General features: G+C 40.3%; 3 protein-coding genes across 4 annotated transcripts; all 3 read left to right on the top strand.

Annotated features, from left to right (window-relative positions):
- The first annotated feature begins 3,585 nt into the window (after positions 1 to 3,585).
- Positions 3,586 to 17,489, top strand: LOC133445694 (interferon alpha/beta receptor 2-like). Of its 2 annotated transcripts, none has more exons than XR_009782778.1 (7): positions 3,586 to 3,769; positions 3,993 to 4,128; positions 7,362 to 7,537; positions 7,702 to 7,862; positions 9,394 to 9,556; positions 10,501 to 12,180; positions 13,201 to 13,316. XR_009782778.1 is itself a non-coding variant. In XM_061723048.1 (7 exons), exons 1-7 carry the CDS (start codon positions 3,718 to 3,720, stop codon positions 17,068 to 17,070), a joined length of 831 nt encoding a protein of 276 aa, XP_061579032.1. In that variant the 5' UTR covers positions 3,594 to 3,717; the 3' UTR covers positions 17,071 to 17,489. The 2 variants fall into 2 exon arrangements, 1 of the variants encoding a protein (XP_061579032.1); XM_061723048.1 differs by lacking the exon at positions 10,501 to 12,180 and adding an exon at positions 17,043 to 17,489 and having other exon boundaries at positions 3,594 to 3,769; positions 13,201 to 13,315.
- Positions 17,490 to 24,066: 6,577 nt separating this feature from the next.
- On the top strand, positions 24,067 to 37,182 carry crfb4 (cytokine receptor family member b4). Its single transcript, XM_061724328.1, has 7 exons — positions 24,067 to 24,211; positions 25,786 to 25,909; positions 30,105 to 30,277; positions 33,411 to 33,565; positions 34,402 to 34,552; positions 35,362 to 35,507; positions 36,425 to 37,182. Exons 1-7 carry the CDS (start codon positions 24,160 to 24,162, stop codon positions 36,629 to 36,631), a joined length of 1,008 nt encoding a protein of 335 aa, XP_061580312.1. The 5' UTR covers positions 24,067 to 24,159; the 3' UTR covers positions 36,632 to 37,182.
- Positions 37,183 to 40,466: 3,284 nt separating this feature from the next.
- Positions 40,467 to 71,403, top strand: il10rb (interleukin 10 receptor, beta). Its single transcript, XM_061723047.1, has 8 exons — positions 40,467 to 40,699; positions 43,761 to 43,884; positions 52,005 to 52,189; positions 55,237 to 55,397; positions 61,079 to 61,232; positions 64,597 to 64,748; positions 67,548 to 67,729; positions 68,600 to 71,403. The coding sequence occupies exons 1-8, from the start codon at positions 40,651 to 40,653 to the stop codon at positions 68,898 to 68,900; spliced, it is 1,308 nt and encodes a 435-aa protein (XP_061579031.1). The 5' UTR covers positions 40,467 to 40,650; the 3' UTR covers positions 68,901 to 71,403.
- The last annotated feature ends 232 nt before the right edge of the window (positions 71,404 to 71,635 follow it).

Raw genomic sequence — 71,635 nt, 5'->3', positions numbered from 1 at the left:
GAACATGACACATTCATATACCTATGTTATTAAACCTTTATTTAACAAGGTTGGTCCCATTAAGGCGTCCCTACATCAGGGATAGTGAGTTTCAAGTTTCCTTAAAAGACTAAACAAATATGAAGCATTGATACACAGAATGGTTCTGTAAATAAACGCGTGACAATGACTGGGGTAGTGAGCTCATAAGGACCTCCAATCAAATAGACACAATGCTGAGAGACGGTGGCCACAGTTGCTAATGAATCTCAGTACCATTGGTTCACAGCATCCAGCATGTGATGACCATGTCCAGAAGCATTCATGTACAGAACATCTCACAGTCAAGAGCAGGCGCAAAAAAAGTTGTAGTTTCTATTTCACACTAAAGCACAACTGGTTTCTGCAGTAAAATGATAATTTTCGGTTTCAGTTTCTTCCATTGCAAGTTTTAGAATGTATTTATCTCTCGTCTTGCACTACATATATAGTCATTTTTATATTACGACTTTGTACAAGTGATTTTATTTATTATTCTTGTTGTTTCTGTGTGTGTTGATTCTCGCTGTGTTATGCTGTCATGTGGATGTCATGCTGCTAAACAGATTTTCAGTGTTGTTGGAAGCAATGTTTACAGCGACAATAAAGGATTATATTCTATTCTATTCTATTTGAGTTGGGTTTTTTTTACAACATGCTGAATGTGCTCCTCAAAAGACAAGTGCTCATCAATTAAAAAGCAAGATATTCAGAAGTAGATAGCTGCCCAATTTCTTTGAGCGTTTCTTGTTGACACTTCTTAGCTAGCGCTGATCTTGCAGTTTTTGAAATGGTTTTGTCTGTATAGGCATATATATATATATATATATATATATATATATATATATATATATATATATATATATATATATATATATATATATATACACACAAACCAAAGGTTTGGGCACACCTTCTCATTCAAACATGGAGAAGTGTGTCCAAACCTTTGGTCTGTACTGTATATATAATCTTTATTAAATGGTGATGATCTCAGTCACTCCAATGTGAGGTTTGACAAAATGTTAACTGGTTATTGTTATAAAAGCTATCCTAATTTCTGACTGAGGAAGCTAACCAGCATATCATCTCGGATTAGTCATGTTAAAACACTTTTGCTGTGACGGTTGTCGCTGACGTGGAAAAATGACGATGCAAGACAGAAAAAACACAGACTCTGACTAGGACTGAAACTGATGTACTTCCATTTCATGCATGAGATGGCAGAAAGTGTCCAACAAGACAACATGGTGTGAGTAATGTCAACATTTAATCTGAAGTTACAGCAGGTTCTGGAAAAATACCAAGATAATAATGTCTGAATAACATCTAACATGGCCTTGTTGATGTGAAAAACATTTCCCTGAGTACACCCAATTCTCTGTCAGGTCCTGAACACCCATAAGGGACTAGTAAAGAATATTAAACCATTTCATATTCATATCTTATAAACAGTACTCCAGTTGTAAAAAAAAAAATAAGGGGGGATGGTGGATTTTATCATATGGGGAGAGATAATTTGTGCTGATTACAAATAATATAATATATTACAAATAATAGCAGTGACCAAAACACCTGCAGAAATACTGCAGGAATGACATAGCAGCAGTTAAATGCAGCCTTCTGTAAGCTTTAAATATCCACTGGGCTTACATCAAATACATCAAAACACAACAATAAAAAACACTTTTCTGAACTTATCAATATGACTCTGTCCTTCACAGGATAAGTAACATGGATCACTGCAAAAACTCACAATCTTAACAAGAATATTTGTCTTATTTCTAGTTAAAATGTCTCATTTTAGTAAAAAAAATCTAATTATACTTAAAACAAGACCCATCACTGGAAAAAACAACAATTTTCACCTGTTTCAAGTAGATTTGCACTTGAAATAAGTAGAAAACTCTGCCAGTGGAACAAGATTTTTTTTGCTTGTAATGAGAAGATAAATCTTGTTCCACTGGCAGATTTTTCTACTTATTTCAAGTGAAAATTTACTTGAAACAGGTGAAAATGTTCAAATAAGTTATTTTTCTGGTGTTATTTTTCTGGTGATGACTCTAAATGTTGAAATAGCAGTAAAACCACATTCATTGATGAAATGTCATAAGGGATGGAAAGGAGGGATGGCAGTTTTACAGGGGGGATGATTTGGACCGGTTTTATTTCAGGGGGGATGATTTGGACCGGTTTTATTTCAGGGGGGATGATTTGGACCGTTTTTATTTCAGGGGGGGATGCCATCCCCCCTCATCCCCCCTCACCTCCCCTCATCTCCCCTCATCCCCCCTCAACTCCAGTACTGGTTATAGATATAGATAATATAGATGTAGAAGTGCCAGAGCTGAGGTCACCGGTACCCAGGGTTCTGGTGCACACAAATGGGCAGAACGTGTTTCAGACTGCTTTATTAACCTTCACCTTCAAACCCTTTCATGCCAACCCCAAACCTGCTGCAGGGATTTCTTTAGTAGAGTTAACAGCACCATGCACCATTGCCCCTTGGGATTATCACAGCTCTCAACGCGGCTTTTTTATGAAAGATGTTCACCAACTGTAAGATACTGCTGTGTTGCTCTGAAGAAGGAAATGTTGAAAACACCAGAATTAATTAAACAAATTATAATATAAAAATTTTAAAAATGTTATACTTTGTCATGTTTCCTATCTTTTAATGCAGCTGCATACAGGACTGTCTCAGAAAATTAGAATATTGTGATAAAGTTCTTTATTTTCTGTAATGCAATTAAAACAAACAAAAATGTCATACATTCTGGATTCATTACAAATCAACTGAAATATTGCAAGCCTTTTATTATTTTAATATTGATGATTATGGCTTACAGTTTAAGATTAAGATTCCCAGAATATTCAAATTTTTTGAGAATAGGATATTTGAGTTTTCTTAAGCTGTAAGCCATGATCAGAAATATTAAAATAATAAAAGAGAGGCCTGTAATTTTCATCATAGGTTCACTTCAACTATGAGAGACAGAATGGGGGGAAAGAATCCAGGAAATCGCATAGTAGGACAATTGAATGTTTGTGGATAAAAACACACTTAAAAGTTACTTTTACATTTCAGAAAATTAAGTATTAGTATTAGTGTTTGTCATCAAGAATGTGACGGCGAAGGAGGAGAAAAACAGAACAAGTTTTATCTGTTCAATACCTCCACAAATTCTGGGCACAAAGGCTTCACATATACAACCCATTTCGTCCACAATTTTACAAACAAATCTTTCTGGATTTAAGATGTTTTTTATTTCTAATAATACCTTAAATTTAAAATCATTTGAAAAGTTTCTTTAGAATCAGAATCAGAATCAGAAAAGGGTTTATTGCCAAGTTTGTTAGACACACACAAGGAATTTGTTGTGGTGATTGGTGCAATACAATACAAATATAAAAGCAAATATAAAAGCAAATTACAGGGGAAACGCCCATATAAATGTGTCCCAGAGAAGCTTGGATGTTCAGCACAGTGCAGCAGAAAGAGCTGCGCTCTGGCAGGTCGACGTGACGGGGAGGGATTTCTGAGGAAACAGAAACTTAACTTCACGAGACAGTCCCCATCTGCCAACCTCTGGTTCCACCCTCTCCTGTCTCCCCCCACCTCCCCAGGTCGTGTTCACTACACCAAACACTGGAAGCTCACCGTGCCTGCAAGGACGTTGAAGGGGGAGCCGTGAAGACATGAATGGGGCCGAGTGGCTGCTGGTGCTGCTGCTGCTGCATCCACCTCCTGGTAAAGCTGCTGGGCTCATGCAGGGGGATGCTGGGGCTTCATCACACTGCTCAACTTATATAGGACTTCTTCATTTCATGTCACAGTGATTTGTTACTTGTGTTTTCTCTGTTTTTAAACCATAAATGAGGAGGAAATGTCTCACAGGAAGTCCATTAGGTGTTGTGAATGATAATGACTACTGAAAGTTTTTGTGTTGGTGTTTTTCCTGTCCCCCCTGCAGCAGACTGCAGACTTTCTTTGCCGCAACCATCCAACGTTTCCATCACTTCCTACAACATGGAGCACACTCTGAGCTTCAAGCCAGACCCCCGGACCCCCCCAGACACCCATTTCACAGTCCAGATCCTCAGCTCCAGGTATCTACCAGAGAACTTCTCACAACTGTTTATGTTTCACCACCCCAAACGATCAAAGTGGATGTTCTGCACACAGATTTGTGGTTTCTGTCACTGCTTGTTTATCTTGAAAAGCATCGAACACAGAGAGATGTGTTCAAATGAACCAGGTCTTAAAAACAAAGTATGCAACGAGAGTGTGAGCTATGGGTCTCAGATAGTTTTTGGAACAAGTTAAAAATCAACCGATTAACTAAGGTTTAGTTTTGAATACGTGTGTATGCGCATGCATTTGCTGGACTCTTCCTTCGAGATAGGGCCAGATGTTCTGTAACCTGGTTACAGAGGTTTACTAACACTAACTAGAGGTTTACTAACACCAGCTAGAGGTTTACTAAACACTAACTAGAGGTTTACTAAACACTAACTAGATGTTTACTAACACAAACTAGAGGTTTACTAACACTAACTAGAGGTTTACTAACACCAGCTAGAGGTTTACTAAACGGAAAGGTTTTAAAGGTGGAGGTGGTGTCAGCCTCCTTAACCCAGATTGGAAGTTGGTTCCATAGTAATGGTGCCTGATAGCGGAAAGCCCGCCCTCCAAATCTACATTTAGATACTCTAGGAACTACGAGTAAACTTGCACTCTGAGAATGGAGAGCTCTGCCAGGAACATAAGGCACTATCAGGTCTTGCAAATATTGCGGAGCTAAGCCGTTTTGGACTTTATACACAAGTAGAGTAGAGAATAGAGTTGCTACTCCCTCGTTGAGAGGAGCCAGTTGAGGTGATTCACACAGTTGGGATCCCTCCTGGTCTCCCAGGAGAGCTGTTTCAGACTTGTCCAGTGAGGACGAGGAGACCTCAGAGCAGACGTGGGACATGTTGTAGAACTGAGAGACATCTCTCAGTTGGCTTGACAGGGCGTTTGTATTACCCCAGAAGTACCTGGAGGAAGCGACTGAGCAGAGGGAGGTCTACTGCTTCCACTGCTCCCTGGTCAGGGGCACATGGATGGATATGAATGAACGTGGCAGACAGACTGTGGAATAAACTGGATTTGTTGGAAATGTTTAACTTTAACGTTATTCCATGGAGAAGATGTAGAACCTGACTGTTCCTCTTAATGATCAGGGATAGTTTCAGAAGAATAGACCAGGCGGTTCACAGAAATGCTTTGATGGAGCAGAGGATATGATGCGCACAAAGTACAGGAACTGACGTGTTAAAGGTGAAGCTGTGAACAGACACAGGAAACACTCTCTTTTCATATTTACTGTCACCTCCAGCGCTCATTTCTTTCTATATTTTTTCTTAATGCCTTAATTCAAAGACAACTGGACTTCTTTTCTTCATTCTTGAAGTCCTTTCACATTCAACCAAACTGACCAACTGTCCATTCTTCTTCACAGTATTGCTTCAGTTCATTTCATTTTTTAAACATTCAATTGCCTCTCTTAAAGTATCCCCACTGCATTTCAATCAGGTTATGGTCTGGACTTTGACTGGTGGATTCCAAAGCCTTTATTCTTTGCTTTTTCAGACAGTCTGAACCAGATTGTCTGCTGTGTTTGGAATTATTGTACTGTTACATGACTCAATTTTGGCCAAGCTTTAGCTGTGCAACAGATGGCCTCATATTTCTGCTGAAAGACTGTGTTTGGTTTTCTCCAAACCTGGAGATGGGCATTAAGACCATAAAACTCCACAATGGTCTAACCATCCAAGGACATTTCAGCGTATGAAACAGCTACTGGGTTGTAACTTTCTTTAGGGTTTTAGAAATGGTATGACAACTGTTGTCATGCCATAACATACACTGCCATCGATTTGTCTGAATGACTGACCCATTAATCATGGGATAAACAATATTTTAAAAGCCTGACAAGATGAACTCTTTTGGACTTGTGGTTTATGCCGTACTGAGAACACATAACCTTGGCTCACAACTGGAACATTGACTAAATCCTTTAATTTTTTAATTTTTAGGGTAGGTAAGGATGTCAGCGACTTTGCTCTTTATTTCTCACGAGGAGCCGTTTTTCATCCACCAACTTAAGTTCTGGTGTCGTATCGTAAAATACAAACAAGAAAAGGTGTAATAAAGTGTAATACTGCGCTAACGCTGCCCATAAACAATCATAAATCCTTACGATCATAATAAAACCACAACTCTTCACGGAACGCAACACAAAGCAAAGAACAACAATCCCCATAATGCAATGCAGCTTAAATAGGAAGAAATGCCCCCAAATAAATTATTTTTCCAGCCTCAACTTTTGACAGGACTGTCCCCAGCTCACAGCCGATGTTTTTATAATTTGTTTTACTTGTTTTTGCAAGTTCTTTGTTAGGATGAGTGGTTTTTAATGGATAATTATCCTCATTATCATATTCAAATATATCTATTGAGAGAGGAGACAGGGCGGAGTTTTGTGCTCCCGCATGTGCACTCAAATCCACGCTGATTGTGATGTTCAAAGAAACCTGCGTGGATTTGGGCGTACGCACAGTTTTGTACATCTGAATTTTTTTTTGCGTACACAAGAATTTAACGCACGGATTCACATTGAAATTCAAGCACTCTTTGTACATGAGGCCCCAGCTCTTTGTACAATTCTTTACATTTGGGTTGGCTTGATGCTTAATGCTAAGACTTATAATAAATAAAATAAATAAAATTTTAATAAAATCTAATAAAGAAACGTCTCGTAACGTCTCTGTACAACGCTGCACATTATGAGACGTTTCTTTATTATATTTTACACCAGACGATACAATGTACAGTGTTGTACAGTGATATAAACATCGTATATAAATATAATCAGATAAAAATCACATTACCGTATGTTTAAACCATGGATGTAAACACTGTGGTTCAGTCAGCAGCGCCCCCTGCAGGTTTGGAGCACTTCCGGTTGTAGAGACCGGTTATGAAGCGTTTTTCTTTTGAAGATGGTTTCTTGTTTTATATTGTTTTGTTCTTTGCATCGTTTCTCTATTTGCAGCGTTTGATGATGCTGCATTTGTCTTTGTTTTTTGCAGCACGATTTTTCATTTGCACCACGTTCCTCTTTTTCTACCTCGTTTTGAGTTTGTGAATTTGAATCGTTTCTGTACTTGAAGCCGTTTTCCTTAACTGAGACGCATTAGGCCGTTACAGTGCGTTTGGCCCTTGTCGGCCACCGTAGTCAGGTGACCACCAGTCTGAGTCTGACCTCTGTGTTTGTGTGCTTTCTTTCACACTGAAGGAGGAAACCATGGAAACCTGTGCCCACTTGTTCATGGCTGGTGGCTGGACAGACGTGTAACTTAAACACAGCCTTCAAGGACCCGTCGGACCACTACAGAGCCCGGGTCCAGGCCAAGGCCGTCAACCACACATCCAGATGGACCGTGTCAGACCAGTTCCAGCCTCTGACAGATAGTGAGATAGACACAAACAATTACAGCATACATGCTCAGTTGATTACCAACTTTATGCTAAATTTTACTTTACCAGTACTGCCACAACGCTTGAGGGGCAGTCAAAGAAGGCAGCTTAACTGCCTCAGAGTAATAAGGACTCTGTTCCCTCTGTTTCCTTTGCAGCCGTACTGGGTCCTCCCAATGTGTCCGTGTCCGGTTGTGGAAACTGTTTGGTCCTGCAGGTCAGAGTTCCCACAGCTGGGACACTCAAACATGACCCCCACCTGAAGGACATGTACTGGCAGCTCATCCTCCATGTACACAGAACCAGGGACGATGCACGTGTAAGTGTCACCCGTCTCAGCTGCTTACTCTTAACTCCATTATTATGGGCAAGAATGGAGTTAAATATTCACAATGTGGTTTCCCTACAATATGACTACGTTCACTCCTTTTTAGCAGATCCAATCAGAAACTGATCCTTATGAGTGACCATTTATATTATATGTTGCATACAGGCCCAGCAGGGTCTTTCTGTGTGGAGTTTGCATGTTCTCCCCGTGCTTGCGTGTGTTCCCTCCGGTTACTCCGGCTTCCTCCGTCAGTCCAAAAACATGCGTAGTAGGTTAATGGATGTTTCGAATGACAGGCCTGGTGTGAGGTGTGAGTGTGTCTGGTTGTGTATATGTGGCCCTGCGATGGACTGGTGACCTGTCCAGGGTGTATCTACCTCTCGCCTGTGATTAGCTGGAATAGGCTCCAGCAGACCCCAGTGACCCTGCAAAGGATAAAGCAGGTATAGAAAATGGATGGATGGATGGACAGTCCTTGATGTCCCTAAGACATGCCTGAAGTTTAACTAACGGTTCTGTCTCATCCGGCTTCATAGACAAATAGAGCTGCGTATCATCAGCATAACAATGAAAATGTAAGCCACCCATTGTGCAAGTTCTCCCACTTAAAAAGATGAGAGAGGCCTGTCATTTTCATCATAGGTTCACTTCAACTATGAGAGACAGAATGGGGGGAAAGAATCCAGGAAATCACATAGTAGGACAATTGAATGTTTACTTTTACATTTCAGAAAATGTGTTTCTCAGACAACTTACCACAGTCGCAGCATGTGACCAACCAGTGGGTTTGTCCAGATATTTAGATATTTCTGTAGTCTATGACTTTAACACATCCATTGGCCGCGTCCATTCTGTGAAGGCAGATTTCCAACTCACATAGGTCAATATCTACGGAAGAGTATTTGCGCCATGCAGGAGAATAAATATTTGAGAGGGGAAGATTTTTTTTTATCGTGCACATCGAGAAAAAAGTCGAAATGTTGAGGAAAAAAGTCGAAATGTTGAGAATAATGTTGAAATACGATTTAGAGAAAAAAGTCGTAATGTCGAGAATAATTTCTTGACATTTCGACTTTTTTCTCAACATTTTGACTTTTTTCTCAAAGTGCATCATGAGAAAAAAAAAAAAATCTTATTATTTTTATTTTTCTCCTGCCTGGCCCTAATACTCGTAAATACCTCATGAGCATATATACAAATCTGACATTTGGTGTTCAAGGCTTCAGCTTTAGATGGAACCTAAAATGACTGCTGGCTGAAGTCATTTCATTGTCGGTCGGTGCAGAGTTGCTTGGACTATGATGGCTGCCACTTGTGGCTAAATGTAAAGTTTATTTTTATTTTCAGTTGTTGGTAACATGACTTCTGTAATTTTTTAGAGGGTTAAACTACAGATGAGTTGGCTGACTCTGCCACCTCCATAGTTCCTGCCTCAAGAGCACCACCTGCACCATGTTCGTCAGTTGGATGCAACAGGTGTTTCCTGAAAAAAGAAGAAAAACCTGTTCTTGCTGTGTTTCAGTTCAGGCTGCAGCTGCCCTACAAAGAGGAGAGCAGGATCACCTACCTGCAGCCAGGGGTGGAGTACTGCGTGACTGTTTCTGTCACATCATTCTTCACCCACAAATCTGTCTCCAGTAAACCTCAGTGTGCCTTCACCAGCTCTCCTGCGGCCCAAAGCTCAGGTATGTCTCTGCTGTTTCTGCATCAAACTCTGGCACTATTTAGTGCTTCTGTGTTACAAAAAATATAAATACAACATTTTTTCCCTTAGTAATCCCACATTTATTCTCTTACGGAAGAGTATTAGAGCCAGGCAAGAGAAAAAAAAATTGAGAGTGGAAGATTTTTTTTTATTGTGCATTTCGAGAAAAAAGACAAAATGTCGAGAAAAAAGTCGAAATGTCGAGATTAATGTTGAAATACAATTTCGAGAAAAAAGTCGAAATTTCGTGAATAAAGTCGAAATTTCGCCTTTTTTCTCAACATTTCATCTTTTTTCTCGACATTTCGACTTTTTTCTTGAAATTGTACTTCAACATTAATCTCGACTTTTTGACTTTTCGACTTTTTTCTCCACATTTCGACTTTTTTCTCCACATTTCGTCTTTTTTCTCAACATTTCGACTTTTTTCTCGACATTTCGACTTTTTTCTCGAAGTGCATAATGAAAAAAAAATCTTTCTCCTCTAAAATATTATTTTTGTCCTGCCTGGCCCTAATACTGTAATTCTCTGCATTTAACCCATCTCTAGTCAAACTAGGAGCAGTGGGCTGCCATTTGCACGGCACCCGGGGAGCAGTAGGGTTAAAGTGCCTTGCTCAGGGGCCCAAAGTGGTTGCCCTTGTTGCAATCTTGAACCTGGTCCTCCAGACCCCAGACCCCCCTCTGTAACCACTAGGCTAACACTCCTCACCACTCCACTCCTTAACAAGGAGGTACTATTACTGTAAACCCTCTAGAGATGGTAAATCCAGGCGTATGGTTTCAGGTATTGTAAGGGAAAACAAGCCACAAACCGAACATGATTTTGATGTTTTATAAGTCACACTGGTGTTTCTTGAAAGTCCTTTACTTCTCCTTTTTTCAATTCCAATTCCTATTCCTTTTTTTCAATTCCTTTTTCAGACATTTTGTCTTTCATCCAGAAGGTTTCCTCAGCTCAGGCTAAACCGTGGACAGTTTGGAGTGTAGACTGGCACCCCTGTCATTCCTGTGGGTCACCTGAGGCGTTGGTACTCTGTGGGAGTTGTTGGATTATCCAACCCCATGTATAACACAGAGAGAGACCCACACCTCCATCTCACCAGCCGCCTCTGCCAGTTTTTCTGAGATAATACCAAGACATTCGTAGCACAGCTGAGAAACATGACCTCGCCGGTGTGTTCCGGATCTCCCTCGAGGCTTTTTCCCAGTTGAACTCTCCTGAAACTCTTCACCAGGGAGGTTTAACAAGTTGAACCACATCAACAGGCTCTTCTTGATGTGGACGATCAAGGACTCTATTCCAAGACCCTCTCAGATGACTGAACCTCTCTCTTTAACTCAGGAAACTAATCTCAACCACTTGCATCAATGGTTTAATCCTATCTGACACTTCCATATTCGGTGACCATAGGTGGGGGAAGGAGCAAATGTGGGTAAAAAAAGGGTAAATGTGTAATTTCTTTGGTAGAAGGGACAAATATACTGTCACACCGTGGTGAGGTTGTCTTTTCTTGGGTTTGTTTTGTCCTGTCATTTCCTGTTTTATTTTGGTAAGTAATTGTCCTCTCGTTTCAGGTCCCTTGCCCTTCCTCATGTGTCTCACTCTGATTGCCCTAAGTGTTTCCCCCTGTCCTCTATTTCCCTCCATGTGTTTAAGGGCCAGTCCCAATCCTCCCCTAGTCCTACTTTTCAGCCCTACCCCTAAATTTTGCGCGTTCCCGTGAGGGTAGTGGTGTCCCAATTCCTCTTTGCATGTAGGGCTAGTGGACATAACGAGGGCTAGTGTGTATGAATCTAGCCCTTCACAGCGAGGGATTTCAGGTAATGACTCACCGACCGAGGGCTAGAGAAAATTTCCCAGAATGCTTTACGTCATCATTTGCAGAATGAATCAAACAAAAAAACATGGTGGACATTTCAAATTTTTAGTGAATAAAATCAATATTTTGAGTTAGTTTCTGCATAAAAATGAGTTTTGATTACATTTCTAGCGAGAAGAGATTTTACTTTTAAATCACTCGCTTGCTCGTTGTTGCGTTGTATCTTCAGACCTCGCCAGAATAAAGGCTGATTTATGGTTCCGCGTTACACCAACGCAGAGCCAACGTAGGTTACGCGGCGACGCGAACCTATGTCGTAGGCTCTGCGTCAATTTAACGCGGAACCATAAATCGCCAGCGGCTCTTCTCATACCCGAAAACATCGGATCAAATTTCTTAACAGGCGGTTACTTTTATGCCTGAAAAAATATTAAAACTTAATAAAGTGGCATATTAACAGCGCTACAGCTGAAATTAAAACAGCTTTTATCTCTGGGCTTCCTGATATGGTGTGACGTATGTGCAAACGTAACTACGCAGTCGCTTACGTACCCGAACGTAAACCACGCAGTGACGGAGCAAGTGGTGTCCCAATCCCTAGGGAACATTACAAGGACCCTAAAGTTTGTGGCTTCATTTTTAGGGCTAGTGGTAGAAAGTAGGGTGACATTGGGATTGGCCCTTAATAGCCTGTGTTCCCCTTGTCTTGTGCCAGAGTGTCTTCGTCCTTGTCCTGCAACAAGAGCCTTGGTCCACGTCCACAGCCATAGTAATTGCCATAGTAAGCCGTTTGTTCCTTCTTACGAGTGATTTTTTTGTTTGTAATTTTTTCCTTAGCTAAATTTCATAGCCCTTCGTTTTCCTCGTTCAAGAGTGGTTTTTTTTTTGTTTGTTTGTACATTTTCTACCTTAGCTTATATTCATAGCCCTTTGTTTATTCCTCGTTAAAGAGGAATTTTTTTGTTTAACTTATATCCTAGCTTACGTTAGTTCTTGGTTTTTACTTCTTTAAGAGTGATTTTGTTCCCGACCCCCCCAGTCTGGTCTTCAGCAGGAGGGCCCCCCTTATGATCCAGGTCCTGATCCAGGTTTCTACCCCCTTATGATCCAGGTCCTGGTCCAGGTTTCTCCCCCTTATGATCCTGGTCCTGGTCCAGGTTTCTACCCCCTTATGATCCAGGTCCTGGTCCAGGTTTCTACCCCCTTATGATCCAGGTCCTGGTCCAGGTTTCTACCCCCCTTACCCCTAATATCTCTGCATCTGAGTCCTGCTTTGAGTCTCGGCCTGACATATACTTGTGTTTGAAGATCAGGATGAAGTTTGGACTTTGATTAGGACATTACAAGCCATAATTGTTTTATTTGTCAATTATTCTCATGTAGATTTCCTGCTGTGTCCTGTCACGTGTCATATGGGGTATTTTTGTTGAAATGCTGTGTTTGTTCTCCAAACATGGTCCCGGGCATCAGGGCCAAGCCAACTATTTTCAATTTTTCAATTCAATTTTATTTATATAGCATCTAATACAACAGATGTTGTCTCCAGACGCTTTCCAGAGATCCAGAACATAAACCCCCGAGCAATTATTATATCAACAATGGGAGGTAAAAACTCCCCTAGTGGGAGAAAAGCCTTAAACCAAACAGTGGCAAGGAAAAACTCCCCTTTAGGAGGGAAGAAACCTTGAGCAGGACCAGGCTCATAAGGGGGGGCCCTCCTGCCGAGGGCCAAACTGGGGGGGTCTTTTGGTCATATCTGTCAGGTTTGGGACTCTGACGGGGTTCTGTGCTCTCCTCTCAGTGTGCGTGGTCCTCGGCTTGCTCTGCGCCTTCAGCCTGCTGGCACTCCTGCTCCTGGTGGTGGCTCTCTATGGGAGTCAGCTGAGCATCACGTTACTGGGACGACACCTGCCCAGGTGAGCTGACACACCCCACAGCCTCTCTGGTTACTCCCAACACAGTCCACACCCCACAGCCTATCTGGTTACTCCCAACAGTCCATTTGTCTCTACAATTCAACTATAGCAAAATTTCACTACTTCACTGATGTAGCTTGTTTCTGAGGTAAGAGAAGCCATAATGCGGGAAAACGGGTGCTGCAATCACGTGGTGGTGATCTGAACTTCAGATATGACTGATTAATAACACAATGAGGGACCATTACAGCTTTTCTAGCTTCTCGCATGTAATAAACTGAAATCTACAGTACAGATGCCTCAGTCATGTTTGTGTTCCCGCCAATAATTAACCAATGCCTTACAAAAATTTTGACTAATAACACATTTGGAATATATGGAAGAGTATTAGGGCCAGGCAGGAGAAAAATAAAAAAAAATATTTTATAGGAGGAAGATTTTTTTTTCATTATGCACTTCGAGAAAAAAGTGGAAATGCCGAGAAAAAAGTGGAAATGTCGACATTAATGTTGAAGTGCAATTTCGAGAAAAAAGTCAAAATGTTGAGAAAAAAGGCAAAATCTCGACATTTCGCCTTTTTTCTCGACAATTCGATTTTTTTCTCGAAGCGCAAAATAAAAAAAATCTTCCCCTCTGAAATATTTTTTCTCCTGCATGGCCCCAATAGTCTTCCATAGGAATAAATGTGACGTGAATGAAAAATTATGTATGATGTGAACTTGGCTGTAAAATTGGACATTTTAACATGAAGGTCAATGGATTGATTGGCTTTTGGTCCATGGTCAGTTGAGGAACTGCAGATTTCTTCATGGCCAGGTTTGTGTCGGATTAGCAAGCTGCATGTCGGCCCCTGGTCAGCACAATAGTTTAAAAAGAAATAGCGAAGATGAATGTGGTCCTGCAAAGCTGAAATTCTTTTAGTTATGATTGGCACCAAGTCCCATTCATTATTGAGTAATTTCAAGCTGTGTGATATCTAACTCAGGCAATCTTTGGTTGCAAGACCTTAGCTGTCATCAAGCTCCTCACATTGTACGACATGATATTGTCATGAAACTTTCACAGTCATCCGTCTTCTGCAACAATCCAACATCATGCAGTGTATAGAGGGTCTGCATTGACGTCACTTCCCCACTGGACCAGTCCCCTTCTGCAATGAGTGGCAAAAACAGCTGCAACTAGTGGAGAAGACGGGATAACAGCTGATTATGGGCTTAAATTAGCGTTAGTTGGACTTGACAGTGACCCGTACAGTTACCCCAAGAACCAGTGGTCCATGGACATTAATATTTGGTACAGTTACCCCAAGAACCAGTGGTCCATGGACATTAATATTTGGTACAGTTACCCCAAGAACCAGTGGTCCATGGACATTAATATTTGGTACAGTTACCCCAAGAACCAGTGGTCCATGGACATTAATATTTGGTACAGTTACCAAGAACCAGTGGTCCATGGACATTAATATTTGGTACAGTTACCCCAAGAACCAGTGGTCCATGGACATTAATATTTGGTACAGTTATCCGAAGAACCAGTGGTCCATGGACATTAATATTTGGTACAGTTACCAAGAACCAGTGCTCCATGGACATTAATATTTAGTTACCCCAAGAACCAGTGGTCCATGGACATTAATATTTGGCCACCAATCCAGTTTCCTGATATTTATATGTACTTAATTTCTACGCCGGGGAAATACACGAAGCAAAGCTTGAAGGCTTACAAAAGTCTTGATGCTTGGTCCGACTTTATGATTTGACCGTTTAACGTTAGCTACCCAAAAATCCAACATTACCTGTTACAAAATGGGAACCACAAATACACGTTTCGGTGTCTGGAATCCAGTTGTTTCTGTGAATTGCAGCGATCCATTTGTCTCTCTTAAAGCGACACTACGTAACTTTTCCACCTTAATATCATATTTCCAGAGTCATTGTGGTGGTACATCAACTTCCAACAGGTTTAATGAACCTCTGTCATGGTCTGAGGGGTCTGTATCGCCTTCACTGGCACTATGTAACTTTGAAGTGCATGGTAGGAACCCTGCCACACTAAAAAACTACACATTTTTAAGGCTTTGACTGCTTTACGGCCAACGTCACTTCCCCCTCCTTCCCGATTCGTAGTCGAGACGAAAATGGGCGGGGCTTGGAGCGCAGCTCCGCAGGAGCTGGTAACCCGTTGCTGTGTTGTGGCTGCAGCAGCTCCACACAACAGACGTGGGGAAAAGATCGCTAATGGTTTAACTTTTCACCGCTTTCCTGCTCGGAGGCGGAACCACGGAGGCCGGCCAAGTATCTGAGATAACAAATTAAAAGAGTAAAAGAGTCGTCGGCTCGGTTGGATCGCGGCTGTAACGAGTCCGACCAAACATAACGTTCCTCAGTAAACAAACAAACACGCACACAGACGGGCGTCGGATCAAAACACGGGTTTATTAAACCACAAACAAACACTCACACAGACCGGGGTCGGATCATTCAAACGGGTTTTATTCCCCACTTCTTCAGCTAAACGCAGTTTCTGGCCAGCTCTCTGCGGTGCGATGAATTTTGTTGAGATAAAAATATTAACTATTTGATTTGTAGCTGCAGAGGAAAAAAATAATCTCACGAGGAAAAGAAAATATTGCTCACGCCTCGGAGCCTCTTCAAAACAGTAAAAAAAACAAGAAAAGCAAAGTAAGAGTAATACAAAACATGTACTGTATGTTGTACTATTATACTAATTTATTGAAACACATGGCGAGTCAAACATTTACCAAAGCAGCTGCCAAACACTCCTAAACAAGGTAGCCTAAGACATGGGTTGTGCAGAACTTTAGTAGAACTTTAGTTCCTTTCCAGCAGTTTAACATCTTTTTTTTTGCGTTCCGTCTGTTCACTTGGTGAAACAGAAAAGCGTCCCGTCTTCTCTCAAAACAAATGCACGCGACGGGACAGGAGTTTTCCGGCAGTACGCGCTGGTGCTCATGGGAAACGTAGTGTTCTTTCTGGTAAAGCACTACCGCTTTTGTCCAAAAGATGCCGCCAAACTCAGAAAAGCGGAAAGTTACGTTGTGCTGCTTTAAGTTTATTTTTCTGCAGTCTGTAAAACGATAACTCAGATTTCTTGCTAAATCTATGAGTACAGTCGATCGCACAACAGCTCTTTCCCATTTTAGATGTTTTCCAGTTGCTCAAACTGAAAGTTTACGCTGCCTCTCAGTCTTTCTGCCACTCAGTCTTTCTGCCACTCAGTCTTTCTGACACTCAGTCTTTCTGACACTCAGTCTTTCTGACACTCAGTCTTTCTGACACTCAGTCTTACTGACACTTAGTGGGCGAAACCTGCTGTGTCGCATCTGTGACGTCATGCGCATTCCCTCTATACTGGAGTACGAACATTGTAACGGCTGTTACTGGTTTTGCAGAAAATACTTGTTGATGCAAAGGTGTTATATCAGTTCTGCAGGCATCTTGCCTCTTGTAAACCGGACCTACTGTAGTTCCAGGAGAGAATTTTCTTGAAGTGATCTGGCATGACTATGTTTTCCACTTAAATGTGATAGATTTTCTTTATCTTTGATTTTAATATGCTTTACAAGAGTGATTTTTCTGCCCTTTATGAAGAATAATCTTTCTAAATTACACTAATGATATGATCACGTTGGTAGCTATCAAGACTGTGACTGGACTATCATCAGCAGAATAACCCCTTCTTACATTTTCCATTGTCCTCCAAGGCCAAAGCTGTGTAAGTGTTCCTCTTGAGGGACGGCCCCAGAGAAGTTCATCAGGATGTCGACCAACCTGGACACCAGCCTGGACATCATCCTGGTCACCTGGACCTGCTCTAGCTGACTGGGATGAAACTCTTCTGTTTTTCTCTTTGTCAGCTTTTATAACCCTGCCTATGTTTTTAATCAAGATTTATTTTAGCCAGATGAATGTAATGTCTGTTAAACAGCTTTAATCATGCAGAAATGTTTACTCTCCTTCATAATGGCAATGACGTGATGTATAAACCACAATGTGAAGTGATCTAACTGCAATCAAAGAGTTCAATACAAAAAAACGGGTTTGAATAATGTAATGTAATTTAAATAATTTTCATTGTTATGAATTGGATACATATCAGCAACTGTACTGTACAGATCTTTATGACTTTTATTAATAAAGTTACCTGGAAAAAAGGAAGCTCTGAGACTGATAAGAATTTTGTTGTAGTGATTTACCCATATGGACTTGATTGGTTTTTAGCCCAAAATGCCTTCATATGAAGCCCATGGGCAGCACGGTGGCTTGGTGGTTAGCACTGTTGCCTCACAGCAAGAAGGTTCCCGGTTCAATTCCCTGGCCCGGCGGGGTCTTTCTGTGTGGAGTATGAGGTTTCTTCAGAACAGTCAAGGGTCTGTTATGGTGTTCCACAGGGTTCAGTGCTAGGGCTAATCTTGTTCAGTTTATACATGCAGCCATTGGGAAGTATAATCCAGAATCACGGCATACACTTTCATTGTTATGCTGATGATACGCAGCTCTATCTGTCTATGAAGCCGGATGAAACAGAACCGTTAGTTAAACTTCAGGCATGTCGTAGGGACATCAAGGACTGGATGTCCGGAAATGTCTTGCTTCTAAATTCAGATAAAACAGAGGTTATCATTCTTGGTCCAGAGCATCTTAGGAAGGGATTAAGATAAGATAAGATAAGAAATCCTTTAATAGTCCCCCAGAGGGGAAATTTCCAGGTTACAGCAGCAAAGGGGATAGTGCAAAACAAGAGGCATCAATATCACACAATATCACACAACAATAATAATAATAATAAACACTATAACACTATAAACAGTATATACAATAATAATAATAATAATAAGAATAAGAAGGAGAATAAAAATAGTAATAAATAAAAAAATTCTAGTATACAAAAAGAAAAACAGATGGATATTTACAGATGTTATTTATGCCCGTTGCAGAATGGTTTTTATTGTCAGGATTGTTTGTATTGTTTGTGGTCTACTGTGAGCAGTGCTTAGATGGTGTTGCGATGGCTTCCAGTGCAATTGTGAGAAACCTTGGTGTTGTTTTCAATCAGGATTTGTCATTTAAACTAGGCTGACCAAACGTCCTCTTTTCCCTGGACATGTCCACTTTTTACGTCCTGTCCGGGGCGTCCGGGGGAGTTTTATAAATTGATGAAAATGTCCGGTTTTCCTCTTGTGTGTGTGTGTGTGTGCGCCCCCCGGTTATCCTTGTTTGGGTCAGCGTGTGTGACGTAATCCCCGAGAGGCTGCCTTGTGGGCGGATCTCCAACACTCAACAAGGAAGCAGCAGACACTGGCGGTGTCGCTTACCGAGCACACGCTCCCAAGATGCCGAAGCGAAAATGCAGCTTCACAGATGCACTGAAAAAAAAAATCCGGTCGGGACATATGGGAGGCTGAGTGCACCGTGTGCAAAGCTGGCACTTATGTTTCTGTGTCCAATAAAGGTGCCGGAGACATGCAGCTCACATCCACACAGAAAAACATAAGAAGGCAGTGCGAGGTGAGAGTAGCTCTTCAAAGTTGACCGAGTTCTTAGACCCGAAAAAACAGAGGATGCTGTAAATGCAGCGAAGGGTGCATTGGCATTTCATACTGTGAAACACCACAACAGTTACTGTAACCAGTACTGGAGTTGAGGGGGGATGAGTAAATAAAAACGGTCCAAATCACCCCCCTGAAATAAAAACGGTCCAAATCATCCCCCCTGTAAAACTGCCATCCCTCCTTTCCATCCCTTATGTCATTTCATCAATTAATGTGGTTTTACTGTTATTTCAACATTTAGAGTCATCACCAGAAAAATAACACCAGAAAAATAACTTATTTGACCATTTCCACCTGTGTCAAATAAACTTACAAGCAAAGAAATCTTGTTCCACTGGTAGATGTTTCTACTTATTTCAAGTGAAAATCTACTTGAAACAGGTGAAAATTGTTGTTTTTTCCAGTGATGAGTCTTGTTTTAAGTGTAATGAGATTTTTTTACTAAAATGAGACATCTTAACTAGAAATAAGACAAATATTCTTGTTAAGATTTTTAGTTTTTGCAGTGATCCATGTTACTTATCCTGTGAAGGACAGAGTCATGTTGATAAGTTCAGAAAAGTGTTTTTTATTGTTGTGTTTTGATGTATTTGATGTAAGTCCAGTGGATATTTAAAGCTTACAGAAGGCTGCATTTAACTGCTGCTATGTCATTCCTACAGTATTTCTGAAGGTGTTTTGGTCAGTGCTATTATTTGTAATATATTATATTATTTGTAATCAGCACAAATTATCTGTCCCCATATGATCAAATCCACCATCCCCCCTGATTTTTTTTTACAATTCGAGTACTGACTGTAACTGTTATTATTTTAGACATAATAAAAAAGTTGAGTAACTTCTGAGAAGCCTATCTGAATTTCCGTCTTTGAGAGATATTATTTTGTAATATAACTGAATATTATATCCATACATATAAACTTTAAATATATTAAAATTATAAGGAATCTTTGTGTAAACTGCGAGTATCATTTAAGTAGGCTATCTCGTGGCCGGGCCGAGTGTCCTCTTTTTTGAAAATCAAAATATGGTCAGCCTATTTAAACCATATGTTAATCAGTAAAACAGTTTGTAAAATAGCATTTTTCCATCTCCGTAATATTGCAAAGATTAGGAAAATCCTCTTGCAGAGTGATGCAGAAAAACTAGTTCATGCGTTTGTATCTTCTAGACTAGATTACTGTAATGTGTTATTAGCAGGATGTCCAAGTAATTTGCTGAATAGGCTCCAGCTGATCCAAAATGTAGCAGCGCGAGTGCTGACAGGAATCAGAAGGAGAGACCACGTCTCTCCAGTGTTAGCGTCGCTCCATTGGCTACCTCTAAAATTCGGAATCCAATTTAAAATTTTATTACTTGCATATAAAGCCCAAAACGGCTCAGCCCCGCATTATTTGCAAGACCTGATAGAGCCTTATGTTCCTGGCAGACCTCTCCGCTCTCAGAGTGCAGGTTTACTCGTAGTTCCTAGAGTATCTAAATGTAGATTTGGAGGGCGGGCGTTCTGCTATCAGACACCATTACTATGGAACATATTGCATGTTTGCAGGCTGGAGCCTCGGGAGCTGCGTTCTGGCCTGCGGTCCCGGTCCCGGTCCCCCCCCCCCATCCCCAGTCATCCCGTTGCTGCTTCCACCTGCCTATGTGGATGTCTGCTGTGTGCTGCTGCTGACGTCCAGGGATAACCCCTCGACAATCTGGCAACAGAAAGGTGGAAATGGGCCGGTATATAAGGGGAACTGCTGATGAGGGAAACCAGGTGTGGAGCTGGGTGGGGAAGCACAGGTGAAGGGAATGAGAGGATTTCTGGCTGATTAGGGTGGCAGGATCAGGGGTCCGTTTCACAAAGCAGGTTTAGTGAAAACTCTGAGTCTGTTAACCCTGAAATGAGGGAAACTCTGAGTTTTCCGTTTCACAAAGGGAGGTAACTCAAATCAGAGAAAGAGGAGTAACTCTAGCCTGTTTCACAAAGAGAGGTAACTTAAGCTCTCGATCAGTTACCGTAGTAACACACTCTCTGAAACTAACCTGGTCGGGACCAGGTTTATTTCAGCGAACCTGGAGTTTCTCTCCGTCTCCTCCCTCAGTGGCGTCAATTCAGCCAATGGGTCTTTACGCAATACACATCCGTTTTCTGCACCACGGACAGCAAGCGGCAGAGTTAGAGAGCAGAAAAGGCTTATCTAACAAACGCAATTGAACTCGTTCACTTTATTCACTATGTCAGTGCAACAATATCACAGGGACATCCGAGTTTAACTTCAAACAGTTAAAGTCCAAATGCAAAAAGGAGAGGGAGAGTAAAAAAAAAGTCAAATATTTCCCTTAAACAGATGTATAAGAGGATTTATATCTTACTTTGAGATGAACTTGCATAATTAATCCATCACTGGCTAACAGCCTCGTTAATATCTTCTGGACCCATCACTTGCCTTCTTTCTTTTTTTTGCGTGGTTGTCTGCTTCCTTTTCATTTTTGTAAGTTAACACTGCAGAGCGCACTAAAAACGAGATTGATAGCGACCACTGTCGTCAGGGACGCTGGGACATTTCAAGATATGAGGGGGGGTACAAGTGTTGGGATAGATAATACCTACTGAAATCCATCATGTTGTTCTGATATGTATTTGTAGTTATTTTATATGTATTAAGTAATAGAATAAATCAATACAAATAGATACAGAGTAATTCCATAAATGTATTTAAAAAAAAAAACATTACATTCTCCCCTGAAGCCGAGGTGTGGCAGCTGCCGTACCCAATTGACGGCCCTGATCTAAATGACAATAAAATTTCATTTTTCTTTCCCAAAATATGCTCTCATACTCGCCATATGCACGTATTAACACTTCTAACTCCAGTGGCGTGAAGTATGTGGATCTTCAGATGCAAACTAATGTTTCCTCAAAGGGATTTTGTAAATTGAAAAGATAAATAAAGTTAAAAAGAAAAAAAAGAAAAAGTATGTTGCTCTTTTGTGTCGCCGGTTGCCATGGTGAATCCTTGTATCAGCGCTCTACTGATGATGGCTTTTGATTTCCCTCACGCACAAGCTTAACTCCAGGTGAAACTACTTAGAGTTGAGTAAATTACCTCAAATCCGCTGTTCTGGAACCGAAAACTCAGAGTTTCTGATCTCAGAGTAGATCAACTAAGAGTTCAGGATTAGACTCAGAGTTTGTTGAACCTGCTTTGTGAAACGGACCCCTGGAAAGACAGGGGAGTGAGTTAAAGTAAAAAACCTATCTACACTGGGAAACCATGACAACTATGGGAGTTTTTACCTGAATTGAATTGAATTGAATTGAATTGAATTGAATTGAATTGAATTGAATTGAATTGAATTGAATTGAATTGGAACCAACTTCCAATCTGGGTTAAGGAGGCTGACACCACCTCCACCTTTAAAACTAAACTTAAAACCTTTCTGTTTAGTAAAGCCTATAGTTAGTGTTTAGTAAACCTCTAGCTGGTGTTGGTAAATCTCTAGGTAGTGTAAACTCTAGTGTGTTAGAGTCAGTAGTCATTGTTGCAGCTATAGAACAAGACTATAATAGTTAGTCTCAAATATAGCTTCGCGGTAGATATGCTGCTATAGGCCTATGCTGCAGGGGGGACCGACATGATCCGCTGGGCGGTGCCTCTCACCCTTCTTCTCCTCTCCTCTTCCCTTCCTCTCTTCTCCATTTCCATTTTTATTTATTATAATTATCTCATAGCCATCATTCTTTTGCTGGCCCCCTTTTTTCTCTTTTGTGCATGTTTGCAGACCGGAGCTTAAGGAGCTGCGTGCTGGCCTGCGGCCCCCCCCCCCCATATATATATATATAATCATTTATTATAAAATTATAAGTTGTTTGTAAAATCTCTACATGATCCGAAATCTGACAGACATTTACTGAAAGTATCAAGATTAAATGATAATAAATATAATTGTCTGTTATATGAAATCAGCAACTCTTCTTCCATCCCTCCATCCATGCAGTTAGGGCTGTGTAGGGATTTAGTTTATTCCAGCTGTGGTATCCTTGACATTTTCAGCATTTTTGTGGAAATAATTCTAAACTTACTTAAAACTTATCAATTTCAAAAAAGATTAATGTGTATTTGGTTACGTTCATACATTCATTTTAGTATAAATGACTACGGTAAAAATGAGTCAAACATTTAGCTGTGTGTGTGTGTGTGTGTGTGTGTGTGTGTGTGTGTGTGTGTGTGTGTGTGTGTGTGTGTGTGTGTGTGTGTGTGTTTGTGTGTGTGTGTATATGTGTCATGACATTACATTACATGCTTTAAATTTTTTTTTGTTTTAATATTTTTATTAGGGGGTAAGGCACAGTAGAACAGGAGTAAAAAAAAAAAAAGATATACACTCCAACCCCTAGGATGTTTTTTTTTAATTTAAGAACAGAACATTAGACAATTCAACGAAAATAATGATAAATAACTGAACATTATTTTAAGTAATATTTAAGTATTAAAGCTACACAGTATACATTAAAAAATAGATGAATAAAAAGGGAAATTAAAAAAACAAAGCAAAACAAAAAAAAACACAAGTAAATAAATAGATAAAAAGGAGGAAGAAAGAGAGAAGAAGGCAGCCCCATACAGGTTTTTTTCTTTCTTTTTTTACTGTTTTATTACTAACAACGTTTTTTTTTAATGAAACTTTATTTCAATTTCAGAAAATACAATAAGATTAAAATAAATGGCAGACATCATTCAATAATATAAAAACACAAACATACATAGGCATCATCATAGTCCAAAAAATAATAAATAAAATAAAATTATTCTCTTCACAAAAAAAACTACAATAAAGTGCAAGTAGTTTGTGACATTAACAATTACACTAAACATAATAGGGAAGGCAATACATTCATTATTTTATGAGGTTGACAGTGGTATTACATTCTTGTTATTAATTAATTGTGTCGTCTCAAAATACATTTTGAAATCAACTTTAAAGGGAACTAAGGATGGACAGGATTTGTATAATTTTGCCTTATGAATGTGAAACTTTAGCAATAAGAATGATTAAGTTGACCAGTTGTTGGGGCAGCCCCAGAAAGGTGAAAGTGAAAGTTGTCCGTGACAGGCAGACTGGCTCGTTGCTGGAACTTTCCGCGCACATGACTTGAATTTCCGCGACCTGAGCTGGGTTTCGCGGCAGAGCTCCACCCCCAGGAAACAGCCAGGGGACCCGGGGCTGGACCGTGGATCTGGACGTGTCCTGGAGCCGGAGGAGCCGGAGGATCCGCGGAGACATGTCGGCCTCCAGAGCTGCTCTGGTCTGCTGCTTCTTCTGTCTGGTCCCAGGTAACCCGGCCTGCTCCCGGGGGAGAGGCGTCACCTGTTTGTGTTGAGGTTAAAGGCTGATTTATGGTTCCGCGGTACACCGACACAGAACCTACGGCGTAGGGACCGCGGCGACGCGCACCGTACCCTGCGCGTCGTCGCGTACCCTACACCGTAGTGTGCGCCGTCGATTTAACGCGGAACCATAAATCAGGTTTAAGAGGGATCCCCTCGCTCTGTTCAGCCTCACGGCAGCAGTTATTGAACCCGGTCATCTCAGCTGGACTCGGATAAAACCCCGCGGTGCGTCCGAAATGCCATTCTAAACAGTATAGACTCTAAAAGTGTACTTTAGTTCGGCACACTTTTGAGTAAATATCAGTAGTATGCATTAATTGGGACGTATTACTCAGAGACACACTGCACTTCCTGCTGTTGGGAGGGGGAGTTGTTACCATGGTAACAGGAGTTGTTACCATGGTAACAGCTGCAGTAGCAGCACCGCTCCGCTCTTTCCTGTTTATCCTGGACCAAACAAGATGACATTATATAATTATATACCAATATTATAATATTAATATTGTATAATAATATTATTATACTTAATATTATACTTATGACATATATTTATCTGCGCAGCACTTAGCAACCAAACACCGCTGCATTGCATTGTGGGAGGTTTCTGCTTAGCTAGTGTCCATCAATCCATACAAAGGCTGCGTCCGAAATCCCATACTTCCCCCCTAATGGGTAGCAAAATGAGTATGTGAGATTTTTTAGTGCGTCTGAAACATTAGAACAGTAGAATAGTATGTACTATCCATACTGATTCTGGAGAAATGTATTAGTCTGGATTGATGGACACTAGCTAAGCAGAAACTTCCCACAATGCAATGCAGCGGTGTTTGGTTGCTAAGTGATACGTATATGTCATAAGTGTAATATTAAGTAAAATAATAATAATAATAATAATAATAATAATATTATATAATATTAATATTATAATATTCGTATATAATAATATTATATAATGTCATCTTGTTTGGGCCAGGATAAACGGGAAATAGCGGAGCGGTGCTGCTACTGCTGCTGTTACCATGGTAACAACTGCTACTGCTGCTGTGACACGTCACTTCCTCCCAACGGCAGGAAGTGCCGTGTGGCTCTGAGTAGTACGTCCGAATTAATGCACACTAAGAATATTTACTCAAAAGTGTCCGATACATCATGTATGCATGTTGTCTGTCCTAAATGTCGGAATAATGTTTTTGTTTTATGTCCAAACAATGAAAAGAAAGACAAACTACTATGTACAAGTAAAGAGTGATCTTTTCAACATAACACAGTCATTGACTTGAGAAAATAAAATCAGGCCTATGGGGCGTGACGTAGTTGACCCAGTATGAGGTGAATTTCTCCAATTTATGATTAATAAATGCCGTTATCTTCTCCATTTTATAAATGTCCATTGTAATTTCCATCCCTACCTTTTTAAAGTTGGGCTCTCCTGTAGTGGTTGTACCTTTTTAATGTGAGAGTCAAGTGCAGGAGAGTTTGTTGTCCAGCACTAACCCGGTCTGGTCTGGCCTCTGCAGGGGTGCCAGGGACTCTCCGGGGCCCCGCCAGGGCCCACCTCACCTCCACCAACATGGACCTGGTGTTCCGGTGGGAACCAGCTCCCGGGGCCCCCACTGGACTCACCTACTCCACCGAGTACAGGTGAGTAGGCAGCGCCCGAGCCCTCACACCTGCTCAACGTCCAGTTTTCTTAGATTAAGAAAGGAACTGGACAAACCCTCTGTGAGGTCCCCCATAGAGGGTTCTGACGTGAGTTCTTTCAGACCTATGGGTGACGCCGTCTAAGCAGGAACTGGTCAAATCTGTCCATGTTTCAGACGTTGTTTGGGTAGCAACATGTGGTGTCCAGCAGAGCTAGCACAGCCATTACTCACAAGCCTGCCCAAGCAGATGAACCCCCAGCAGCATGGAGGGAAGCCATGGCCTGGACGCTTCAGCCTGGACCCTTCCAGCCTGGACTGGACCCTTCCAGCCTGGACCCTTCAGGCCTGGACCCTTCCAGCCTGGACTGGACCCTTCCAGCCTGGACCCTTCAGGCCTGGACCCTTCCAGCCTGGACTGGACCCTTCTAGCCTGGACTGGACCCTTCCAGCCTGGACCCTTCAGGCCTGGACCCTTCCAGCCTGGACTGGACCCTTCCAGCCTGGACCCTTCAGGCCTGGACCCTTCCAGATTGGACCCTTCTAGCCTGGACCCTTCAGCCTGGACCCTTCCAGCCTGGACCCTTCAGGCCTGGACCCTTCCAGCCTGGACTGGACCCTTCCAGCCTGGACCCTTCAGGCCTGGACCCTTCCAGCCTGGACCCTTCAGGCCTGGACCCTTCAGGCCTGGACCCTTCCAGATTGGACCCTTCTAGCCTGGACCCTTCAGCCTGGACCCTTCCAGCCTGGACCCTTCAGGCCTGGACCCTTCCAGATTGGACCCTTCTAGCCTGGACCCTTCTAGCCTGGACCCTTCCAGATTGGACCCTTCAGGCCTGGACCCTTCTAGCCTGGACCCTTCTAGCCTGGACCCTTCCAGACTGGATGTTTCCAGCCTGGACTGGACCCTTCCAGCCTGGCCTTGAATGCCAGCTGAGGACCAGCCCCCAGCAGAAGGCAGATTCTGCCCCCCAGACCCTTCCTGACAACCCAGAGCTGTTTGCAGTGGTCTGCTGTTTCAGTGCTGAGTTCTACAGATTAATCTCTGCGGATGGAAAGCAGAAAGCTTCTGTGACTATGGTTACAAAAGGGAACAAAAACACATGAGTGCTGTTGTAGAGAAGTAGCCCTCTGTTCTGGGAAGGACTGACGGGAACCATGTGACTCATGAGCTAGATGATGGCTTTTCAGCTTTAGAGAGACATAACATCCTCCATTTCAATTCAATTCAATTCAATTTTATTTATATAGCGTCAACAGATGTTGTCTCTAGACGCTTTCCAGAGATCCAGAACATGAACATAACCATAAATATAATTATAAATATAATCCCCCGAGCAATTATTACATAAACAATGGCAGGTAGAAACTCCCCTAGTGGGAGAAAAGCCTTAAGCCAAACAGTGGCAAGGAAAAACTCCCCTTAAGGAGGGAAGAAACCTTGAGCAGGACCAGGCTCATAAGGGGGATCCTCCTGCCGAAGGCCAGACTGGGGGAATCAGGGACGTCAGCAGCACACAGCAGGCAGGTGGAAGCAGCAGCGGGATGATCAGAGGGGGAGGGGGGGGGGGGGGGGGGTCCATCCATCCATCCATCCATCCATCCATCCATCCATCCATCCATCCATCCATCCATCCATCCATCCATCTCTTCTTATCCAGGTCCATGTTCTAGGGGTAGCAGGCAAAGCTAGTGTTTCAACCCTGGTCCCACAATCCTGCCTGTAGTAGACGTCTCTCTGCTCAAACACGCCTCACTGAAACACCATCAGCTTGTCTTTAAGGTCTTCACAAGTCCGTCAACGGTCCACTTTGACGGAGTTTGAGTTGACCGTTGACACACCAGTGTTGTTAGAGCCAGACTCCTGCTGGTTGGATTTGCACAAAACACAACAAGCCATTTAAAAAAATAAATAAAAAGAATTATGCACAGCTCAGAGTAGAGGTCAAGATAATACTTGGTATTTTAGTGATGACAACGAGCCATTAGATGGCACTAGCTGTCAATCAAAACACCACGCCCCTCCCTATTCACATATTCTCATGCAAAGGCTCATCGGTGGGTTCAGGAAGAGGGTGGCAGTCTTCTACTGAGGGAGGGAACTCCCGACCAGTGCCGCTGTTCTGACAATCTTTGCTACCTGCCCAGAAATGCTACTTTGTGGTTCTGCTCATGCGCACAGTCGATTTTCAAAGGTTGATTGGCACGTCCATCATTTCTTGCACGATGTAAAATTGATAATATGGGATGTTGAGTATTTGATCCTTCAAAATACACGACCCATGACATGAATTGCATTACACATTGTGAACATTATATGATAAAGAGAAAAAAAAACAACAATTCTAACGCTTTATTTGATATTCATTCAGTCATTGGCCTTTATTTAAGCAGGCAGGTCATTAAGAACATTCTTATTTACAATGACGGGCTGGAAAGAGACAAGTATCACTCGGGGAGAAAGGAAGTGGTTTAGGGAGTAAAACACAGTAAATCTGTAGCTTTACAAAAGGTAGAAAACCATTAGGGAGCATTTTTTGTCAAAGCAGCAGAAATTGGCAGAACACCGGGTGTGTGGGTCGTCCAGGATCCAGTTGGTTGCCGTTTAAGCTCCTGGTGCTTCTTGATATGAAGAAGCACCATCATATCAGTCACATGAATTTGTGTTCACAACTAGGGCTGGGGATCCATTCAAATGTCAAGAATTGATTCAATTCAGAATCGATTATCAAGATTTCATTCGTTTCAATTCTGATATTGATTAGTGTCATTAAAACTGTTTTTTGAGCTGTTGCATGAATTATCGTTATGCAACATTTTAATACTAGTATTATATTGAGATTCAACAGCAAGTATTGGCAGCTAATGATGCTGTAAGGACCAATCAGCTCCCAGAATGCTGATAGAACTGCAAACAGAAACATCGTGGGTCAGAATTACCAAACGCATCTAGGGAGGAAACAGAGATAGAGCCGTATGAAATCGGTTTTAATTTTTCCCACATTCTGTTTTTATTTTTTCAATTTTTGGTCTTTTTCGGTTTTTCATTTTTGGGAATTTGGTTTTTAGCATTTTATGCAAATGTAACCCCAAGACAGTATATAAAGCAAAGAAATATAGACAATTTATGCAATTATAACTGAAAACTGTAATGTTTTCAAACCTTTAAAGATATTTAAAGGCAAAAACTTGGCACCAGTTATTCTGGTGTCCAACAAAACATTACTTTTTTGGGCATAAACAAAAAAATACCAAAAGTTGTAATGATGAAAAAAAAATCGATTTTTAGACATACAAATTGATTTTTAGGAATTAATATGAGAATCGATTTGGAATTGGAAAATCAAGGGTCCAAGCTGAGCCCTTTTTCCTCTGCCTGAAGGCTGGGGGAACCAGAGGACGGTTGACTGAACATTCACCACCCCTGGCAGCAGCTGCTCCTCCTACCACTTATTTTTTTAATGAAAATTCCATCAACAATTACAGTGTCAGGTTTTACAAACTTCACAAAGCAATACTTCTCATATCAATGTCCTTATTGTCCCGTGGTGATGGTGGTGTCCTCTTGCTGTGCTCTATAATCTGTCCATTTTTCCTGAAATTGTGTCTCAGCCACGGCCCCGCGGCCGCTGGTCCTGCTTTATACCATAACCTTGTTATTGCTTTTTTACTTGCCGATAGAAGAACAAGATATTCATCCTCTTTTTGTATTATATCATATTATATTATATTATATTATATTATAAAGTATCTTAATAATAATAAATTGTATTTATAGAGCGCATTTTCACCTGAAGAACAAGTCTCAAAGCGCTTACAATAAAGATTAGAAAAAAAAAAAAAGAAAAAATAGAAAATAAAAATAAAAGAGAAATAAAAATAAAAAAAAGAAAATAAAAGAAAAAAGCTAAATTAGCAAAAAAAGCACAAGGACATTCTAAAAGACCAGGACATCAGGGATAGGCTTTCTTACAAGATTTAGGAATCTCGTATCCTATTATTTTTCTTAAAACCCGCCATATTTTATCACAATATCCTATTATCTTCAGGCAAGACCATAAAATCTGCCTATGGGCCACATCCATGTGTCCACATGGTCTCCAGCACGGCTGCTGGTTACAGACAGTTTCCTTCCTGATGTTTGTAGTTATAAAGATCTGTGGCTCTAAACTGTTCTTTGTATTTATTCTCCCCAGGAGTTCAGCTACTCCGTTCAGGCCCGGCTGTGTGAAGATCTCTACCCCGGAGTGCGACCTCACCCCCTTCAATATCAGTGTGTATGGAATGTACACGGCAAGAGTCCGGGCTCAGCTGGGGGACCAGGGGTCTGAGTGGGTGCTGAGTAATAACATCACACTGGACAGAGAAAGTGAGTTTAAATTCTGTTTCATTGCAAAAACTCAAAATCTTAACAAGAATATTTGTCTTATTTCTAGTTAAAATGTCTCATTTTTAGTCAAACAAATCTCATTACACTTAAAACAAGTGTCATAACCAGAAAAATAACTTATTTGACCATTTTCACCTGTTTCTAGTAAATTTTCACTTAAAATAAGTAGAAAAATCTGCCAGTGGAACAAGATTTTTTTGCTTGTAATGAGAAGATAAATCTTGTCCCACTGGCAGATTTTTTCTACTTATTTCAAGTGAAAATCTACTTGAAACAGGTGAAAATTGTTAAATAAGTTATTTTTCTGGTAATCACTCTTGTTTTAAGTGTAATGGGATTTTTTGACTGAAAATGATACATTTTAACTAGAAATAAGACAAAGATTCTTGGTAAGATTTTGAGTTTTTGCAGTAGATTTTTACATGGTGATGGCATCAGAGCAGGAAACTCTTTGTCCCAAAGGGGTGGTGTTAGCAAACCTGGAAGCTGGTTTAGACACGCTTACTTTACAGTTACCACAATTTCGCTATTTTAGCTTAACTTGGCTGCATTTCTGATGCATTTATTCTGTATAAGTTTCCACGTAGCAAAAACGGTGGTGTTTTCATGCGTTTTGGCCGTTCGTTTACACGAAAACGAAGCTCAAAGTCTCCAAAAACCATCATTTCTGAAAACTCCAGCCAAACTGGAGATTTTCAAAAACTCCGTCTTCACGTTTGCTTGTAAACGGAGAGAAACAGACATTTAGGCTTCAGAACGTCACATTATGAGACAGAAATGTCACCAGCATCATGAGTGACACCTGTGGTTACAATTAGTTTGTAACCGTCAATATTTTCTTGTATTTTACCTGTTTTATATTCTAAAGTCACACTTAAAAGTAACTCCACTTCTCTGTCACTCCAAACCAAAGACTCTGGTTCATCTTGGAAGTAACTGGAAGTTACTCGTGTCATTTGTTGATGTTTTCTACAACATCCTCAGGGAGTTTAAGATGTGTTTTAATAAAGTTTTTAACCGTATTTTCTGGGTCCTCCTCCGCCTGCTCCGGGATTCCCGAAAATACCAGGTTATCTCTCATACTCCGGACCTGCAGTTGGCAGGCTGAGGGGAGACCACTTTATATATGTTAAAGCAAGAGAAAACCTGATTTCATAACAGGTCCCCTTTAAGAAGCTCTTAGTTGGAGCTGTCCACTAATGTGGTGCTGAAACTAAATCAGTCAATGCCAGGAAAATCAATCAGCCAGCACTTTATCAGCACATAAATCCCACCGAATGCCCCATGGTCCCCACACTCAGGTTCAGTTAGGCTACGCGTGAGCTACGAAGAGCCGTCTGGGAGGGATTGTGTATTGGGATCAGTGTGCCATCCACAACAGCAATCTCCAGGGGGATCGCATGAAGTCCACGGTGGATTCTTGGTGCTTTTCCACTAGTTCCTACTCAGCCCGACTCTCCTCCACTCAGTTTGGTTCTTTCCCACTAGGGGTCTAACGTGCCGAGTAGATACTTTTCTGTAATTATTCTGCTGAGGTTCTAAGCTGCTGAGTGGGCTGTATCTGACATCATCACACTACAGGCCACCGATTGGTCGGGGGGTTGGAGTCAGACGTCTGAGTCAGGAGGAGGAAATCAGAGAAAGAGACTCTGACGGATTCTTGTTCATTTTATTCAACCAGCAACGGCAGCAAAAGTCTGTTTCATGATCCAACTCTGAGGGTCAGATGTTCATAAACCTGGTGCTGAGGAGAGAATTAAAAAGATCTAGACGGAGATAAGGAACGACCAGATCTACCAGGAGCTCTGTCTCTTCATAGCTGCTCACGGCTCCAGCTGACTTTTCAGCAGCACCGAGATTAACTAAAAAAATTAAAAAGTGTTGCTGCTTGAAGCTTCTCTCACTCTCATTTTTTAACTTGATATTGAACACAAGTCACAGATCCAGCAGCACATACCGTATTTTCTATAAGCCGCATCCGCTCTATTTAAAAAAAAAGATCGCAGATATTTCTGTTGTTATTTATTATTATTATTGTTATGTATTAATAATTATTTATTATTATTTATTATTTATTAAGATATTTACTACATGTACAGAAGGATTTTGAACTGTAAATGATGTACATGTTTGTACCTAAATAGATCCTTTCCTAACAGTGTCTTTTAACACGGCAGCAACTTTGCTGATTAAAACAGGACAGAACCAAGAGAAAATAACCGCTATTTATTTATCTGTTTATCTGTTTGAAATCTGCTTCTACTTCTATCTGCTAAAGAAGAAGTAGCGTATTCTTCTTTGCATTTATTTTGTCTTAGTTTTGATTCTAATTCCAGTTAGAGCACCCCGAGCGGTGGAAGAAAAATCCACAGAATAGCTGCACCTTTGTATAAGCTGCATGGTTGAAAACCTATGGAAAAAGTAGCGGCTTATAGTCCAGAAAATACGGTATATCATCTCCTCCAGGTTCTACATCTTTAGTGTTGTTGTCTACTTCGTTCAGATACACAATCAAATACGTCACAGCAGCTTCACTCCAACCTCCTACTTATGATCTGGGTGCTGAATTATTATGGAAAAGAAACCGGGCCGAGCTGAGATGAGTAGAGCCGAGTAGGTGCTGGTGGAAAAGCACCGTTCTGATGTGTGTCCCGCCTGGCACACTCCATGAAACCGATGCCTTACTGAGGCCGGTGCCGTTCCCCACCACCTCCAGAAGGCTCCCTACTGCGTAAAAACGCAGCGCGGCAGGAGCTGCACCTCCGGGCTGAGAGCAAAACTGCAGCGGGTTGCCCTCTGAATGTGTGGTGACACGAGCGTGAAGAGGCGTTGGACTTCCACACGGGGAAGCTGGTACTTGGACTGGACAGCCTGAGTGAAAAAAAAAAATCTGGGTTCAGATAGCAGCTGAAGGCATGGGAATCACATATAAATATAACACATATAAAACTCTGGTATGCACTGAGCTGTTAGCACAGGTGCGGCTGCTGTTGTAAGGTTAATGAATAATTGACATCAGAGGTTTATTGTAACTGGGTGACAAAGGAACACCCTCAGATCTGGAAGAACTTCTCCTGCCTCTAACTCTTATTTTTCTCTCTTTCCATGTTAGCCTCCATCGGTTCCCCCAGCGTGTCTCTCCTCTCCATCGGGGAGAATCTGGAGTTGGTCATTAAAGATCCAAAGTTCAGGGTGTCAAGGCTGAGGAGTGTGTACAGCTCAGCCACCTACAACATCACCTACTGGAAGAAAAACCAGGAAAACAAGGTGGGACATGATACAAATGTGGCATCTAGTTTGACATACTGGGACTGTTGGTGTAATCCAGCGCCCCGAACCGTCCAATCCGGCCCCCGACTGGATTCCATAATTATAAGGATCAAAGAGAAAATATCATGTGGTCCACACTATTAAAGCAACTGAAAACAGCAACAACTGAGGCTCCTAACTATCAGTAACCACCATTTATGACTCTATACATTACAAAATGAGGACAGACTCGATGCACTGTTTAGCCCGGGGGTCGGCAACCGACGGCTCTAGAGGCTCTAGACGGCTCTTTAGCGCCGCCCTGGTGGCTCCTGGAGCTTTTTCAAAAATGTTTGACCTTTTTTTTTCTTCTTTTTTTTCCTTTTTTTCTCTTTTTTCTGTTTTTCTTCTTCTTTTTTCTTTTTTCCCTTTTTTCTTTTTTCTCTTTTTTTTCTTCTTTTTTCCTTTTTTTCCTTTTTTCTTCTTTTTTTCCTTTTTCTTTCTTTTTTCCTTTTTTTCCTCTTTTTTTATGCCTTTTTCCTTTCCTTTTTAATCTCGACATTTCAACTTTTTTCTCGACATTTCGACTTTTTTCTCAACATTTTGACTTTTTTCTCGAGATTGTACTTCAACATTAATCTCAACATTTCAACTTTTTTCTCGAAGTGCATAATGGAAAAAAAAATCTTCCCCCAGTTCTAACTAATATAGAAACATGCAGCATGTGTTGCCTTCATTCTAAGCTGATACAAGACTTTTCATTTTTTTGCGGCTCCAGACATATTTGTTTTTTGTGTTTTTGGTCCAATATGGCTCTAAAACATTTTGGGTTACTTGTGTGTTGTCCCGTCCAGGCCAGAAACGTCCCCGACGTGCAGCAGAACAGGGTGATCCTGGACGACCTGGCCCCCAGCAGCGAGTACTGCGTCCAGGTCCAAATCCACACCGTCAAAAACCCCAAGCCCAGTTTCCCCAGTGAAATCACCTGTGGCAGCACTGCAGGGGGTAAGAAGCTTTTTCCTGTCAATCCAGTCCCAGAATCCTCCTGAACAAGGAATTGATCCACATGGTTAGGTGCCAAATGGCAGAATTCAAACTGTGCAAAAGAATCTTCCATTTTTATCATCAATCTTATTATCAATAAGAGACGGGTGTTTGGATATTTGGTCAGGTTTGTGGAAGAGCTGTAGCAATACTTTGCTGGCTCTTTTACCTCAGACAAGGTATTTTAGGTTAGGTCCAAAGAGCAATGAAAAATTAAAGCTGCAAGCAGCGATGAACAGGCCCTCGCACTCATGGCCACCGCCCCCATAAGTCAGAAATGACACCACCCACGACTTCCTATGTCAAACCATTCAAAAGTTATGGCAGAGAAAGGTTTTCTAGTGGGCGCTGTTGAGCCGTTAGGCCACGCCCATTAATGCAAACCATTAAATATCAAATTTATCACCAGGCCTGGCTTGCATGCAAAATTTGGTGACTTTTGGGGAACTATCAAATATGGACCAATCGGGGGGGGGGGCGCGCTTTTTGGCGTCTAGCGTCGCCACGGTAACACTTTTGAAAGAGAAAAGTAATGCGCGTAGTCACAGGATGGAGACGCACATTTTGATGTACAACACACATGGGTGCACGTTATGGTTCGGGCCGCATTAACTGCCGAAGGAATGGCATATATTGCGCCAAAATTACGCGATTAATTCAAAATATTCAAAATGGCCGACTTCCTGTTCGGTTTCGGCCATGGAGCCAAGAGACTTTTCTTTAAGTTGCGACATGATTCTTAGCCCTGTTTGGGTCTGATTGTTTTGCAGAAAAAGAATCTCCATGGGTGGCCGCTCTGGTTGTGTTTGTTGTCATGGCAGCAGTGGTGGCTCTGGTGGTTGTCGTGGTGCTGCGTTGGAAAAGAATCTCCCACTTTCTCTGTCCAAAGCATGTACTACCTGAGTATTTCAAAGAGGTATGTATGTTTTCATTTTGTCTACAGGACCATTTTCCATTTGAACTATTCGGTGCATTCTAACCGGTAGCTAACAAGCTCCCCAGGCCTGAGGCACAGAGAAACGGTGGTGTTTTCATGCGTTTTGGCCGTTCATTTACACGAAAATGAAGCTCAAAGTCTCCAAAAACCATCATTTCTGAAAACTCCGGCCAAAGTGGAGATTTTGCTTGTAAACGGAGGGAAACGGACATTTAGGCTTTAGAACGTCACATTATGCGACAGAAACGTCACCACACTGCAAAAACTCAAAATCTTAACAAGAATATTTGTCTTATTTCTAGTTAAAATTTTTCATTTTTAAGTGTAATGAGATTTCTTGACTAAAAAGTAGACATTTTAACTAGAAATAAGAGAAATATTCCTGGTAAGATTTTGAGTTTTTGCAGTGCAGAGTCATGAGTGAGACCTGTGTTTCCAATTAGTTTGGCCACCGTCAATATTTTCTTGTATTTTACCTGTTTTATATTCTAACATCACACTTAAAAGTAACTCCACTTCTCTGTCACTCCAAACCAAAGACTGTCGTTCATCTTGGAAGTAACTGGAAGTTACTCGTGTCATTTGTTGATGTTTTTTTCCAGGATTCTGATTGGCTAGCATGACTTTATCTTCTCGTTACACTGCCCCCTGTAGGTTTGGCTGCTCATAGCACCTTAACAGATATTTATGCAGGTTCGTGTAAATGATGGTATTTTTCAAAACGTAGAGGGGGAAATATCAGTTTTTGTAAATATGTGTAAAAGTGGAATTAATTTTTGATGCCCTGCAAGTTTCCTTTCATGTGATTGCTGTATGTTGGACATCATGGAGGTCATCATGACCACTACTGCTTTAATCCCCCCACACTTCAACCCAGTCTGCTTGTGTCTCCCCAGTCCCTGCTAGACCCCCCCAGCTCCTCCTTGTGTTTTGTGATGCAGAACTGTCCCCCGGTGGAGGAGATCAACCACCAGGTGGACGTGGTTCCCAGCGCCAGGATGCTGGAGGAAGGAGATCCCCTGAAGGCGGTGGAGAGCAGCTGCAGGGATCAGCTCCAAACCCCAGGAGAAAACAGACAACACGTGTCAGAGGAGACGCTATGACCACACATGCCCAGAGACTTTATTCAATGCTTGAGGAGACTTTTGCAGCACCAGCGTAGAATGTGATTCTCTGATGGTTTCTGAAGAGTAACATCCAGGGCCGGAGCTATGGGGGGGGGGGCGGGATGTGCACAGGCCCCCCCACATTGACAGGTTGCTCACCCAGTGAGAGTCGTGAATTGTTTTTAAAAATATATTTCTTACTAAATTTACTTTGTTGTAAAAGTTTCATTGTGTTTTTTTTATTTTCTTGAACATTAAGAATGTAATATAGCCTACACAATAATATAAACAAACTTCATCTTTGACATCACTGACTGACATCACTGACTTAGAAGGCGCGTCGTGGTCCTGGAGCAGATGGATACAGTTCAGATTATAATGACATTCAGTGCGTTTACATGGGAAGTTTAATTCCTCTTTAATTCAGAATTAAAATTAAATCTGATTTAAAATTAGTAAAAATTACCATGTAAACACCTAATTCTGAATTAAAATTGCCATTCCGAATTAAACTTAATTCCGAAGTAAGTGGCTGGTTTATTCCTGTTTTAAATCCAAATAGAATAATTCCGCGATCATGTAAACACTCACTCCTCTTTAAATTAATTCTGGTCTTTCTTTCTGCTCGTTCCCTCGCCCGTCTGTCTCCATGATCTTATATTCCACACTGGGCTGGTTTTCCAAACAAAGTTACAGCAGCAGTAAACGCTGGTTAAGAGCAGAGACCATTTATTTAATAAATAGAAATCATTAAAAGAACAGATGGAAACAGGAAACATCAAAATTGTGAGCTTTTCAAAGTTGTAGTTAGTAGTAGTAAGTTAGTTTTTCTTTTCCGGTCCCCCCCCTATCCAATCAGAACCTTCCCAACCCCCAGACCTGGAGAGGAATTGGAGAAAGACCATCAGACGTGTTTTCCATGTAAACCTCAATTCGTTTGATTCGGAATAATTAATTCAGAATTAAAAAACATCATGTAACCGTGGCTAATTTCAGTACCAGAAGACCCCCTTGTGCAACAACTGCCGGTAAGCAGTCCCGAACTTAAAGAGCATATTGCAGGTTAGAATTTTTTCAAAAATGATACCTGACCTTATGTGAAAATGACTATGTGAGAAGTTAATGTAGGATTTAATATGTTTTACAAGACATAAGGGCACTTATTCAGAGGAAAAAGTGGCTGATTTTAGCCAAGCTCCTACAAACGCTTTTTTTTTTGAACACCGCGTCATATGACGCAGCACCAGAGAGACGTCTCCACAGCTCTGCCCCATCTGACTGCCCAGACCCCGTACACACATAGCCGGTATCTGCTAAACCCAAGATAATTTCCTACGTTTGGACCTGTCATCCACATGAAAACGCAAATAAATTTACACCTGGTGTAGACAGAGACAGAGAGCAGTTTTGCGTTTTCGAACGTCACATTATGCTCCAAAACAACAACAAATCTGCTCTGAGTCTGACGTCTAACGTGCGACCCAGAACTACAGATGATCCACCATCTGTCCTCCAAGCTATTTATTAAATAAATGGTCTCTGCTCTTGACCACCGTTTACTGCGTTACACCGAGGCAGAGCCTACGCCGTAGGGTACGCAGTGACGCGCAGCAGGGCTGCAGCTGGGCTGCGTCGATAACACGGCAGCTTCGCGGCGGACACCGAGGGGGACTCCAGCTCGTTACCCGAGAATGAGGCGCCGCTCCCGGGGAAGCGGCGCAGCAGAGGCGGCCCGGAGGCTAGAAGACCAGATGATCTACAGGTTTGGAATGCTTATGAATGTTGTCGAAAACGCATATCTTCGTTTATGTGTGGAAGATTTTTTTTTTTTTAACAACGATGTAATGTGGATAAACGAAGGGGGGGAAATACGGGGAAATATTCGGTTTTAAAAATACCCGGCTATTTCGGATGCATTTAATCAGAAAAAAGAGAAGATAATAAGCCTGTTTTCTGTTTAGAAAGTACAAACGTAGACAGATTACAAGTACTCACCCATCTTTAAGGAGTTTCGGAGTTTCTTTCAGGAGCACGGGCGGGTGCTGCAGTGAATAAAGGCGGATTTATGGTTCCGCGTAAAATCGACGGCGTAGCCTACGGTGTAGGGTACGCGGCGCACGCAGCGTAACCTACGCCGTAGGGTCTGCGTTGGTGTAACGCGGACCCATAAATCAGTCTTTTAAAAAGCGAGTTTCAGCTGTCAATCAAAAGAACGTGGGGGGCCTAACGGGTTTGTAATTATAAGGCTGTGGCCTGTCATATTGGTGTGAATACACATTCACAACCTCTTCAGTGTCACAACTAACATTAAGATCCACTATTTTTCCAATTGTTGAAATTCACCGCGCTCCCTCCCGCTACGTCACTTCCGGTTCAACTATTTCAGATGCGGAAGTAAAATACTCTCACAAAAACAACTCTGGAGGTCACTGTAGTATATATTTATGCGTATTTCAATGAAAATTCAGTTCCTACATTATTTTGCAGAATTATTTCCTGCAGAAACAGACTGCAGGAAGCCGCTGCGCATGCTCACCAGCTTATTCATATGCAAATACAGTCATCATGTAGTTTGCATTCACCATTTATGGTATGAAGTGTAGAGGGCGTGATATGAGGCGAATTCACCTGCGCAACCTTCCAGCTGGACTGTGATTTATAAAGAGAACATTGTGTGTGAGTGTGCATGCACACGGTTTTATAAATCAGGATTTTTTTTGTGCGCACGCCAATTTCGGCTTTTGAGCGCACGTGCACTTTTAGTATGAATCCTACACACTCTTTTATAAATGAGGCCCCTGGTCCTTCTGAGTTCAGAAGACACTCGGCAGGATCATCACTTTGTTTCTGCTCTGTTCTGTTTGCCAAATGCATAAAAGTGTTTTTTACAGTAAATTGTCTTGATAAACTCACAAAAAGGTTTTCCAGTTTCTCGATTCAGTTCAATGTGGAATTTTTCAATTCATTGACTTGAGCACTTGGGCAAGCTTTAAAAGTGGGTCATTCTATTATACATTGATCTCTATGTTAAAATGTCCAGCTTTACAGTAGAAATAAACACACTTGCATCCTGGAATGTTCCATGGTTTTGCAGTCTATAGCTAGATGGCACATCCGTGACTACTGTATGGGGATTCATTTTAAAATGAGTTTAAATTAAGTTTATCTGCATTTTTAGGAATAAAACCACATTGTAAAAACTCCCCTAGTGGGAGAAAAACCTTAAACCAAACAGTGGCAAGAAAAACTCCCCTTTAGGAGGGAAGAAACCTGGAAAATTGACTTATTTTCATAAAGTTTTACGTTTTACGTCTCATTTATTCTTTCACACACGCACTAATATACTTGGGAAACAGTTAGGCACCAAATATAATATATTTAATTTTCTCAGATGGCAAAAATAAGAACTTTATTGATCCCACATGTAGGAGTAATTCACGTTATATCAGCCATAGAGAACAAGGTAGTGCCGAAAAACAATATATATCCCCCCTCACAAAAGTAAGAAAAATAGAGAAACGTATTTTCTCATCAACAAAACAAATTTGGAATTTTTCAAATAACAAAACAACATACTTGAACCATTTTTCAGACAATAAAATAACATTTGAACCATTTTTCAGACAATAAAATAACTGAAAAAATCTGAAAAATGGTTCAATATGTTATTTTGTTACTTGAAAATTTTTAATTATGTTTATGTAAAATATGCTTTTTTATATACGTCTATGAATAAACTTGCCTTGCCTTGCAGTGAAGGGAAAGGCCGGCAGGGGGCGGTGGTTTGACTCAAAGTGCTGCCGTAAAGAGACCGCAGAAGAAGAGCTGGGTTGTAGAGCAGCGACGAGGGAGCGAGGGAGCGAGCTGCTTCCGCACTGATATGGGACGGCTGTTTAAATGTCGACGACTTGGGTGTTTGGAGTTTATGTGTTGGTTAATTTGATGTTTTGATTTTGGATATGAGTGTGGCTGGTGTTTGAGCCTTAAATGTCAGTGTTTGGACTGTAAAAACCACCATGATGACCATCGTCTGTCTCCTGTTGTGGCTCTTCCACTGCGGCGCAGGTGAGATCACACACAACACCTTCCGCCTTCAGTCCTGATCTGACAATAAACCTCACTTAACCTCACTTAACCTCACTTAACCTCACTTTAGTCCCGATGTCAGCTGTCTGTTTTAGTCTGACACATGCGAATCTGAAATATTATTCTGTTGTCCCTAAATTAGGGAGCAGTCTAGCAGACTTCTTGTTTGTGAGCCGGAATGTAACTGATTTTGGTGCAAGTTCTAAAGTGAAGGATTAGACTTTTTCTCTAACCTGTTCTGGAACCTGGAGTTTTCACATACAGGACTGTCTCAAATTAGAATATTGTGATTTTCTGTAATGCAATTACAAAAACAAAAATGTCATACATTCTGGATTCATTACAAATCAACTGAAATATTGCAAACATTTTATTATTTTAATATTGCTGATCATGACTTACAGTTTAAGAAAACTCTATCTCAAAAAATTAAATATTTCAGTTTATTTGTAATGAATCCAGAATGTATGACATCACAATATTCTAATTTTCTGAGACAGTCCTGTACAGGCCTGAATTAGACTCTCCCTCAAAACGAAACTCTTAAGCCAAGGGACTGACTTTCTTGCTTTCTTTCTTGCTAAGAAAGCAAGAAAGCAAGCTTTCTTTCTTTTTTTTCACTGATTTCGTTCTTTCTTTCTTCACTGCTTTCTTTCTTTCTTTCTTTTTCTTCACTGCTTTCTTTAATCATATTAAAGCAACAGTTTTCCTCTCAGGTGTGTTTAGATTTAGTCACACAGCCATTAGTTCAGAGGAAATAGAAGATCAAGTTTCTGGAACAGAAACAGAAAGATGACGATCAAAAACAAAAGTATGTACATAGCACTACACTTATAATCCAAAACTATCTAAAAGAACTGGAGGCATTGTTTAAAATATTTATATCTTTAAATATTCAGAATATCACAATATACTTGTATAATGTAGTTTTGTTAAAGTGAATGATGTAGTTTCTGCTCATGATCCGGGTCGTGTCCTTGAACCAGTGCAGCTGGACTTTCTGTTTATGGTTCTTGTTTGTGGAGGAAATCCAGCGTTTGAAGCCTTTAGGGCAGCAGGGGGTCAGTGTTTCCATTCAACGCTGTTTTTTGATTAAAAATAACTAGTATCTCATCCTGTTTTCGCAGTCTATTCAAAACAATGAAAAAGAAAATCTCAGCGTTGAAGCAGATGGACAAAAACATCTTTTGTCTTTGAAAAATAATTGCTGCTACTGCTATTTGTAATGCAGGAATGCATAATGATTATTATTAAGTTATTAAGTCAAGTTATTATTAAGTAACTACATATATATGTACATATATATATGTATGTATGTATACACATACATACATGTACGTGTTGTATTACTTGCAAAGTTTTCCCCGATTTTGTCTGTCACTGCATCTTTAGATTTTGTTCTCGTGGGTAATCTGGGTGCAGATTATGTGATAATTATATTAAATATGGATTATAAAATGTGAATTTTAAAACCACTTTTTAATAGGCTTGTTTTGAAAAAAACGATTTTCCGATTCCAAATCGATTCTCATACTAATTCCTAAAAATCGATGCGTATGTCTAAAGATCAATTTTTTTTTTTTCCATCATTACATTACAACTTTTGGTATTTTTTTATTTATGCCCAAAAAATGAATGTTTTGTTGGACACCAGAATAACTGGTGCCATGTTTTTGCCTTTAAATATGTTTAAAGGTATGAAAACATTAAAGTGTTCAGTTATAATTGCATAAATTGTCTATACTTCATTACTTTATATACTGTCTTGGCGTTACATTTGCATAAAATGCTAAAAACCCAATTTTCAAAAATAAAAAAAAAACGAAAATGAAAAAAATGAAACCAATTTCATCCGTCTCTGTTTCCTCCCTGGATCTGTTTGATAATTCTGACCCACATGATGTTTCTAAAAGCAGTTCTATCAGTATTCTGGGAGCTGATTGGTCCTTACAGCATCATTAGCTGCAATACTAGCTGTTGAATCTCAATATAATACTAGTATTAATATGTTGCAGAACTACAGTCATATCATTCATGCAACAGCTGAAAAAACAGTTTTAATAACACTAACCCAAATCAATATCGGAATCAAATCTTAAGAATCAAAATCGAATCGATTCTTGACATTTGAATCGATCCCCAACCCTACTTTTTAAACAAATATTTGTGACATCATAGGCAGTACTCGATTTGTAAAAAACAATCAGGGGGGATGGTGGATTTTATCATATGGGGACAGATAATTTGTGCTGATTACAAATAATATAATATATTACAAATAATAGCAGTGACCAAAACAGCTGCAGAAATACTGCAGGAATGACATAGCAGCAGTTAAATGCAGCCTTCTGTAAGCTTTAAATATCCACTGGGCTTACATCAAATACATCAAAACACAACAATAAAAAACACTTTTCTGAACTTATCAATATGACTCTGTCCTTCACAGGATAAGTAACATGGATCACTGCAAAAACTCACAATCTTAACAAGAATATTTGTCTTATTTCTAGTTAAAATGTATCATTTTAGTAAAAAAATCTCATTACACTTAAAACAAGACTCATCACTGGAAAAAACAACAATTTTCACCTGTTTCAAGTAGATTTTCACTTGAAATAAGTAGAAAAATCTGCCAGTGGAACAAGATTTTTTGCTTGGAATAAGAAGATAAATCTTGTTCCACTGGCAGATTTTTCTACTTATTTCAAGTGAAAATTTACCTGAAACAGGTGAAAATTGTCAAATAAGTTATTTTTCTGGTGTTATGTTTCTGGTGATGACTCTAAATGTTGAAATAGCAGCAAAACCACATTCATTGATGAAATGACATAAGGGATGGAAAGGAGGGATGGCAGTTTTACAGGGGGATGATTTGGACCGTTTTATTTCAGGGGTGGGGGGTGCCATCCCCCCTCACCCCCCCTCATCCCCCCTCAACTCCAGTACCTATCATAGGAGATGGGATGTTGATGTTGTTGTTTTTTTCTGGAGTTTCTAATGGAAGTGTAAACTGTGATATTTGTGTTTTTTCTTGCAGCTGAAGCAGAAGTCCCCCCCCCAGGGGACCTGACCATGAGCACCTTGAACACCAACTACGCTCTGAACTGGGACTGGAACTGGGAGCCGGAGTCCAACGTCACCTTCAGGACAGAGTTTGTTGCGTACGTGTCACCCTCTACACACAAGAGACATTTGTGAGGGCTTCCCCTCCAACTAGCACACCGCTCTTCACATATCTAGGATGGAGGGATTTACTTGTTTTCCATGTACAGACTGCAGAATTTGGTTGCTTTCCTCCTTCTTGTAAAGCGTCTTTGAGTGTCCTGAAAAGCGCTATATAAATAAAATGTATTATTATTATTATTATTATTATTCTCTGAGTTGGCAGGCCGAGGGGAGACCACTTTATATATGTTAAAGCAAGAGAAAACCACTTTATATATGTTAAAGCAAGAAAAAACCTGCTTTTCATAATAGGTCCCCTGTAAGTTTCCTTTGCTAAAGCATAAACAGCATTACATGGACTTGAGTTGCTCACCTCCAAAATGTTGAGTGTTGTTTGAAACTAGACAAGTTCCTCTTTCTAAAACTAATGACAGCCCAGAATAAATCATTCTTGATGGCAAGTGTTTCCTGAGCCAGCCAGCTGTCATCAGCTCTGAAAAAAAACAAGAAATAATAAAAGGAATTGGACAAACCTTCTATCACAAATAGCTTTTTCTGCTTTAATAGATAAGATAAGATATTCCTTAATACGTCTCACAGTGGAAAAACCCTTCTGTTACAACAGCAGCAGGAGAAAGAGTACTAAAATAGTAATAAGAAAGATAGTAGTAACATAGATATAAATACTATATACATTGACTACGTTTACATGCAGTCAAAATTCGGGTTTTTGCTAATATTCCAGTTACTGAAACATTGGGAATATTCCGTTTACATGGTAATATATGGTGCCACGAAATTTTGCGATACAAAAACGTCACGATACGTGTCGTGGAGGTGACAACCTGTATCGCGATATTGGATTATTAATATTAATCTATTGTGTTGACTAGAAACGCGCATCCGACCGCGGCCGCAGCCGCGACCGCGCGGACCAAAATCTTACTCCGCTCAGAAGAAAGTAGTCCCGTTTTGTGGTCCTGTTTTGAGCTCTGAACCTTTACTTATGTAAGGCTGGTGTAGAGTTAAGCCTTACCTTATTAAATTAAACCTTTTTGGGGTGGTGAGTAGGATAAACACGGGACAACTTCTGCGTGAGTTTGCGTGTACTTCAATGTCCGCTCAACAGCGTAGGATTTCAGAACATCAACACAGCACCTAGTGCTGTATCACTCCGCCCAATCTAAAACATACTAACAACTGATATACTGACTAGTGTAATTATAGTCCCTGATTTACAGAATATAAAGAATATATTTATAAAATAATGAACCCTGAATTACCAAAATAACCTTCTTAACAAAAATAAATCTCCTCTTACACTTATAAGGTGAACATGAATCAATCTTTTTTATGATGTAAAATTGTATGTAATTATTTACTTGTATTTATTTATTCAATTTTAGTTGTTAAATTTCTTGAAAAGAAAAAAGTCAAATCATACATGAGAGAAACTATTCAGTTTGTGTCTAAATATTTGTACTTGTATGAAACTGAAGATGCATAATGCAAACCTGACATTTACTTTTAGTTCAGTTTGTGGAAAATGGTTGGCCTGGCTTTCTCTTTAAAACTTAAACTGTTATAAAGCATTACAAACTGGAACAATAGGGCAAACGCACAGCGTTGTTTTGTATTTTGTGTCTTTCAAATAAAAGACAATTTTTTCCAGTCATATGTTCCTCATTCAAGGTTGTTAAAAAAATACTGCTATAATATCGTATCGTTATTGTGACCTCAATATGGTGTATCGTACCGTATCGTGAGATTAGTATATCGTTACACCCCTAGTAATTAATCATTCAGGATATCTGGATCAAACCAGCGACGCACGGAGAACATCATGACGCAATTCCCGTCATTTCTGCTTCTTCTTCCTGTATCCAAATTCAAAACAAATGCTGCTTTGCGCAACTTTTCTCTCACCTTCTTGTAAATCTTCTATCCCGGTACTTTCTACCGTCTACAAATGCAGAAATGTTCATATCCTTCATTACATTTATGAAGTTGTTAGTCTCCTCCGTTTTCGAATTGGCATACTGTACTACAAGTATACACTGATTTGGCCAAAGTGTAGTAAGTAGTATGCTGTATGTGAACAGAAGGAAATCTGCAGTGTGCGAAAAATACCCGGATGTTGTACTGATCTGGAAAAAAATCCGCAGCATGCTTCAGACAGCCTACCTTGCTTACAATATCCCAGAATGCAATGCGGCCTCGGCCGGGCAGCGCTTTTTTCTTTTTTTTTCTCAAAGCTTTATTGAGAAAACAGCTGCAATCAGACAGTGATGTGATGTGAAGGCAGAAAGGACTAGTTACACCGTGGAGAGGGAGAAGGAGGAATATAAATGTAAGTAACTTTAATATATAACCTTTTTAATTCAATTTAGTGTAAGGACAACGATTAAAAATTGTGGGTTTTTAATAGTATGTTAGGTTTTTGTTAGTTATCTTAGCATGCTTGCTACGTAAATAAAAGTGAACTAAGTGTTATGACAACGTTATATATCATTAGTTCGTTGTATTTTCATGAAATAACTTTCATTGCTGTGTTTTGACAGAGAATTTGTCCGGGAGCTGAAATAAATAGATGCAGAGAGAGGGTTTGGACAAGGAGGAGAAGATGGAGAGAGAGCTACTCGACAGAGAGGAGAAGATAAATAAAATAAAATTAACTTCAATAGACTGATATGTTCATTTCAATACATTTATTAAAATCCATTTCCATCCCTTATGTCATTTCATCAATGAATTTGGTTTTACTGCTATTTCAACATTTAAGATAAGATAATCCTTTATTAGTCCCACATCGGGGAAATTTGCAAAATATAGCCCGACTGGAATCGAACCCCCGTTCGCTGTACGAAAGTCGCTAATCAACCCATTGAGCTATAAGATATACAGCTCTGTTCTGTCTGTTGTATATATATATCCAACACGAAGCTTCACTTTATATTCAGACAAACTAATGTGACAGCTACAACTGTTAGATTTCATCTATTAAACCAACATTTATTTCCTAAATGATTTATTTCAGCCGGCGACAATTCTCCACAGGGCTGCAGGTTTCTCCCCGGGACGAGGCCGTGGGTTGACCCGGCGATCGCGTCAGTTCTCCGGCCGTGAGCTGCTGATGCGGCCGGACCGGCGGCTCTTTTGATCCCCGAAACATCGGATCAAATTTCTACGCCTTACTTTTACGCCTGAATGTTAAAAGATGTTAAAACGTAATAAAGTGGCATATTAACAGCGCTACAGCTGGAATTACAACAGCTTCTAGTCCAGTGTTTCTCAATCCTGGTCCTCCTGCATGTTTTAGATGTTTCCCTGCTTCAGCGCACCGTGATAAAAGTACGTGTGTCATCAACAGAGTTGTGCAGACCTTGGTGACAGCTAATTAGGACCTTTAATTAGAATCAGGTGTGTTGGTGCAGGGAAACATCTAAAACATGCAGGACAGGGAACACGAGGACCAGGATTGAGAAACACTCTAGTCTGCTTTTAAATCTCATCTTTCGCTGACGTTTTGGTGCGATATGCATTCTGGGATACACTGTAGCACACTGCTGTGTGAACGGTCTGCTGGAGCAGCGTACTGAATCCTTCATTCAGTAGGCAGTATTCAGTGCATACTTTGCAGTATGTAGCATATAGTGCGGTAGTGTCTGAATTCGAAAACGGCCCTGGTCTTGGTTTCTCCGTGTTTAGAAGAACTTCCTGGACTCAAAAGACCTGGGGCCGTATTCACAAAACATTCTTAAGAAAAAAAATCTTCTTAAGTGTCATTTTTTTCTTAAGTTCTGTCTTAAGAAGAAAAAAGAGAAGAAGTCATATTCTCCAAAAAAGTTCTTAAGTATTTTCTTAACTTTCTTCTTAAGTTTCTTCTTAAGAAAAAACTTAAGAAGAAATGGTATTCTTGAAATAAAAGTTCTCAAATTTGTTCTTAACTTTTTTCTTAACTTAAGACAACCTTGACCTGTCTTAAGATTTGGTCTGTGAAAAGGTGAGACTCTAATATCACCTTTATCAACACATTTGCACATGCACAAACAAAGATCCGCAATATTGTGGAGCGATGCATTGGTGTTGTGAAGTCTCGCTTCAGGTGAATCGACTAAATATAATGAAATTAATAAAAATAATAATAATATAATGAAATGAATTAGGGCTGGGCGATATATCGAGATTTTAATATATATCGATATATTTTCAAACGCGATATGGTACGAGACAATATCGTTTATATCGATTTCTAAAAAAAAAAAAAAAAAAAAAATTTTTTTTTTTTTTTTTTTTTTTAATGATTTTGATATAGCTTATTTTGTGACAAATTGGCTTGAATGTTTTATTTGAGATTTGCACAAATGTTTTGTTATTTGCACAACTGTCAACCTCGGTGGAAAAGTCTGCCTGTTACTGTCTACATTGTATTAATTGCACAGTGTATTTTAATTTAATTGTTATGCAGGAAAGGGATATTTGTTTTATTTTATTCAAGAAGCATTTTTATTCTATATATGCAGGCAGTTTATTTTTATTTCATTTGTTTTATACATTTTGATATTGTGCAGACCTCTGTTAATAAATGAACCTGTGTGACATTTGGCACGAGGCTTTGTATTAAAACTGACTGTTTTTTTAAGGGTTTGCCTCAGAAAAAAATGAAGCTAACAGAGATGCTATGCTATAATGCTTTGGGGGAAACCCCAATTATGGCACAGAAAAAATATCGAGATATATATCGAGTATCGCCATTTAGCTAGAAAATATCGAGATATGACTTTTGGTCCATATCGCCCAGCTCTAAAATGAATAATACATATAATTTTGTATACCAAGTACGTAGAGGTGCACTAAATAAAAACCCAAACATATGTAGCTTAATAAAACAAAATTAAATTCAATAGACTGATATGTTAATTTTAATAGCGTTTATTAAAATTGCGACGGCTCTGATGTTCAGACAGAGCAGCAGCTGCTGCTTCTGGGGCTCCAGTAAAAACATGAAGCTTCACTGTGGTCTCAACTCGTCTGACTGTAGCTCTTACTCTCATCAATGAGATGAGAAAAGTACCAATCAGCAACAGAAGCATTCACCAGACTGTTTCTGGATGATATTACTGCAGTAGGTTTGAATTCTCCTCGCTGATTGTTATCGTTGCATCCCTCAATCATTTTGCAGCAATATACACATAGTAAACACTTTAGTCCTGATATCAGCTGTGTTTTAGTATGACACATGATAATCTGAAATGTTATTCTGTTGTCCCTAAATTAGGACCAATTTTCTTTCTTTCTTTCTTTCTTTCTTTCTTTCTTTCTTTCTTTCTTTCTTTCTTTCTTTCTTTCTTTCTTTCTTTCTTTCTTTCTTTCTTTCTTTCTTTCTTTCTTTCTTTCTTTCTTTCTTTCTTCACTGCTTTCTTTCTTTCTTCACTGCTTTCTTTCTTTCTTTCTTTCTTTCTTTCTTCACTGCTTTCTTTCTTTCTTTCTTTCTTTCTTTCTTTCTTCACTGCTTTCTTTCTTTCTTTCTTTCTTTCTTTCTTTCTTCACTGCTTTCTTTCTTTCTTTCTTTCTTTCTTTCTTTCTTTCTTCACTGCTTTCTTTCTTTCTTTCTTTCTTTCTTTCTTCACTGCTTTCTTTCTTTCTTTCTTTCTTTCTTTCTTTCTTCACTTCTTTCTTTCTTTCTTTCTTTCTTCACTGCTTTCTTTCTTTCTTTCTTTCTTTCTTTCTTCACTGCTTTCTTTCTTTCTTTCTTTCTTTCTTTCTTCACTGCTTTCTTTCTTTCTTTCTTTCTTTCTTTCTTCACTTCTTTCTTTCTTTCTTTCTTTCTTCACTGCTTTCTTTCTTTCTTTCTTTCTTTCTTTCTTTCTTTCTTTCTTTCTTTCTTCACTGCTTTCTTTCTTTCTTTCTTTCTTTCTTCACTGCTTTCTTTCTTTCTTTCTTTCTTTCTTTCTTTCTTTCTTCACTGCTTTCTTTCTTTCTTTCTTTCTTCACTGCTTTCTTTCTTTCTTTCTTTCTTTCTTTCTTTCTTTCTTCACTGCTTTCTTTCTTTCTTTCTTTCTTCACTGCTTTCTTTCTTTCTTTCTTTCTTCACTGCTTTCTTTCTTTCTTTCTTTCTTTCTTTCTTTCTTCACTGCTTTCTTTCTTTCTTTCTTTCTTTCTTTCTTTCTTCACTGCTTTCTTTCTTTCTTTCTTTCTTTCTTTCTTCACTGCTTTCTTTCTTTCTTTCTTTCTTTCTTCACTGCTTTCTTTCTTTCTTTCTTTCTTTCTTTCTTTCTTTCTTTCTTTCTTTCTTTCTTTCTTTCTTTCTTTCTTTCTTTCTTTCTTTCTTTCTTTCTTCACTGCTTTCTTTCTTTCTTTCTTTCTTTCTTTCTTTCTTTCTTTCTTTCTTTCTTCACTTCTTTCTTTCTTTCTTTCTTCACTGCTTTCTTTCTTTCTTTCTTTCTTTCTTTCTTTCTTTCTTTCTTTCTTTCTTGCTTCACTGCTTTCTTTCTTTCTTTTTCTTCACTGCTTTCTTTAATGATATTAAAGCAACAGTTTTCCTCTCAGGTGTGTTTAGATTTAGTCACACAGCCATTAGTTCAGAGGAAATAGAAGATCAAGTTTCTGGAACAGAAACAGAAAGATGACGATCAAAAACAAAAGTATGGATCTTACATAACACTACACTCATAATCCAAAACTATCTAAAAGAACGACAACGAGTTTGAATGTAAAACTCCAAGCCCCACAACAGCTACCTTTTCCTCATGGAATTGAGAAGGAGATGCAGAAAGTACAAAAGAATGTTTCTATCTGTTAGTTTTGACCAGTGGAAGTCTGAGCAATGTACCCGATGGGAGGAACTGAAACTCTTGGTGTAGAGGACGGGACAGTCCCATAGGAGAGTTTACAGCGGTTTGTTATCCAGGTCCTGTACAGTCACCTGAGCAGAGCCACTTATTTTACTACAGACTAGGGGTGTAACGATACACTAATCTCACGATACGATACACCATATTGAGGTCACGATAACGATACGATACGATATTATAGCAGTATTTTTTTAACAACCTTGAATGAGGAACATATGACTGGAAAAAATTGTCTTTTATTTGAAAGACACAAAATACAAAACAATGCTGTGTGTTTGCCCTATTGTTACAGTTTGTAATGCTTTATAACTGTTTAAGTTTTAAAGAGAAAGCCAGGCCAACCATTTTCCACAAACTGAACTAAAAGTAAATGTCAGGTTTGCATTATGCATTTTCAGTTTCATACAAGTAAAAATATTTTGCCACAAACTGAATATTTTCTCTCATGTATGATTTGACCTTTTTCTTTCTAATTTAACAACTAAAATTAAATAAATAAATAAAAGTAAATAAATACATACAATTTTACATCATAAAAAAGATTGATTCATGCTCACCTTATAAGTGTAAGAGATTTATTTTTGTTAAGAAGGTTATTTTGGTAATTCAGGGTTCATTATTTTATAAATATATTCTTTATATTCTGTAAATCAGGGACTATAATGACACTAGTCAGTTTATCTGTAGTTGTTAATATGTTGTAGATTGGGCGGAGTGATACAGCACTAGGTGCTGTGTTGATGCTCTAAAATCCTACGCTGTTGAGCGGACATTAAAGTACACTGGAGCTCAGCAGAAGTTGCCCGCGTGTTTATCCTACTCGCGACCCGAAAAAGGTTTAATTTAATAAGGTAAGGCTTAACTCTACACCAGCCTTACATAAGTAAAAGTTCAGAGCTCAAAACGGGACCACAAAACGGGACTAGTTTCTTCTGAGCGGAGTAAGATTTTGGTCCGCGGGTCGAGGTGCGGTCGCGGCCGCGGTTGCGGTCGGATGCGCGTTTCTGGTCAACACAATAGATTAATATTAATAACCAAATATCGCGATACACTTTGTCACCTCCATGACACGTTTTGTGACGTTTTTGTATCGCGAAATTTCGTGGCACGATATATTGTTACACCCCTACTACAGACATTAACCACCTTGGTAAGAACAGTTTTCTGCTTTACCCTAACTGATGAAAACCAACATCCTCAGGCTGACCAGTGTTTCCAGCTAACATGATCAATCCCTTCCATTTTCTCTCTTTACTCCACAGTAAATACAAGCTAAAACAGAAGAACCCGAGATGGACCACAGCATGTGAGGAGATAAGGGAGCGGTCATGTGACCTTACATTCTTCAACCTGTACTACCGGGGTCTCTACTGCATCCGTGTACGAGCCAACGTGAACGGGAGTCACTCGGGTTGGGCTTTCAAGGATTTCTGTCCCGATAAAGAAGGTAAGAGGGAGAAGTTCTATAAAGAACGGCTAATTAAGCCCCACAAAATGTTCAGACAGGTTCTTACATCTGAACTCATTTTAGAACTTGATTCCATGTCACAGAAAAATGTCCAGAGTTGGGGTGCACTTTTGAGCTTAGCATTTCACATATTCCACATATTTGCACTTCAAAAAAATGATGTTTAGCATTATTACAGCCTGTCCTAACTGGACGCGACGCGAGCGAGGGAACGTCAGCGACAAAATCAATTCCATTGCTTTATTTTCTATTGGACTGTCCTAACTGGCTGCAGACTGTTGCAACAGGCAACTACGTCAGCAGCTGCTGCCAACTAAGGCCAAGAATATGTTTGTTGTTTGTAATACGTACATGAACGCGTCATGGCTTCTACGGGTTTCCTGCATTTATCTGGTACTTTGGTAACGCACAAGGGTCCCTTAAGTACCGTATTGGCCCGAATATAAGACGGTGTTTTTTGCATTGAAATGAGACTGAAAAAGTGGGTGTCGTCTTACATTCGGGGTCTAGACGTTATACCCATTCACAACACTAGATGGCGCCAGATATCTTTAAAGCGAATGCTGAACTTAACCCTCCAGGCCAAAGTGAACCCCTGTCACGAAGAATAAAAATAAAAATAGCGGTAAGAAAGAAAAGAGAAGAAAATAAGAGAAGAGATAACAGAAAATGGAGAAACGTAGCGACAATCTGGAGAAAAGTGGGTGGAAGATCGGCAGGTTAACCGGCACCTGAGGAGTTATGATGCAAAGATTGTGATGCAAAGTTATGATGCAAAGATTCAAGATGATGATTTGAATGAGGCAAAATAACATGCTTTTCTTTCGAATATATTGTTATAATCATTTGTTTCAGATGTACTGTAATTCTTTTCTGGATAAAAATTGAATTTGGTGTTCAAAAAGTCTTTTTTCAAACTTGAGTCTTAAAAAAGACGGGTCGTCTTATAATCAGGGTCGTCTTATATTCGGGCCAATACGGTAATTGGCTGAAGCGTTGAACTTTCCTGAACACTAAAGTAAAAAATGGTCATCGTCATTTGGTGAAATCGAGTGAAAACAGACAAAAAGAACAGACTATTATTGCTAATAACCACAATTTTTCAATTAAAAACATTTAAATAAAATAGAAAAGTAATGAAATACAATATAATAGGTCTACTACTATTTGGAATACTACAATCTGGTTTAGGTTAGGAGACACATGGTGTGAAAGCTATGAAAAGCTATTAAAAAAAAAAAGCTGCACGAAAATCAATAATGTAAAGATTTTTCCATATAGAAATTTGATATGAAATAGGAGAAGCAATCAAATGTGATACCATATTTTTCAAGGAGAGGCGAGTCTGAATTGGATTAGATTTATTTATTGTACCCTTGGGTAAATTTGGTTTACAGTGAGTGCTTCCTCATACAATCTAAAACCAAACACTCAACAACACAAGACGAGATAAAATGACGACAGTGCTTTGGGTTAAAGAACAAAGAACAAAAAGGACGGCCCCAAGATAAGTTAAAACATCAGTAGATAAAAACACCAAGCCAAAGGATAAAAAATGTGCCTTTTCATAAAAACAAGATAAAGGAAACAATACAAAACATAAATACAAGGTTATGTTGCAGTTTCTCTCACTTATTAATAGCACTGATGGCTGCTGGTACAAAGCTGTTTTTGTAGCGTTTTACAAGCAGGAACCATGAACCTCCGACCTGATGGAGCAGCTGAAACTCACCTTTAAGAGGGTGGGAGTTGTCTTTTAAAATAAACTCACCTTTAAGAGGGTGGGAGTTGTCTTTTAAAATAAACTCACCTTTAAGAGGGTGGGAGTTAGGGCTGCACGATTAATCGTTAAAAAATCGCGATCTCGATTCATGCTTGAACGCAATCTCATTTCCAAATGATGACGATCAAAAAAAAAAAAAAAATTTTTTTTTTTTTTTTTTTTTTTAAAGATGGCTGCATAAAACAAGGACTAGGCCTATGTTCTAGGTTGTTGTAGTCCTGTCATGGTCAACTATCATGTTGTCATGTTTGTTATATTTTGTTAATGATTGTGGATTACATTTGGAGAAACATCTACCTTTCTCATCACCTGACACATATTGCACATAAATATTGTTAAAATTGTTATTGTTAAAATTATTTAAAGACAAGAGAGATGTTTATTGTTTTTATGTTCAATGTCAGCTGTTACAGCAAAAAGCAGCCAGAGGAATAATTTGTTGCCTCAGAACTACAGGATCTGTTACAAGTCCCCTTTCTGAAAGGGTGTTCAACTCAGGGAGGAACAAATATTGTTCAAAATTGTTATTATTGTTTAAATTATTCAAAGGTTTGTGTAAAGAAGACAAGAGATGTTTATTGTTATTATATTTTTGTTCAGCTGTTGCAAAGTTAAAGTAATAAGTGCAATACATTTTATATTGGAAATAAATCGTGAGAGAATCGTGATCTCAATTCTAAGCAAAAAAATCGTGATTCTCATTTTGTCCAGAATCGTGCAGCCCTAGTGGGAGTTGTCTTTTAAAATAGAGCCACCCTCCTCTGTAACTGTTTAGTATACAGGACTGTCTCAGAAAATTAGAATATTGTGATAAAGTTCTTTATTTTCTGTAATGCAATTAAAAAAAACAAAAATGTCATACATTCTGGATTCAATACAAATCAACTGAAATATTGCAAGCCTTTTATTATTTTAATATTGCTGATTATGGTTTACAGATTAAGATTCCCAGAATATTCTACATTTTTGAGATAGGATATTTGAGTTTTTTTTTGTGTTTTTGGTCCAATATGGCTCTAAAACATTTTGGCTTGCCGACCCCTGGCTTAGAGCACTTTAGATATTTATGATAAAATTAAAACGTCTTAGAAGAAGCGGTGATGAACTCTCCACCTTTTGTGTCTGTTGACAATCATTTGCATAACATTGGTCCTATGAAGTGATGGTGTTTCCTGCTGAAGTTCTGGGTAAAAGCACCAGTAATCTGTATGTACCGGTATGTCTAACACGTATATCTGTGTAGCCGGCATCGGCCCCCCCTCCAGAGTGGTCCTGGGTGTTGCTGGGAGTCACCTGGACGTGGTGATCACTGACCCGCTGACCAGCACCAACACGTCCATGAAGGAGAATCTCCCTGACATCCAGTACCAGGTCCTGTACTGGGAGAGGGACGGGGAGGAACAGGTGGGGCTTCATCTGCAATCACACACCAGCACAAACCTGAACAAGTATTTCTCTACTCTCTCCTTCCTCTAGAACTTCCTGTGTGCAGCAGCTTTCTGTTATGTAATTCCTCTGTCTCTTCTGTTTGTTTCCTCTTTCTTTGCCCTCAAGACATGTGACCAAACCACTGAAGTTGCACACAGATGCCATTCTCTCTGCTTAGCACCTGGTTTCCTCCGGTGTGTGTGTGTGTGTGCGTGCGTGCGTGCGTGCGTGTGTGCGTGCGTGCGTGTGTGTGTGTTTCTCTGGAGTATCACACGAGAACAACAACAGTATCGTCTGCAGCCGTGGTTTCCTGCCAGTTGCTGTAACGCGGCTTATAAATCAGTCAAACTTCAGCTGAGATTGCCTCACTAGAGTCTAGCTGACTTCTTCTTCTTCTTCTTCTTTGTGAGCTGGAATGTAACTGTGATTTTGGAGCAAGTTCTAAAGTGAAGGATTAGACTTTTTCTCTAACCTGTTTTGGAGCCTGGAGTTTTCACATACAGGACTGAATTAGACTCTCCCTCAAAACCAAACTCTTAAGCCAAGGGACTGTCTCTCTCGCTCTCTCGCTCTCTCTCTCTCTCTCCTTTCTTTCTTTCCCTCTCTCAAAGCTTCCAGTTGAAACCTGCTCAGTTGACTCAGAATCCATTAGAAAATCAGAACAGGACCGGTTTTTTGTAGCTTATCATAATGTTAGCAGTTTTTGAATGTCGCACTGATGTGTGGAGCAATGTCTTGTGGGTCCAGCGGGTTTGAGACAGATCTTTAGTTCCTTTTTTCTAAAGATTTCTAAATCAGTATTATGTGCTGCTCAGTCGGCTTGGGCAGCAGGGCCGGTTCTAGAAAATGATGACTAGGGCTGCATCTCAGATCAGAGGGGGGGCACATGCCTGGCACGTTATTCAACACTAAATTATGCATTTTCCCATAATTTCAAGCGGAATGATACTAGCAAAACAAGACTATTTAAAGTGTATTTCAAATTTATTGCAGCAATATCGCTGCAGAACAAAGAAAATGCTACATTTAGTCTGGGCTACCTCCCCCATCAGACATGTAGCAACAGAAAATAAAACAGAGAAAAATAAATAACAAAAATAAATATAACCATGAATATAAACTTGCTGGCGTGGTTGTGCTTGAACCACTTCTGAATATCCATGGTTACTTTGTGTTAACGGAGCAGCAGAGAGCAGAATATCCATGGTTACTTTGTGTTAACAGAGCAGCAGAGAGCAGCGTCTTGCTGGTGCAGGAAACTGCTGGAAGCAGATCAGTGACGGACACTGAAGGCTGATTTATGTTGCACCAACGCAGAACTTACGGCGTAAGATACGCAGGGACGCGAACGTACGGTGCGCGTCGCTGCATACCCTACGCCGTTGATTTAACGCGGAACCATAAATCAGGCTTGACGCGCGCGCACTTGTCAGTTTTCTTTTCATCTTTTCAACTGAGCATGTAAACACATAAACTGAGGGTGCGATGCTTATGCACCCTGTAGAACCGGGCCTGTTGGGCAGGATCATTTTGTCATACCCCAGTATATTTGTTAGGGTCAGACCCTTAACATTCGTAGTAACATCACACTTTCTGGAGACAAAAGAGGCACAGTACGCAGTTAAGTATCTTTTTGACTTGTGCAAGGAGCAGCTGAAGCACGTCTGCTGCTCTCCTTACCTTTGTATTCATTCTGGGCACGCCTTTAGTTACATAGCTGGCTGCTTACTCAGTAAAAAATATAACTTGTACATCTCTTTGTTTGTAACAAGAGGTTCTCTGCAGACTTCTGCTTTATGCTGATAAACTGGAAACTTTTCAGATTACTAACACAGCACTGTTTTATCAGTGTGTCACAGGCGTAAGCAAACTATCATACGTTCTGTTAATAGCGAGCATGATAACTTACTACTTATTTACAATAATTCCAACAATATTCCTGACTAAATACCTCCTTTTGCCAGTATTTACATTTGTTTTTGTTTTTGTTTTTTTTGGGGGGGGGGTCTGTTCCTATAGTTTGTCTGCAACAATACAAATTGTTGAGACAATTTCATTTATATATGAATAAAATTGAAACTTAGGCTATATGTCATCTACCCTTCATGTTCTATATTTTAGTATTTTACATGTCATTATATATTTCTATCTTTCTACTCCTTGAGGGATTCTTTCCAGTCTCCACCAGTCTCCCCAGGTTGGTGTTTGTATCTGCCGTTGTTAGTTAGTTACTAAACTGTGGCAAGTGCAGAACTTTTGCCATTAGCATCACTCTCACACATGAACGTGAACCACACCAGAATCTGTTCAGCAGAAATGGTTACTTCAGATGTTTTACCCTAAAGTTCCTAAAGATCCTCAGGAGCCGTAAAAAGTAAGTCATATTATCTTATTTTAAGGCTCTGAAAGCAAACTGTAGATTTGTATTTGATACACCGCCTGGTAACTGGAAGCTTGCAGCAAATATAAAATATTATTATTATAATAATATAAAATAAGCAGGTCCCATTATGAGGTTAAAATTAGGGCTGTCAGTTTAGCGCGTTAATTAGATTACTTAATTACACTGCTAACTAACAAGGTTAATTATGAGCAGTACTCCAGTTGTAAAAGAAAATCAGGGGGGATGGTGGATTTGATCATATCAGGACAGATAATTAGTGCTGATTACAAATAATATAATATATTACAAATAATAGCAGTGACCAAAACAGCTGCAGAAATACTGCAGGAATGACATAGCAGCAGTTAAATGCAGCCTTCTGTAAGCTTTAAATATCCACTGGGCTTACATCAAATACATCAAAACACAACAATAAAAAACACTTTTCTGAACTTATCAATATGACTCTGTCCTTCACAGGATAAGTAACATGGATCACTGCAAAAACTCTTATTTCTATTTAAAATGTCTCATTTTAGTAAAAAAAAAATCTCATTACACTTAAAACAAGACTCATCACTGGAAAAAAATAACAATTTTCACCTGTTTCAAGTAGATTTTCACTTAAAATAAGTAGAAAAATCTGCCAGTGGAACAAGATTTTTTTGCTTGTAATAAAAAGATAAATCTTGTTCCACTGGCAGATTTTTCTACTTATTTCAAGTGAAAATTTACTTGAAACAGGTGAAAATTGTCAAATAAGTTATTTTTCTGGTGTTTTTTTTCTGGTGATGACTCTAAGGGCCAAATCCACAAAAGGATTGCGCAGCTTTTGCGGCCGCTAAACCGGTGCAAATGAGACAAAAAGAGAGCGTCTAATTAAAGCACCCGCAAAGGGCGAATTACTCCACAAACTGCGCTGCCAAGCAAATAGTGGCAGTCTGCGCCGGTGCCATTTGCATGCATGCAAATTAGGTAATATTCATACATTTGGCGCAAAATTGCCCCCTTTCTATGCAAATAAGCCTCATTGCAAAAAGCGCCTAATTCACAAAGGCCAGCGCTATTTGCCACACGCAAAAATAGTGGAGCAAATACCGTGTTTCAGAAGCGTGTATTAAACTGCGCGCAAACTCCTCACTCCCGCTCTGTCTATGTTTCTCTCTCTCTTCAATATCATTCAAGCCTGTGTGATACTGAATGATATTAAAGGTGAAATCTACAGTCAGACATGACTGTACACACTCAGATCAAGTGGGGTTGTGGACTTATCTCGGATTTAAAAAGTAAAAATAACAGGACGGAGTTCAGGATTCATCCATACAGTAGGGGCTGCTTTATTACAAACAATATAAACCATATAAACATATAAATCTAGAATGTGTGTGTTTAACAGCTGACCTGTAGGTGTGTGTAGCAAAACACAGAACATGAATTACCGTCAGATCCTTATCTGGGACCTCATCTATAAAGCTTGCTTGCGCACAAAAGGGGCCTGAAAGATGCGGCGACGCGCACTGTACGGTGCGCGTCGCCGCGTAACCTACGCCGTATGCTCTGCGTCGATTTAACGCGGAACCATAAATCAGCCTTGAACAGCACTGAGGGAGGAGGGGGAGCGGGGCTCCCGTCCCGTCTTCGCACAGTGTCTTGAGGATTTACAGGCTGAGCCTACCGTTAGTTCTTAAACTGTAAAAAAAAAAACGGGGGGAGAGAGACAAAAGCATGAGTTTGAAAAGTGGGGGGGCATGTCCCCCCTGTTCCCAGTGGAAATTGCGCCCTTGCGCCTCACAGCGTTTTATTTTCACTCGCTTTATTTTTTATTTCTGCAGTTTTCATTATGGACCAATCTGTGTGCTGCAATATGGAGAACACTGGAAACAGCTCTGCTCACTCAGACAAGTGCAAATTGCACTCAGCCGCAAAACTTTATGGGCGTGTTTGCGCTGGTATATCATTAGAGCAAAATCTTTTGTGAATAGGACCTTAAAGCGGGGCAAATTGCGGGGGCAAATGCAGCGCAATTCACAGCGCTATTTGCGGGCGCAATCTGTTTCTTTGTGGATTCACCCCTAAATGTTGAAATAGCAGTAAAACCACATTCATTGATGAACTGACATAAGGGATGGAAAGGAGGGATGGCAGTTTTACAGGCGGGATGATTTGGACTGTTTTTATTTCAGGGGGGATGATTTGGACCGTTTTTATTTCAGGGGGGATGATTTGGACCGTTTTTATTTCAGGGGGGGATGATTTGGACCGTTTTTATTTCAGGGGGGATGATTTGGACCGTTTTTATTTCAGGGGGGATGATTTGGACCGTTTTTATTTCAGGGGGGATGATATGGACCGTTTTTATTTCAGGGGGGGATGATTTGGACCGTTTTTATTTCAGGGGGGGATGCCATCCATCCCCCCTCATCCCCCCTCATCCCCCCTCAACCCCCCTCAACTCCAGTACTGATTATGAGTGGCAAAATGCGCAAGTATTTGAAATGTGTCCCATTGAGGGAGCCGTAGTTCACTTGGCAGTAACAGGTCACTTCCCTCCTGCTGCTGGTCAAACTAACAAAGCAGTGACAGACCTGGACGACTCAGGGGAGACTCAGCTAATCTTTGTTAGAGCGACTCAGCAAATCTTAGCTGGGCCTTTGAACGGCAGGTTTATGTATAAGAAAAAAGAAGACGGGACTATCAACAAGAACGTGGTGATTTGTACATTTGGTAAAAAATCATTTTCCTCTCAGCGGAGCTGCTCCAGCCTGAATTATCATTTAAACACTAAACATGTCTGGACAAGTTCCACTGTAAACGTTACAGCTACTAGTACTGGAATTGCTGTATTGAGTCAGCTTTAGTTTTAATTTTGAATTGAGAGTCTGCTTAAGTGACTATTTGAGACTCAGCCTTATTTTATTTCAGAATTTTATTTAACTGTATTTGCATTGCATTTTTGAATAATGCACCTGGCCTAATTGGTTTGCTGATGTGCTTGAGCTTTTTCTTTTGAATTTCATTTATGAAACACTTCACCAATAAAAATGTGGATTTCAAATCTTCTCTTCTTAGTGTATTCAATTGATTAGTTCTTTATTTGGGGACCTTTAGCAGATATGAGATTAAAAAGCGATTTAATTAGATTAATGAATTATAAATCCTGTAATTAATTACAGCACTAGTTACAATCCAAGATGGCTGCTCCTCTGTACGTCCAAACTGTGACCTTAAATGAGCTGGTCTGGTACATGGGTGAACTCTGAACTCTGTCTTCTAGGACGTGGAGATGCAGACCCTGAACACCACGGCCACCATGGTAACGTTACCCAACATGAGGTCCTGGACCTGGTACTGTGTGAGGGTCCAGTCAGTCCATGAGTTCTACAGCAAGAGGAGCAGCTTCACCGCCCCACACTGCATGCAGACTGAAGGTGAGCTTGTTTCATACACGTTTCAGAGTAGAAAAGTGGCATTTCCATCACACCTAGATTTTGCACAAAACTCAAATACAATTAACATAACAATCAGCTATACAGGACTGTCTCTGAAAATTAGAATATTGTGATAAAGTCCTTTATTTTCTATAATGCAAAAATATCATACATTCTGGATTCATTACAAATCAACTGAAATATTGCAAGCCTTTTATTATTTTAATATTGCTGATCATGGCTTACAGCTTAAGAAAACTCAAATATCCTATCTCAAAAAATTAGAATATTCTGGGAATCTTAGGCCGCGTTCAGACTGCAGGCAAATATCTGATTTTTAGCCCATCCAGATTGAAACTGGATGACTCTTTTGAAGTCAGAACAGTCCCAAACCACATGAGATCCGATTTTTGCAAACCAGATGGAAACCACCTCCGGGAGGTAGTTTCATATCCGATCCTTATCGCATTTGGGCGGATGGCTCGCAGTCTGAACAGCTCCAAACACTCATATCGGATATGACTGTCCCAGACGCTCCAAACCACCCGCCCATTTCCAGTTGTGGAGCTACTCATCCTTTCACAGAGAGCATGTACAATCTCTGATGTCACGTCAAAAACTATTATTTGTAGTTTGAGTGTTGCAAATTCACATTACAAATCATGTTTTAATAGCAGAAAAAAAGACCGCATTTCCACGTAGGTGCGGGTCGCCGCGTACCCTACGCCGTAGGCTCTGCGTCGGTGTAACGCGGAACCATAAATCAGCCTTCAGTCGCGCTGTGAGCCTGAACCTGCAGCCCGTCAGCCCCTCTCCTCCTAGGGGAGAGGTTATGGAGCGGGGCTGCCAGTTATTAATTGCTGGTTCGTTTTGTTAACTCTGAGCTTTGTTGGTTGGTTTGTTAGTTTGCTGGAGGTTTTGTTCTGAACACCTTTCTCTGTTTCTCATTTTGCTGGGACGCCGGGTCCCTCCACCGAGACACAACTTTTGCGGTATGCTTTCATTTTTATGTCTAAAAATGATGCGCAGTGCCGACCCAATCAGAAACGGTACAGATATTTTGGGATTTTTTTATATATAAAAGAAATACATGACTTCACACAATACACGCGCTGGGTGACGCCTCCGCTCCGACGTCGTTGCTACGGCAACCCGTCAGATCAGTCAATGATGTGGCCCAGTCTGAACAGAGCCAGATCCGATATGGACACTTGCTAAAAACAGTGTGGACAGTCAGCCCTGAAAATCGGATATGAGAAGGAATCAGATATGGATCAGATTTGCCTGCAGTCTGAACGCAGCCTTAATCTTAAACTGTGATGGATGAAGGTGATGCATTACAGAAAATAAAGAACTTTATCACAATATTCTAATTTTCTGAGACAGTCCTTTATTATCTTAAAAAGATAATCACTCTTAATTCACAGTTTAAATGTCCAGTTCATCAAACATGCTAAGTAGCTAAGGCGATGACGACTAGTTGTTAACACCAATGTAGCCAAAACACCACACCTTTTATTGGGCACATATTTGTGGATTTTACATAATGTTATGTAATAAAGTATTTTAAAAATGCACCTAAGTACAGTTGTCGTGTGTGAAATCTGGCTATGGAAGCCAAAACAGTTCTTTGTATCAGCCTGTAAGAATGTAAATTTTTTTATTCAGAGTTGTACATTTTAACATGGAGATCAATTGAGTATGGTTCACTTTTAGAGCCGGCTGCTCGTGTTCATTAGAGCACCACCTTTCCCTACAAACCAGTATTGAAACCAGTTGGCTGGAGAGGCCCATACTTAGGGCCAATCCCAATACACCCCCTACTTTCTACCACTAGCCCTAAAAATGAAGCCTCAGGCGTAGGGTCCTTGTAATCTTCCCTAGGGATTGGGACACCACTTGCTACGTCACTGCGTGGTTTACGTTCGGGTACGTAAGCGACTGCGTAGTTACGTTTGCACATACGTCACACCATATCAGGAAGCCCAGAGCTAAAAGCTATTTTAATTTCAGCTGTAGCGCTGTTAATATGCCACTTTATTAAGTTTTAATATTTTTTCAGGCGTAAAAGTAACCGTTAAGATCCCCAACCTGGGCTCAGTTTATCCAAATAACGCCTGTTAAGAAATTTGCTCCGATGTTTTCGGGGGGTATCTAGAGCCGCCGGCTCGGGAGCTGATTTATGGTTCCACGTTAAATCAACGCAGAACCTACGGTGTAGGGTACGCGTTGGTGTAACGCGGAACCATAAATCAGCCTTTATTCTGGCGAGATCTGAAAAGACTTCGCAACAACGGGCTAGCGAGTGATTATATACAGGACTGTCTTAGAAAATTAGAATATTGTGATAAAGTCCTTTTATTTTCTGTAATGCAAAAATGTCATACATTCTGGATTCATTACAAATCAACTGAAATATTACGAGCCTTTTATTATTTTAATATAGCTGATCATGGCTTACAGCTTAAGAAAACTCAAATATCCTATCTAAAAAAATTTGAATATTCTGGGAATCTTAATCTTAAACTGTAAGCCATAATTAGCAATATTAAAATAATAAAAGGCTTGCAATATTTCAGTTGATTTGTAATGAATCCAGAATGTATGACATTTTAGTTTTTGTAGTTGCATTACAGAAAATAAAGAACTTTATCACAATATGCACAATTTCTGAGACGGTCCTGTACATTCAGTGAGTGAATATTATGAAAGTAAAATATACATTTCTCGCTAGAAATGTAATCAAAATGCATTTTTATGCAGAAACTAACTCAAAATATTGATTTTATTCATTAAAAAATAAGAAATGTCCGCCATGTTTTTTTGTTTGATTCAGTCTGCAAATGATGACGTAAAGCATTCTGGGAAATTTTCTCTAGCCCTCGGTCGGTGAGTCAGTATCTGAAATCCCTCGTTGTGAAGGGCTAGATTCATACACACTAGCCCTCGTTATGTCCACTAGCCCTCGTTATGTCCACTAGCCCTCGTTATGTCCACTAGCCCTCGTTATGTCCACTAGCCCTCGTTATGTCCACTAGCCCTCGTTATGTCCACTAGCCCTCGTTATGTCCACTAGCCCTCGTTATGTCCACTAGCCCTCGTTATGTCCACTAGCCCTCGTTATGTCCACTAGCCCTACATGCAAAGAGGAATTGGGACACCACTACCCTCACGGGAACGCACAACATTTAGGGTTAGGACTGAAAAGTAGGACTAGGGGGGGATTGGGACTGGGCCTTATACTTTACTGTGGTGAGCAGGTCCAACTAATTCCTCCTTCCATAAATGAGCCTTCATGGTGCCTGACTCCACGTGTATGTGACTCTGCTGGACTAGTTCATACGTGATCATGTGTGTGTTACAGGTCCCATTCCCTGGTGGCAGATCTGTCTGATCTTCCTGGGTTCCCTGCTGATCTGCTTCCTGTTGGTGGCTCTGTCCCTGGTGTGCTGGTTCTGGTTCTTCCAGACCTGCAGGGAGCTCTTCTTCCCTAAGCTGCCCACATTCTTCAAAACGGTAGGACTCCCCACCTTCCACAGGGTTTCTGCAGTTTATACTTCCCCATCAGCTACAGCAAAACTGCAGCTATTCTTCCTGGGGTCCAACACACAATACACACGACATTACAACAAAAAAATAAAAGCAAACCATAAGAGGTAGCATATAAAAAAAGAAAGGAAAAACAGAAAATAAAGAAAATATAAAAAGTCATTCCGTTAAACATTTAGATATAAATAAAAACAAAACATATTCATACATTTTAAAACATCAACAAATTCAAACAATGTATAGTTATCTTAGTTTGCACCAATATTTTTAGTTTGCACCATTTTTAATAAATATTCCTTTATTTATGTTATATATATATATATATATATATATATATATATATATATATATATATATACACACACACACACACACACCCGTATACTGTCTCTACATTATTTATTTAATAGTTATTAAATACATTTTATATGTATCTATTCAAGAGATGTTTCTTTAATAACAATTTGAATTATTTTATGTTAATAGTTTAAAGTGTTTGGGAAGTGGGTTCCATGCAGACGTAGCTCTGTACATCACTTCTTCAGTTCTTTTACCAGAGTTGGTCTTTATTCTTGACAGTGAAAAGTTCCCTCTGAGAGCACGTCTTGTGCTGCAGCTCTGATTTTCTGAATTGTAACATCATTTTTTGTATAGAACTTGTGGGGTTTTTGATATGGTTACATTTCTTCCACTGTTTGTGATGAAGTCATTCCCACTCGGGGATCTTTAGGTACCACACACTTAAGTTCAGTTTTGATTTGGGGGAGCCTACGATTGGATTATTGAACAGTTATTGGGTTCTAGATAGCTTAGTGGGTTGAGCGTCTGTAGTCCTCGTGCAGGTTTACGCCCCGGCCTGCCAACTGCAATGTATCCACCCATTTCCTGTCGACCTACTTTCTCAATAAAGACCACAAAAAACTTTTCAAAAAAGATTTTCCATTGATGGAATAGTTTTTAGTATATTTTTTTTTTCTCAAATATTTACAATATGTTTATTAATTTTTCACTTTTACAAGTAAAGGATGGATACATAATACGATCCACAGAAATAACAAGCAAAACAGGCAAACAAACAGAACAAAAGAACAAAAACAAAACAAAAACAGCAGCTCAGATCCATATAGATAATACCGTGGGTTACAGTAAAAATGTAGAGTATGACCAGTCAAGAAAATCCTGCACCATATTAGAGACATCAGGCTCTACATAGTTAAAGTAGTGCTCCAAAACCTTATAGAATTGCTCTGTTTTTGAATGTAATTTACATGTAAGGTTCTCTAATGCACCAGATCAAACACTGCTCTTTAACAGCCTTTAACGGTTGGTACTTTTTCATTGATCCATTGCAATAAAATATTCTTCCCTGCTGCATAAGTAAGAATACAAAACAGCCTCTGATTATGTTTGGATGTTAAGTGTTCTCTTGGGACGCCCGACAAGAGATACAGGGTCCATCTCCAGTTTTAAACCCAATATCTTTTCTATTTCAGATAGCACATTAGACCAATACACCTGCAGTTTATAACATGACCAAAAACAATGAGTTACTTTACGTAAATCACAGTACAACGTAGTCTCATCGCAGGTGCATCAACTGTGCATGTGCGGTGCTTCACCTGAAGCCTCCGTGTGAAACAACATAAACAATCCCATTGTTACATTCCGGTTAGCCGCTAGTCGGCTAAGCTTAGCGTGGTGGTGGGAGGAGAGTGGTGCCCGTGGGTGAGACTGGCAGCGCTGTTTCAGGCAAGATAGAGACAATTAATGCCAGCGGGACGTCAGCAGTGTGGACATGTTTCAAAAATAAGGGACGACGACAGAAGCAAGGCAGACTGCGGGCTGTTGGCGCGGCTCGAGTTTTGTTTAAAGTTGAATTTCTGTTGCAAATAAAACCTTGTCTTCCAATTCATTGCATATTTCATTGCATTTTTAGCCTAGTTATTTTTGTGGAACAAGGGAACAAAGTTGGCTTTATACATTTGCTTAAATTTATAAATATGCTTAAATATACAAAACCTGCAGGAGACCACTTAAATGGAAAAGAAGGTAAAGCAGCTGGTATCAAATTAAGACTCCCCATTGGCATGGCTTCAGACTTGGTCAAATTCATTTTATACCCAGAAAATATGCTTAATATATCAATAAAGTTAAGTAGAGCTGGTATTGACGTCTCCAGATTGGAAATGAATATCAAAACATCATCTGCATATAGACTTATCTTGTGTTCATAATTAACTAGCAGACCCCGTATAGCAGGTGCCATCCTTACGGCCTCCGCCAGCTTTGGACTTTAAACTTTGGAATTTGGACCCACCTTATGAAATTATCCCCAAGAGCGGGGGAGGGGAGTTTTTCCTTGCCACTGTTTGGCTTAAGGTTTTTCTCCCACTAGGGGAGTTTTTACCTGCCATTGTTTATGTAATAACTGCTCGGGGGTCATGTTCTGGGTATGGGTCTCTGTAAAGCGTCTAGAGACAACTCTGTTGTATTAGACGCTATATAAATAAAATTGAATTGAATTGAAGAGCAAATTTATTTAAAGTATAAAATAAATAAGCTCATTCTACCCGGTCAAAGGCTTTCCATTCCCAGAAATGGAGATGCGCGCCAACAATCTGGCTCAGAGAAATCAATGGAAATGCACCTGTAGTTTGGTTAAAGAGTTCCTGGATGAACTGTCGGTATCTGCCTCTTCGCTGTGTTGTTTGCTGTGTTGTGTTGTCAAAGTCTCCAGTCTTAGTCTCTCTCTTCTCTGCTTTCCAGTACCTTCTGGACTCACCCGGCTCCAACAATCCTCACCTCGTCCTCTCGGACTCAGAGACGGAGCTTCTGTATGATCACGTGATCATCTGCCCAAACCAAGTTGCCGTGGAAACGGCCGACCCGCCAGCCGAGGCCTCTCCCAGGACAGCCCCAGCGGGCCTGGAGCCAGACAGCAGCTCTCTGTGAGTCCCTGACCCCCTGGGCCTCGCCTACTTGTGGTTCAGAGGGAAAATGTCTCCCCAATGTTTGGGTTAAGATTCCTTGCATATGGAGGAAAAAAAACACAAAGAAAACTCAACTGTGGCCAATTCTCTATTAATGAAGTCTAGTCTCCTCTTGAAGTGTGTTTTAATTATTTAAGATTAGATCAAATGTGTTGCCCTCAGTTCTCTGAGTCTTCCATCAACCCCAACATCCTCCAGAGAGAGGGAGGGGGGGGCATCATGCATGTACTGATTCTTCAGAGGGCCTTCAAACCTACAAGTATTAGTTGTTTGTAATATTTGTTTTTTTCTTCTTCAGTGTAAAAACAATAATGGCACAGGCAGGTGGAAGCAGCAATGGGATGACCAGAGGGGGGGTGGGGGACCGCAGTCAGGTGGAAGCAGCAATGGGATGACCAGAGGGGGGGTGGGGGACCGCAGGCAGGTGGAAGCAGCAATGGGATGACCAGAGGGGGGTGGGGGACCGCAGGCAGGTGGAAGCAGCAATGGGATGACCAGAGGGGGGGTGGGGGACCGCAGGCAGGTGGAAGCAGCAATGGGATGACCAGAGGGGGGTGGGGGACCGCAGGCAGGTGGAAGCAGCAGCGGGATGACCAGAGGTGGGGGACCGCAGGCAGGTGGAAGCAGCAATGGGATGACCTGGGGTGGGGGGGGGCCGGGACCGCAGGCCAGCACGCAGCTCCCGAAGCTCCGGCCTGCAAACATGCGCAAAAGAGAAAAAAGGGGGGCCGGCACAAGAAACTACAGGAACGATGGGCAGAAATGATAGCTATGAGATACTTATAATAAATAAAAATGGTTAGATGATGATGTTCTCCTCTGCCGCAGACACGGCTATCAGGGCAGCAGCAGCAGCGGCAGCAGCAGCAGCGGTAACAGCAGTGGCAACAGCAGCGGCAGCAGCAGCGGTAACAGCAGTGGCAACAGCAGCGGTAGCAGCAGCAGCAGTGGAGACTCTGGAGTTTTCTCAACGGGCGATGCCTCCAGCATCCACCAGACCTTCCCAGACCTGGGCGACAGCAGCGGAGGCTCCTCCCAGCTCCAGCACATGAAGATGGAGGTGGTGGAGGACGACCCCAAACATCCACCTGGTGCTGCAGACAAGGGCTTTGTGGATGTGTGTGTGTAACGGCTGGTTGAAGGAATATCAACCAGGACCGGGGGTTTGTGGGCAGGAGGGCGGCCCAGCTGCCATGGGGGTGTGGCTGACCCAGGAGTCATAGAAACCTGCAGGGAGTTGGACCCAAACACCCTCTTCATGCCCGTCTGCATGGACCAGCTTTTTCATGCTTGGAAGGATTGCCATTGACTCTGAATGGGAAACCAGGACTGGTGGAGGACGGGTGGTGGGTGGGTTGTTACAAAACTACAGTTAACCTAATTACATAAGAGAACACCAGTAGATAATTTACTTAGAACCAACATGGAGCCAGCTAACAATCTGATATGGGCCCAGTTTTCCTCCCATTTCCATCCCATGTGCAGCCATGTACAGGTGCCTTTAGTGTCTACGGGTTTTATATACGTGAATTTGTTTTGTTGTTTTTTAATTTTCTTTTTTTTTACCAGATTCATCACATGTAAAATCTCTGTTGATTTTAATTAAAAATGAGATGTATATGCGAAGCATTAACATTTTTTCCACGAGGGTATGTTGGTGTCAGTGTGCATGTTCATGTCAGCACTTAATCTACATTTATCACTGTTTCTGTAGACAACTACACTCCAGTGTGGAAGCCTCTGGAACAGTTCTGACCACAGGAGTACGGAAGAGTATTAGGGCCAGGCAGGAGAGAAATACAAATATTATTTTAGAGGAGGAAGATTTTTTTTTTTCATTATTCACTGCGAGAAAAAAATGTCGAGAATAATGTACAATTTTGAGAAAAAAGTCGAAATGTCGAGAAAAAAGTCGAAATGTCGAGAATAATGTTAAAGTACAATTTTGAGAAAAAAGACAAAATGTTGAGAATAAAGTTGAAATGTTGAGAAAAAAGGCAACATTTTGACTTTATTCACGAAATTTCGACTTTATTCCTGAAATTGTATTTCAACATTAATCTCGACATTTGGACTTTTTTCTCAACATTTCGCCTTTTTTCTCGAAGTGCACAATAAAAAAAAAATCTTCCCCTCTCAAATACCTCTTCTCCTGCATGGCCCTGATACTCTTCCGTACAGGAGGGCATAACGATCTGCTGTGTTGACACAAGTACCTGACAATGACGTGCTCCTAAGTAGGGGGTCGTCCAAATCTCTCCAAATCTTGTGATACCACTTTGTTCCACTAGAGGTGCACTTTTGTGCCTGGAAGAGTGCGTTTGAAGCCTCTTATTTTGTGCCATTGCACGGTGCCATGTTGGTAGCAACACCTGTTGATCCACTTCCGTTCAGCTACTGCCCATTGACCACTTTAGCCTTGCAGAGTCCTTATTTCATACGCTGCTACCAAAAGAACATCCAGAGAACGTGCTGCCGAAGCTAAAGCTCCGTTTGAAGCTGCGGTTGCTCAGCCGCTCACGGATGGACAGTGATCTCCCGTTCCAGTGCAGTCCTAGCTTCAGCTCTGGCTGCATTCACTCTGGATTTCATTGGCTAGTGCAGGGGTCAGCAACCCCTCTAGAGCCGCATGCGCCGCCCTAGTGGCTCCCCGGAGCTTTTTATAAAATGTTTGACCTTTTTCCTTTCCTTTTTCAATCTCGACATTTCAACTTTTGTCTCGAAATTTGGACTTTTCTCTCGACATTTCGACTTTTTTCTCGAGATTGTACTTCAACATTAATCTTGACATTTCGACTTTTTTCACGAAATTTTGACTTATTTCCTCGACATTTCGACTTTTCTCTCAACATTTCGACTTTTTTCTTGAAATTTTGACTATTTCCTCTGCATTTTTCTCAACATTTCAACTTTTTTCTCAACATTTCGACTTTTTTCTCGAGATTGTACTTCAACATTAATCTTAACATTTCGACTTTCATCTCGAAATTTTGACTTTTTTCTCGACATTTCGACTTTTTTCTCAACATTTAGACTTTTTTCTCGAAGTGCATAATGAAAAAAAATACTTCCGCCAGTTATAACTAATATAGAAACATGCAGCATGTGTTGCCTTCATTCTAAAGCTGATACAAGACTTTTCATTTTTTGCGGCTCCAGACATGTTTGTTTTTTGTGTTTTGGGTTGCCGACCCCTGGGCTAGTGGTTGGGTCAGTCAGTTTGGAAGGTCCTGAAACGATGCAGAATGGAGGTTGCCAACATATGCATTATGCCGACCCCTGTAAATACCAGGTGGCGATCTAAACCGTTGCTGCAGTCTGGCTCTGTCTATAGTTGTACATAGTAAAACCATCATCAGTCCTGACAGGCATTTAGGACAGAAGTTGATGATTAATCTGCAACTGATCAATCATTATTGCACGTTTCAGATCTTGTGGAATCCTGTCAGTGAGTCTCATAACTTCATTTTCTGTGCATATTATATCTGTTTTGCCTCATCTTTATCGTCATTGTCTGTTAAGTCTGTATGAAAGTATTCCAGGAAGCAGTGGAAGTTTGTTTGAGCTGATATGATCAGCTGTTCCAACACCGCTGTGAACACACAAACTCATTAAACGATCTCAATACCAAACCTCACGAGCTAAGTGATTCTTGTACAGGATATTGTACCTGGATATTTTACTGCAGAAAGTATTTTAAGTATTGCTGTGACATTCCTGGGAAGACTGATTTGCACTTAAAGGTTTCTTTTGTGATACAACACACTGAGAACCCAGAACTGATCCATGTCTAGTGGATAATGTGGTTTTGGTAGTTTACGCTGCTACTCTCACCTTGAGTCAACGGCATCAGTCAAAGTCAAA

The sequence above is a fragment of the Cololabis saira genome, chromosome 6 (assembly GCF_033807715.1).
Source record: "Cololabis saira isolate AMF1-May2022 chromosome 6, fColSai1.1, whole genome shotgun sequence".
Lineage (NCBI taxonomy): Eukaryota > Metazoa > Chordata > Actinopteri > Beloniformes > Belonidae > Cololabis > Cololabis saira.
The sequence above is the reverse complement of the archived record's forward strand: the minus strand, read 5'-3'. Positions and strand labels throughout refer to the sequence as shown.

What these genes read in the sequence shown, in the direction of transcription:
- LOC133445694 (XM_061723048.1), top strand. Translation starts at nt 3,718, where the DNA reads ATGAATGGGGCCGAGTGGCTGCTGGTGCTGCTGCTGCTGCATCCACCT. An exon ending in GAACCAGGGACGATGCACGT is followed by an intron (nt 7,863 to 9,393) that starts GTAAGTGTCACC and finishes GCTGTGTTTCAG; the next exon opens with TTCAGGCTGCAGCTGCCCTA. An exon ending in CTGGGACGACACCTGCCCAG is followed by an intron (nt 13,316 to 17,042) that starts GTGAGCTGACAC and finishes TTGTCCTCCAAG; the next exon opens with GCCAAAGCTGTGTAAGTGTT.
- crfb4 (XM_061724328.1), top strand. Translation starts at nt 24,160, where the DNA reads ATGTCGGCCTCCAGAGCTGCTCTGGTCTGCTGCTTCTTCTGTCTGGTC. An exon ending in ACCTACTCCACCGAGTACAG is followed by an intron (nt 25,910 to 30,104) that starts GTGAGTAGGCAG and finishes TATTCTCCCCAG; the next exon opens with GAGTTCAGCTACTCCGTTCA. An exon ending in CTGTGGCAGCACTGCAGGGG is followed by an intron (nt 34,553 to 35,361) that starts GTAAGAAGCTTT and finishes ATTGTTTTGCAG; the next exon opens with AAAAAGAATCTCCATGGGTG.
- il10rb (XM_061723047.1), top strand. Translation starts at nt 40,651, where the DNA reads ATGATGACCATCGTCTGTCTCCTGTTGTGGCTCTTCCACTGCGGCGCA. An exon ending in TTCAGGACAGAGTTTGTTGC is followed by an intron (nt 43,885 to 52,004) that starts GTACGTGTCACC and finishes TTTACTCCACAG; the next exon opens with TAAATACAAGCTAAAACAGA. An exon ending in GAGCCAGACAGCAGCTCTCT is followed by an intron (nt 67,730 to 68,599) that starts GTGAGTCCCTGA and finishes CCTCTGCCGCAG; the next exon opens with ACACGGCTATCAGGGCAGCA.